Source organism: Oryzias latipes, chromosome 12 (assembly GCF_002234675.1).
Source record: "Oryzias latipes chromosome 12, ASM223467v1".
NCBI lineage: Eukaryota > Metazoa > Chordata > Actinopteri > Beloniformes > Adrianichthyidae > Oryzias > Oryzias latipes.
The window spans coordinates 5,711,282-5,780,229 of record NC_019870.2 but is presented as its reverse complement, the minus strand read 5'-3'; the positions used below and the strand labels follow the sequence as shown (position 1 = coordinate 5,780,229).

Here is a 68,948-nt window from a genome sequence, read left to right as displayed (position 1 = left end):
AGTGCAGATGTCTTCTCTGGATTGATGAATCACACTTTTCTATCTGGAAATCTGTGGGACGAGTCTGGGTTTGGAGATTGCCAGGAGAACGGTACATTTCAGGACCGCATAGTGCAGAGTGTGAAATTTGGTGGAGGAGGAATTATGGTGGGTTTGTTTTTCAGGACTTGGGCTTGGCCCCTTAGTTCCAGTGAATGGTACTTAGAATGCTTTAGGATACCAAAACATTTGGGACAATTCCATGTTCCCCACCATGTGGGAACAGTTTGGAGCGGGCCCCTTCCCCTTCCAACGTACAGTATGTCTAGCATCTACAGAAACATAAAGACATGGATGACAGTCTGGTGTGGATGAACTGGACTAGCCTGCACAGAGTCCTGACCTGTACCCGCTAGAAAACCTTTGGGATGAATTGAACACTGAGAGCCAGGCCTTCTCCACCAACACCAACTGTGTTAGTTCTCTTTTATTGTGTGGTAGTTCATTAGCATGCTGTACATTTAAGATCCACCCCAATGAAAACAATGTTTTTAATATGTTTTTGTGTTATTTTCTGATAATCGAAGACATGTATTAGGAGAACTAAGCTTAAAAGTCAAATCATTGCGAATCAGGAACAAGAGTGCATTTCTTACATGGAAAATACGCTGGGCAGGCCACAAGCTCCCTGCTCTGCTCCATTCTGGTGCATTGACAAATAAATAAATAGATCCAGGTACGTCTTTGTTTTTCCTCATCCAAGCTGACATCTGGCTTGAATCTGGATGGCTCCAATATTGCTTGCCTTTTTGTTGCATCACAAATGTTATGGGGTTGTGAGGAGCTGTAAGCTAGCAGGAGAGGGTGTAAACAGAGAGCTCTTAAAAGGCCTTAATCGTAATTAAAAGACCACTGGGAACGCTTTTAAAATAGATCAAAAGATTATCGGAGTGGGTCTTTTAACCCTTGTGCTATCCTATGACCCCACCCTTGCATTAACGTGTTCTCCCTACCATGACAAAGGTGGATAAAGGTGGAAAGATTTCATGTAATTCATGGACACCAGTGAAGATCACAAATCATTAAAGAAAAAAGGTTCAGAGCACTGTCTAGTGGGTCTAGATGACCCAACTCCCAACTTTTAAGTGCCTAGGATAGCACAAGGGTTAAAGCTTTTGTTGAAACTGTGTGAACATTAATAAAAAAATAAAAACACATGTTTACATCTATAGTCTGTTTAAAAAACTAAATTGTATTGCTGATATAAGGTTGTTTCTGTGCTAAAAGCTGCAGGTTACATAGAATTAACTTAAAAGAGCTGCAAAAAATATGAACCTCTAAGTTTCATTGGTACTTTTATTTTTTAGGAGTGAATGATCACCTCGAGTCAAACATTTCCTGTTAGATGAAGAAGTCCTTTTCTGTGTTCCTCTCCATGTCAGTAGCTGATGGAGAACAGCTGGGGGAGCAGGTGGGTGTAAACCTACCTCTGTTTGTTTGCCCCCCCTCCACCCGCTTCTGCACCACTTCCTCCGTCCATGTTGTTGACGTTTCCTCGCCCCGTCTGTGGCAGGTTGTTCCCAAGCTCCTGTCACTGCAGGGAGTCGCAGATGTCAAAGTCTCACCACGGTTTCAGATTTATTCAACTCATTCGAGTCACAGAGGTTGGGGATTCTGCTGTTTAAAGGCTTTTTGACCCCAGTTCAGGGTCTGTTTATCTAACTTTTACACCAGAAGCACAAGTGAAAAGGCAGGTTCCCCTTGAAGGACGTCTCCGGTGTGTTTATTAGGTCACGTCCTTTCTCCTCCCCTGAAAAAACAGACTTTTTGTTTAAATCTCAGCTGTTGCCTTGAAAAGCCTCCAGTTGTTGTTTGGATCGTATTGTCTTGTCACATGAAATCTTGGCAAACACTTGTTTAGACAAATCAAAATCTGCGTTCATGTGGCCTTAATAGCAGCTATTAATCATCTCCCATGTGCTTCCAATTTCTCTGCTGGTTGGCCGAATGTTTTTCAGGCCAAATCTGTAATTTTGATGTGTCAGAACGTAAATGGCAGTAAATTGATCAAGTCAGACTAATTGAGTTCCCTAAAACCTGGGGGGGAAAAGAATGTCTTCTAACAAAACTCTACTTGAAAACGTTTGTTTTTTTGTTTGACCCAGAAATGACAAAATCTCTGAGTTGGTTTGTTTGTTAGAAGTCCTGCAATAATTCCACTTTTACAGCTTAATGTTAGAGGTTTTCTGTTGGCAGACAGGAAATTTACCTGCGTATTAGCCCCAAAAATGTTATTTGGCTCCACTGAAGCCCATTGTGGTCAAATGCACTGTGGCAGAGCGGCTGTCTCCTCCAGGGGTTATTTTTAGATGAAAACAAAGTGGCTGAACGGTGGCGCAGTGGTTAGCGCTCCAGCCTCACAGCAAGAAGGCTCTAATTTGAATCCCGATTGGGTTCTTTCAGTCCAGAGTCTGTTCTCCCCATACATGTATTGGTTTTCTCGGGGCACCCCGTCTTCCTTCCAAAGTCCAAAAATAAGCCTCATAGTTTAACCAGCTCAGTGGCCTTGTGGCAGAGTGTCCACCCTGTGACTTGAAGGTCGGGTGTTCAAATCCAGGCCATGTCATACCAAGAAATCTAAAAAATGGGACCCAATGCCTCCCTGCTTGACACTCAGGATCAAGGGGTTGGATTGGGGGGGGGTTAATCCACCAAATGGTTGTGGCTGTGTCTGCAGCTCACCACTCCCTCTGGGGGTGGGTCAAATGCAGAGAACAAATTTCACACACCTAGGTGTGTGACAGCTACTTTAACTTTTTAAATTTAATTGATTACACTGAAGTGTCCCTAGTGTGAATGTGTGGCCCTGCAACAGACTGGTGATCTGTCCAGCATGTACCCCGCCTTTGCCCAACAGTAGCCAGGACAGGCTTCAGTGACCCTGAATGGGATACAGCAGATTAAGTAAGTGAATGGATTAATGTACTTTAACAGCGTAGAAAAAATCAAGATGATAGAAAAAGTTCTGCATGCGTTCATCTAATCAATCCTCATGATACCAGCTTACACTCCCACCAATGATTTAAACCAACAAGGAGTTTGAGAAAACCACAAATCTCAACCTTGTAATGTCTCTATGGCCTTACAATGAACCTGTTCAGGTTCTAAAGCTGGAATAACTCATAGCAACACACTTCAGATGAAGAGGGTGGATAGAAAACCTAAAAAGCCTGAATGGGATAGCTTCATCAAGCTTTTGGTCTACCACATCAGTCTGAAAATGTTTGACTCCCTGAGTCCTTCAGACTTTTAGAGTTCTATGACATCACAGATCTGCATCAGACTCCACCTTTTTCTTTATGTTCATCAAGCGGGGGTAAATTATTGACTATATTTGAGACCTAGACTGAGTGAGTGTCACGTCACCCATTGAAAATGATTTACGTCAATCACCATTTTTTTCGCGATATAGGAGGAGATTCTGGATGAACATTTGTGTGGCTGTACATGCTGGGTTTCTGTACAGGAGACTAATGCAGGATGCAGATCACAGTAGTTTTATGCTATTATGATTGAACACGCATATAGAGAAAATTAAGCTTAACACTGCATTTCTGAGAAAGTCTTTGTTTTCCTCGTCTGAGCTGCATCTGTCTCAAAGCCGTACGGCTTAATGGCTCCAATATTGCTTGCCATTTTCTTGCACGTGTAATGTTAGCTTGGGGGTGATAGGGGCTGTAGGCTAGGAGAAAAGAAACTGATAGATGATAGAAAATGGGGGCAGGCTCACTCTGCGCCAGCAGTTCCAGCCATGACTCTGTGATAAATTTCTAACGAAACACAGCCGCTCTGCAGAATTTGTCCTTTTCCTTTGTTTTTATTGCTGAAATTGCTTTAAAAAAACAGTGTAAGTGTAATTCAAAATTTCCTTAAAATTGTCTGTCCTAATCAGACAAATTTGGTTTGTGGATAGAAACATGAAAAGATTTTGTCTGTGACACTTTGACCTGCGTACACCGTAGAAAAATGCACGTTCTCATCCATATTCTCAATTGTTCAGAAGATTTACAAAACTGATCTGGAACAGGCGAAAGCGTTTGTTCTTTGTAACATCCAAAGACGGGACCCAAAGTGGAACCAGCCCTTCCTTTACAACTCTAGATTCCTTGGCCTGGGAGGTCCACTGCCAAAAATGTCGGCCACCTGAGGGAGGAAGTCTGAGGCGGATGTTGGATATGAAATCACTTCCTGTCAGGGTCTGAATTTAGTTGGGACTGGCTGTAGAAGGGATGTTTACATGGTGACTGCGGGCATCAAACAATGGGGACAAGCTTTGAGATTGTTTGGAGGATGCTGATGAGCATTGTACTCAGCCTCCATGCAGAGTTCAGCTTCACCCTTTGTTGCTCTCCGTTCTGCATGCTCAGATCTGTGTTGTTTTCACATATTTGCTGCTGGACGTTTGCTTTTGTGCAGATTGATGTGGGAAAACTCCTGAAGGGTGGGGACGTGCTTTTGTCTAATTAACAAGTGAAACAATAACACAGCCGCTTATCATTTCTCTGCAGACACCTGAAGCGTAACTTTAGCTCCACAGTCTCCAGAGGATAAAAAGCACAACTGGAATGTTGGAATCTACAGGTGTTCCAGGTTATCTGTGACCAACGAATCCCTGAAACTTCCAGGTTTTCTTTCCATCTGCAAATCAATGGACAGAACTTAAACACAGCTGCCATCACCAGATGTTGTAAGTATACATATATAAACTATAACATTTTTTAAACTTGTGTGGCTCCGTTTTCACTCTAACTCGTGGAAATAAAAGGGCATTTATAGAAATGTCTGCCAAAAGAATTGCATTTCCCAGGAAAGTCTCACTTTTCAATGTATTGCTTTAGTTAAAAAAAAATCCTTTAAAGTCCACAACATCAAATAATTGACAGAATATTTCATTTTTTTGGAATTAAGATGTTTTTTAACCCCTTTAATGAAATCTACAAAATAATTTGAAACATCATTTCTTTTATGAAATATAGATAGTATCAAAAATGATACGTTGGGTGATTTGGTAAGTTCACACACACAATCTCCATGGAGCTTGCAATGATCAGTAAAACGCTTACATATTACATGCACATCCATCTTTGCAAAAGTTTTGATAATGTTTGTTTTCATGGCAGACACGCTGTCGAGGCCAGCTCTAGGTTGACGTCACGAAATGGGCGGCACCCACAAGGGGAGAAAGGCGGAGCCTCAGAGATTGAGTCCTCTTACTTCCGGGTAGGAAAAGGAGCTGCAAAAAATAACTTACATTTTGTTAAATAATTGTCCTTCAGTGTGCCAAAGGTCATATCTTATCATATGTATGGCTATAGTTTACTCTGAAAGGCTAAAGAAAAACATGGTATAGACCTTTAAAAAATAAATAGATAAAAAAAACTAATGCCTTTGCCTTTCACCTTCTCCCTTTAGGGGTCACCAAAGTGATTTATTTGCCTCCGTCTAAGCTCACTTACACCAACCCCCCTTACGGCGCACATCTATACATAGACAGATTTGAAAATAAATGTAAATGTTATGTTTGAATTAAAATTGTATCAATAACTAAAATTTTTGTTTTTGTACAGTTTTTTGAGCATTTGATGGTCAATTATATTTATTTATTCACCATAACTCTAACAATTTTCAAACTAATTTTTCTAACAATTAAGCTTTTAAAACTACGACTGAGTTTTAGGGCCACCAAAAAAAAAACTTAAATTACAAGATTTCAAGTCGTAAATTTACTCTATTTTAACTTAACTCTATTTTGTTACTCTATTAGACTCTAAAGATATCTGCATACAGAGGTTTCCAACACTACTTAAAGTAGCTAACTAACCTTGAGATATTTTTTATATCTAGAATTAACCCTCACCCTCCTTGAGAAAAATGGTGGCTTGTTTACAACAAGCAAGGCATGATGGGACAGCAACAGCATTAGCTATGGAAATTCATCTGTGGGAGATCTAGGCTTTTATTAATCTACGCCTGTCAGATGCATTTCTACAGCTGTAAGCGTCAAAATAGCCCTGATTTAGACAACGTGTGTTCGTGGCCAGTGGGTGGATCTGGATGAAAACGAAATGTTTGCATATGGATTTGCGAAAGTGGGAACGAATGGAAGATGAGCTTGTAAAAAGTTAATCAGTGAAGTGCTGTTATCTGTCTGTTTAGATTACATTTCCATTTTCCTTAAGTTCATTTTCAGAGATAATGGTCTTAAAAAGAAGCCAGCCTTGATGGTTAAACCTCTTTAGTGTGAAACTCTCCACTTGATGCTTTCAATAACAAAGCTTCTCAGTTCATTATTTCCCTCGTTGAATTTTCTTTTTAATGTTGAATCAAATTTGAAATTGATTAATTTTCCTCAAAATAGAACATCTTTCCTTATTAGAATATAAATAAATGATCAATTAGTTGTTGTTGTTTTTTTAAACTGTCCGTTTTTGGGATAAAATTTGGCTCCAAGTGTAGAGTACGTAAAGAAAGACACACTTTTTTTCCATAACAAGGAATTACCTTCAAGTGTTTTTACTGGGTTTTTCTTTAAGATCTCCGGTCACCTGATTTCAAATCACTGAAGCTGTGAGTCCAGAAGATGTGGAAATGTTTGAAATAAAAGGTTTGCAGTGGAGAAGAGCTGGATAGAGTTTTTTGCTTTTATAGGTTTTAAAAGCTTCAATCGTGTATCAACACTGACACTTTTGAGAAAAGTGCTTCTGAGTTTGTCTCAGTCGTTACTGCTCTCTCCTTCTGTGCCAGCTGCTCAGATGAAGATGAAGATGAAGATGAAGATGAAGGTAGCTTCAGAAGGAGTGCAGCACCACCAGGAGAACGAAGCTCACACACTCCTGTAGTTGTTTCTCCTCAAATTGGCCATTTTCAAGATTATGAGTTATTTGATCAATAAAACGACCCACTGTGGATCTATCACTTAGATTTCAGTTAAAATAAAAACAAAAAACATTTTTTCTGGTGAGGTTGGAGAAAAATATTGAACTTAGATCACTAAAACAATGTCTTGCATTTAAAATTTTTTTTTTTTATTAAGTCTTCTTTTTAAAACAAAATCAAATTAAGTAAAATAACAAAGATTTTGAGAAGCAATTTGGAATTTTTAAAATATCTTTGACCAATAGAAAATCCCTAAATAAACTTATAGTTAAGTAAAAACAATCTTAATTGATTTTTGAATAATCTTATTTTAATAAAAGTAGTTTGATATGACTGCGACAGACTGGGTGTCCCCTGCCTTCTCCCACAAGTGGCTGGGATAGGCTCCAGCAACCCCGAGACCCAGAAAGGGACAAAACGGAAGAAGATGAATGATGAAGATAAAGATTAATGATGTTTGATAAGAATATGAACTCAAATATTTGCTTCTCTTTGGTGTGACAGCTCTGTGGAGACTTTCAGAGAGAAAAAAATGGAGTCTCAATAGTTTGCGTAGTGATTTAAATCACTCAGATTTCTGCACGGTGACCTCATTCTCTACACTGTTACTTCATTGACATTTTTTGTTGTTACTGTAATTCAAATCCCAAAAATAAATCAGTTCCGGGGCTCTTAAAGCTCTCCCTGCTGGTCATAATAGGTACCACAAATTAATTGTTGCAACAAGATTAATTTTTCAGCACTGATTTGAAATTCGTTCCCAGCCGGTCCTGGGCGCTCCTCTGCTGGGTCACAGGAATGTGCTTTGATTCTTTGAGTGATGATCCAGCCCCCGCTGCAGCGGTGTGGGGGTTCAGGCGAGCACCGGTGACCAGAGGGGGAGTGGGGGTCAGAGTGTGGTGGCAGTGCCCTCTGTTTAGAGAAAGATTAGAGGCTGACCTGCCCCCTCCGTCTACCCTCTCCTGTTCTGCAACCACCAGAGGAATCAGCACTAAAGAGAAGAGGCGACTGAAAGAGGAGAAAGGAACGGAAAGCTCTCAGCCACAGTCATGAAAGTAACAAAAGCCACACAGAGAAGGAGGTCTAATGAAGGCAAATCCTGCTGGATCACCACTCAAATAAATCTTCAAGTATCAATGGAATGTGTTATAATGCTGAGAAGAATCAACTCTAATCAGAATTGGTGTCTTTAGGAAATGAAAATTTAAAGAAACTATCAGGAGGATCATCCTGGAGTTCAGTTTTTTTTTACTTTGCTGAAAGTTTTTCACTTGACTTAGATCTTCAACGTTTTCTTTCCCTGCAGCTTCAAGTCAGCCCTTAACACATCTTTATTTATATTTTTTGTCACAGCCATCCAGGTTTTATCAGAAAACCAGTGACATCCTCTGCAGTAAGAGACTTAACTTCTAGCACCACCTTGAGGATGATTGTCAGAGTGTTTTTTATTTATTTCATTTTTATGGTCAAATATTGTTAAATGATCCTAATGACAGACAGCGCCAAACCTTTTTAAAATGTTATAGAAACCTTTTAGTAAAATGCTTATAGAAATATCTTGTTGTTATAAACAAGAAAAGGAAACATTTTCAACAATTCAATGTTGTCTTGATAAAGGAAAGGTGCTGAAAATTTTCTACTTCATCTAATCAGCTGATGGAAGAATCTGGGTTTGGCGGTTGCCTGGGAAACGGTGATCATCTGATGCTCATCATGTATCGTTGTTTTAGGGGATTGGGATTCCTTAGTTCCAGAGAAATAAATGATGAATGCTTCAGAAAACTAATTTCATCCATCCACTCTTGTTTGTAAGACAGTTTCAAAAATAGTTTAGAAATGGCCCACAGGTGGAGTATGGCTCAGTCTCAGTATGGGTCTCAGTCCAGTCACTGTCTTTAAACTCTAATGTATTTTAAATTTGGCTCAACTTGTTTGCTTGGTGCTGTCTGTGTATTTATATACAAGCAAATGCTCGTGTACTTTCATTTTCAAAGGCCTTGGAGAAACAGAACTTTACATTTTCTGAAGGATTTCATTGGACAGAAAAGTAGGACCACCATAAAAGAAAACAAATATTATAAAGGTTTAAAATTATGATAAAAATCAATTAATGGACCACCAAAAAAAATCTGTTTTAACAAGTTTCAATGTGCAATATTGCAGGTGGAAACTTGTTAAAATAGATTATGGGCATACAGTGGGCGGAGCTCAACGTTTAACCCCGCCCATGTTGAGCTCCGCCTCGTTCTGCGTACTGCAGCTAGGTGTAGTTGGCTGAACCGGCGGACCCATGAGGCATCCGTATGAAGGTATTAATGTTCCAAAATGGACGAGCTTGTATATTTGATTTGAGAACTTGTAATATAGAATGTGAATACTTGTGCATCAAAAATCTGCATCTGTGTGTAAAAATCTTCTGCTGTGAACTGACAAATTTCCAATTGCATGTATTCATTTAGAGTTACAACTTCAAATCTGTGATTCCAACTGCTCAAATGTGCTTCTGCGTGTGCTTGAATCTGCTGCCGCAAATCACAGGTGCGCTACAACTGCGCTCTGAATTCTGACACATTCCTTGCGAGAAACTTGCGTCAAAAGTGATCTGTGTCCGATAATGGGACTAGGGGGGAGGGAGGGTAAGAGGAGGCGGAGTCAACCAATCAGAGTGCTGGATTCGGAGAACTTGGTAAAGTTAGAAAGATCTTCACAGATTCACACTTCCTGCTTCAATAACTCTTCTGATAAACGTTCAAATGTGACAGCAAGTCTCTCAATCATTTTGTATGAACACAGAGAGTGATATAAAAATGCATTTCTACAGAAAAACTTAGTTTTCTCCTGCATTTTAATGAGAAATGATCTCTTCGTGCTTTAAATGCAGACATGCAGCTAGACGGCTGCGAACGGACAGGATCAGGAAGATGATTGTAGCAGGACAACAGGGCCAGGGCTATGAGCAGCTTTATTATAAATCATATGGATAAACATTTGAAAAAAAAATATTTGATTAGATAAACGCGTTCTCCGCGACGTTCCAGGCGACAGCGCGGCGGCGCGCGGCTGTGGCGGACTCAGCCCGCTGAGCGACGGCTGGCCGCTGGCTGAGCGAGGGCGTAGCGTGTCGCTGGTACGCGACACCGCGGCCAGACGCCGAGCTCCGCGGAGGAAAGAAGAAACGAGGATCCCGCTGACCGACGGCGGAGCACGCCTGTGGCTCGCGGGTGCTCCGCGCTCGTCCATCGGGATCCTCGGCCTCTCTTTCGGCCTCTCCTTCCTCCGCAGAGCTCGGCGGCTGGCAGCGGTGTGACACCGCGCTATATGCCCTCGCTCAGCGGCCGAGCTCCGGAGAAAATAAGAAGCAGGGATCCCACTGTCAGACGCATGGGTCTACGCCCTCGCTCAGCGGAGGAAAGAAGAAGCGAGTATCCCGCTGACCGATGGCGGGGCACACCTGTCGCTCGCGCATACCCAGCCGTCGCTCAGCGGGCTGAGTCCGCCACAGCCACGCGCCGCCGCGCCGTCGCCTGGAACGTCGCGGAGAACGCGTTTATCTAATCAAATTTTTTTTTCCAAATGTTTATCCATATGATTTATAATAAAGCTGCTCAATAGCCCTGGCCCTGTTGTCCTGCTACAACAAAGATGATCATTTTCCTGATCCTGTCCGTTCGCAGCCGTCTAGCTGCATGTCTGCATTTAAAGCACGAAGAGATCATTTCTCATTAAAATGCAGGAGAAAACTAAGTTTTTTCTGTAGAAATTCATTTTTAGTTCACTCTCTGTGTTCATACAAAATGATTGAGAGACTTGCTGTCACATTTGAACGTTTATCAGAAGAGTTATTGAAGCAGGAAGTGTGAATCTGTGAAGATCTTTCTAACTTTACCAAGTTCTCCGAATCCAGCACTATGGTTGACTCCGCCTCCTCTTACCCTCCCTCCCCCCTAGTCCCATTATCGGACACAGATCACTTTTGACATAAGTTTCTCGCAAGGAATGTGTCAGAAGTCAGAGCGCAGTTGTAGCGCACCTGTGATTTGCGGCAGCAGATTCAAGCACACGCAGAAGCACATTTGGGCAGTTGTAATCACAGATTTGAAGTTGTAACTCTAAATGAATACATGCAATTGGAAATTTGTCAGTTCACAGCAGAAGATTTTTACACACAGATGCAGATTTTTGATGCACAAGTATTCAGATTCTATATTACAAATTCTCAAATCAAATTCACAAGTGCGTTCTTTTTGACACATTTTTACCTTCATACATCCGCAGCCAATCCCAACAAGGGCCACAAAACCTGTGCTATGCCGCAGCGGGTTCCACACCAGAAAGACGGGCAGCCAGCAAGGCATTACCTCACAACATGCGGGGCGAAGAGGCACGCATCGCACACATACCGGGGAGGGGAGGGGCAGGGAGCGATGCGCTCCGTTCCCATTCAACCTTTTTCCAGCCACAAGCCAACCTGCTGTGTGTGACAAGGAAGTGTGATAACCACTGCGCTAAAAACAAAAGACCACGAATGCAGCAAACACAGACAGTTGGACAATGTCAGCCCGGCCACAACATCTGCACTGCCAGATGCGCAGGAACCCAGAAGAGTCTGAGGCAGAGTCTCAGCCAGGAATGAGGCAGAGCAGCTCAGTCCTGTTTAGAGGATGGGAGTGACTGCACCTGTGTGACGCAATTAGCTCATCCTGCCACACCTGCTTCACTACTCCTCTACGACTCACGTGACACGTTACTATCCAAATTCACAGCCGCTCGGCGTAGGACCCGGTCAACGTCGACCGGGAAGGTCGCGACCACTGAAGGACGCAGCCCTCGAAAGCGTTTGGACACATCTCTACCATGAGGTCGAAGAAGGGACGCGTCCTGCTGCTGTGGGTTCTGGTCTGCCCCGGTGTCACGGGCGCCATAGTAGTACCCTTCAGTATCTCCTCAGCTCTGGGCATCGCTATGGGGTTCATCATCAGTTTTCAACTGACCCAGTGGTGCATTTTCACCAAACTCCACAATGACTTACAACAGGAGTGCGCTAGTTTCAACAGAACTGGTAATACTCGAAACGCAATCTACATCCGCGGACAAAAGGCCTCAAAATATGAGATTTATTTTTATTTTTAGCCAAACCCTGCTAAATTGCGGTGATAAAAAACAGACTGACATTTGTAAACTAATAAAATAACGAGGATAAGAATATTTCCTGGATTTTGCATCACTTTCCACACATTAGCTGTCTTGAACAGAGCTCTTTGCTTGATTTTATAACATTAATTAACAGTTATTACGTTTAAGGACATCTCAATCAGCTGTTTTTATTATTATTATTATTTTATTTCAAATCTACTGAGCCCGTGTCCTGACATTAAGATATAAAAATATATCTTGTTCCCACAGATTAATATCTTGTTCCCACAGGTTATTATGTCGTTCGCACGAAATACTATTCCGTTCCCACAAGATACTATTGCGTTCCCTCAAAATACTATTCCGTTCCCTCGAAATGATTAACTCGTGCGAACGCAATAATTAATCCGTTCGAACGCAGTAATTATTCACGTCATAAGTCATTCACGCGGATATGCTCTCTGTACGCCGGCAAAATTAAGCCACTTTCAGCGGTAACTTCCGTGTCTCTGTGACCCATATTCGTTCAAAAAAGGAACATGTAAAACAAAAATGATCACTTTATTACCGTCTCAATGAATATAAGAAAAATATCAATAGATTTATGATAACTAGGCTGCTTTGTCATACAATAGCTCCTGCTAGGCTACTACTAGCGCCGCCGCAGAGCTCTTTGATGTATGCCGGTGTTACGTCCCTGGGGAGGGCGCAACAGTACAACCATGAAATAAGACAAGTAGTCAAGGATGATGTATATAAATATGGTTTATAATATTCAAAGACTCAGGCTGCTGCAAACAATTACCTGTGGGGGAGGAAGTGACGTTTGGGTTGTGCCAAATAAATAAACTCAATATAACAAAACCAGGCCTAACTCTGCAACTAAACCCATAAATCAAAAGAACAACAAAAGACTACCTAACTAGTCTAAATACAAACATACAAAACATTACAAGAAATGGCACCAACCCCTTACCTGGTGTGTCTAACAAAGTTCAGCCTGCGTGTGAAAATGTATGGGGCCCCAAACTTGCCTGATCACAACCTCCCACCACGTACCTGAGGAAAACAGCTTAGTCAGAAGCATGCAGCCAAAAGAGAGTCAGGATCGCAGTGAGTGTCAGCCAGAGACAGTTCACCAGACTCTGCCAGGCTCAGCTCCCAGGTGTGCTTTAATAGGCTCCGGCTTCCTGGTAGAGGAGCACCACATGACCAGCAGGCGGCCAGTCACAGCTGATGAAGCTGCAGTCCCAGGTGAACATCATCAGGAAATTAACTGAAGTGAAACACAACAGGATGAAAGCAAAGCAGAGGGCTGTGCCTGTAACACCGGCATTTGGGCAACTGGCTGGTCGGTTGTCAGACAGCTGATATTGTAGTTTAGGGTCGAATAGGAATAATAATATTCAGGACTTGTCTTTTATTAACTTTAGCTGTCAGTCGCTTTACATTCGAAGGCTATTAGGCTACATGCTAACTGACTAGCCGATCATTTCCTGTTCTTAATTTACGTCATAGATTTATAGCAGATACCTTCACATTTCTGTCTGTGTGTGTCTCATTACATTGCATTGAAGACACGGAGGATGTTTAGAGAACAGATTTATTTATTTCAAAAAGCACAAAAGCATCCATCGTATTGATTCACGTTCATTCACATGATGATCTGGTACGCCCTCAGTCATCTTGCTGCAAAAGCCGCTTCCTGCCGCTACTTCCGTGTCTCTGTGAGCATTCAATAGGGGTAAAAATAAAAGCAAGAATAGTCGATCTGTTATTTTCTCGATGAAAATCTGAAAAATATCATATTAAGCTGGCTGCTTCGCCTAAAGCACTTACCTTTAGCTTGTAGCATAACAACAATGGCAGTACGTCACGTTTCCCAGAATGCTTTTTTAAATGAAAATGTACCAATGGTACAGTGATTATTATCTGCTGATGTATTTAGTTTTCTAGAAGAGGAAAAGTTAATGTTAGAAGTTTTTAGGAGGGTTTTCAGCTTTATTTGAATAAGAATGGATTGTGAGACTACAATTTTGCTACAGGTTGTGTTTGAAAACTGTTTAATTAATAGATAGCTTGATGATGCAGTTTAAGATGGAATCAAAAGGAGTAACTGAACACTTTTTGAGACCTTTCATAGCTTTTTGTCTTTTCATTTAATCACTTAACCATCACATCTATCAGCTTGTTGATATTTTGGAGCAGATTGTGTAACCATATTCTCATGTGATGCAGGTTACAGTCAGAAACATTTATTGTGTTTGGCTTCAAGTTTTGTTTTCAGGAACTTTCAAATAAAGGTTTTTCTTCCTTTTTATTTTTGTAAAAAACAGTCAAATTATTGACATATTTAGATTTATAGCTAAAATTTGATATAATCTAAACTGTCTAAAAACGGGATATTCTGAAAAACAGTCTTATTTGAGTCAAAAATGTGCAGACATTCTGATTTTTCTCCTGTGAATCTTCCAGGCCTTAAGATGGATCTGGAAAACAAACTGTTTGGACAGCACCTGGCGTCTCGCATCATCCTGAAAGCTGTGAGTGAATTCATGAGCAACGACAACCCCAAAAAGCCGCTGGTGCTGTCACTCCACGGCCCGTCCGGCACCGGGAAGAACTTTGTGAGCCAGCTGATCGCAGAAAACATTTACAAAGAGGGGATGAGCAGCAAGTTTGTTCACGTCTTCACGTCCACGCTTCACTTCCCAAATCCCCGTCTACTTCCCCTCTACAAGGTAAAGAACAGCAGAGGTTTCATGATGACGTCGTGTTCCTCACCAAACCTGAACCCGCTGTGTTCTCAGTATCAGCTGCAGCAGTGGATCAAAGACAGCGTGAGCAACTGTGAGCGCTCCATGTTCATCTTTGATGAGATGGATAAGATGCATCCGGGACTGATCGACAGCATCCAGCCGTACCTGGAGTACTATGACAAGGTGGTCGGAGTTTCCTACAGAAAATCCATCTTCATCTTTCTCAGGTATAAAAACTAAAAGCACAGACTTTGTGTTGTGTGACTTTATGCAAAATCATTTTTTTCAGGTTGTCTGTATGTGTTTGATGATTTGAAATCTCAAGTAAACTGCATTTGTACAGCAACGCTGGAGGGGAGATCATCGTTCAGACAGCTTTAGATTTCTGGAGAGCAAGACGAGATCGAAAGGAGATTGATCTGAAAGACCTAAAAACATCCGTCTCCCTCTCTATCTTCAACAATGACCAAAGTGAGTGGATGTATCTGCAGGGGTTTGATCTGTGGCAGGAGCTCCTCAGTAACCTTTTTTTTTTTTTCCCAGGCGACTCTTTTTGCACAACTTTTATCTACGAGAACCTGGTGGACTTCTTTGTTCCCTTCCTCCCTCTGGATTACTCGCACGTCGTGCAGTGCGCCATGGCTGACATGAAGACCAGAACCAGCGAGGGCGAAGGCCCGCCGGACCTGAATGTGGCAAAACAGGTTGCCCATGATTGGCTCTATTTCCCCAAACAAGAGAGAGTTTTTGCCGTCAAAGGCTGCAAAACGATAGAGAGCAAACTGGACATAAAAAAACAGAGTGTTGCAGGAGAGAAGGTTGACGGCGTACACATGTGCAGAGAGGAGGAGGAGAAGGAGGAGGAGGCAGGTTCCAGTAACAAAGCTGTTTAATAACTAAAACACAAACCATTGCAACTGGCAGGCAAACTCAAAAGACTAGAAAACTCTAAATACTCCAAACAGGAAGAATATACCACGGACCAGCACAGGAGGAAGGGAATGACAAGACTTAAATACATACAGGACTGACCAGACACAGGTGGACACAATCAGGACAGAGGGGGACCAAAGTAAAACTCAAAACTAAAGTACAACACAGGAACCTTTCAAAATAAAACAGGAAGTGAACTGAAAACATGCCAGAACAAAAAGAATCAAAACAAAAAGGCAAAGAAACGGAAAACTTAACACAGAGGTCTGTCTGCTGCAAAAACAAACACAAAAAACAAATACAGTCTATCGGTAATCTAATCTGTGAAAAACTAAAACTAAATTCACTTATAATGAATTTAAAGTTCATTGTGTTTATGACAACTAAATAAATTTCTTTTTGTAATTTAAGTCGATTTGAATTACAAAACAACAGCTTGGTGACCAACCACAAGCAGAAAAAAATCTTTTGTAATTGTAATTTTTTCATCTATTGTGGTTATAAAAAGTCACTGAACATGTAAGGAGTCAAATATTTGTCAAACATCTGTAATGCATCATAAGGCTTTAGTAAAACCAAAAAGTACTATTGTAGTAGGTTCCTCCCAGTCGAGACAAAATCCACTTCCGTGTGATTTTAGTCCAGCTAATCAGATGATTGGGGGAATCTGGGTTTGGTGGTTGCCTGGGTAACGGTGCTCGTCTGATAAAGAGAGCTTTTTAGGGATTAGATTTATTTCTCTTACTTCCAGAGAAATAAATCCTGAATACTTCAGAAAATCAATTCTATTCACCCACTTTAAGAGTAAAATGAGGGTCTACGTCCAGTCACTGTCTGGCTCGTGTGTTTAAACTATTTAAACTTGGATGTATTTTATATTTTAATTGACTTGTTTACAGGAACTCGTTACTTTCTATGTTTGTTTGTCTATTTATATGCAAACATTTGTCCAAAGGTTTAGGTATTTTTATTTTTGTACCATGAGAACCATGAGCTGCTTAGAGAAAATAAATGTCATATGGTTAAGAATATTAAAGCCAGCACAAAAGGAAAAACAAATATCAGCATTAAGTTGTAAAACTGTGAGAAAAAACTCAAAATGTTTTGTGAATAGTTGTATAGGCTAATTATTAGACAAAATGGTACAATTATGAAAAGAAAATCAACAATATACCAGAATAAAGTCGTAAATGTGTGCTTCAAAAATTTATAATTTTATTCTTCGTTCTATATATTCTATATATCCTGTTCTATTCGTTTTCATTTCCATAAAACAACAAACAAAAGAATCATACACAAGATCTTATACTTGGAAACGAAAGTGAACAGAAAGAAGAAGACGGCTTATTTTTCTATTCTTTGTATATTCTTAAATGAAAACAAAAAAAGTGGGGGGGGGGGTAAAACGATGTACTAAAAATATATCTGCGAGATAGTATTTAGGTAGTTTCATCAAAACATTTGTATCTTATGTCTAAATTTGAGTAGCTGGAATAAAGCAACAAGGTTGGTTGTATTTTTGTAGCAATTCTTCAGTCTTACAAGTTTTTTTAAGGTGATTTGGTTTCTTTAATAGATTTTTTTTTGTTCCATGTCTTGATTTCCTGAATTAAAACACATCTTGTTTATGTTCTAAATTTTGGCAATGAAAAATCTCAAATCCTTTTTGAAATGTTACTTTTTCTTCTTTTACATTTTTTTGTATATTGCGTGGAATTACATTTAAATGTTATATTTAGGCTTTTAAATGTTTTACCAAGAACAATAGAAAGTCACTTATTTATGTTTCAGACAATTCAGAGAATACAGATGGACATCACACTGCTTAAGAACCCTTAAAAGTAGTGCACTTGAAGTTTATATCATTAAGTATTCTTTAGTATAAGTATAGCAAGTATACTATAAACTACGGCCCGTCGGCTGGGTCCCATTTGACCCGCCCCCCTGAACAATACCAGAGAGAGGCCCTTTCTTTTTTTCTTTTTTGCATTATTATTTATTTAAGGCTGGCCACGGGATCCAGACTCATATATGGAAAACGGAATCCATGGAATTGTTTCCTCACGTCAATCAAGCTTTCCCATCTAATCTAATGTAATCTTATTTGAATTGAAATGTGAGCCAAGCTAAAAATGTTGCTACTGCAACCTCACTTTGCCTCAGTCATAGAACTTGAACATGACCCCCCCCCCCCCCCCATCAAAATGGAAAAATGACCAAAAGGTTAGATAAGGGAAACATTGATCCAGAATGCAGGTATTTAACCTAGGATGTTGATCAGAGAGAGTAAACAGTGGTGTCTACTAGGCTAACTCCTGAAAGCCTCCAAAACTGGATTAAAAGGAAAGAACACAAGAACCTTAACAGACTGCTGATATGAGTCATTTAAGAGATTCTGCTTTTACAACTGAAGTTGAACATGTACCTAAGATTGTGCATGGACAACAGAAGTTTTATTTCTGTGAACAACCCACAGAGATTTATTTGGTCATTATTGATTTTCTAAAATCTAAAATACTGCTACTATATATTTCCTGACTTTTTATGTAAAGAATCCAGAGAGGGTTATATGTTTTTTACTGATTTCATAAAGAGTCCTATTATATATTTGCTTAAATATTACATTTTTTTTTTTTTTTTTTTGGGGTGAAGAACCCAGAGAGGGTTATTTAATGTCAGATTGGGTTATTAATATTTGGTTATCTGTGGCTTTCAGTTTACATTTAGGCAACCCTGCAATCGCCACACTTTTTCTGTTTCAAACTGACCCCGGCCCCCGATCAGAGAATGGAAACGTCAAGTGGCCCTCGCTGGAAAAAGATTGAGGACCCCTGCTCTAAGTCATCGTATCTATGGCAACTTCTGTCACCATTGCCATAGATACGATGACTTGGAGGGATTCGGACCAATCACTGTCGACTGGTTTCAACATGGTGGTGCCCGTATCAGGAAGCAATGATGAGGGATTTCGCCTCATTTCGTGAGAGCCAAAAGCATTTTCTATGGGTGACGTTACACCTCGATTCATCCATTGTTTTTACAGTTTATGAACTAAGCATACTTGTAGTACACCTAAAGAGACTACTTTTTGTTAGGGAAAATCATTTTTTTTTATCTATTTATATTTTAAAGGGCCTATTTCATGCCTTTCTTAAGCCTTTGCCAATCACCGCAAGCTCCAGAGAAAAAGTGGGGAAGGTGCTGGCAGTGCAGACTCTTCCTGGAAGGGGCTGTTCCTCACTGATCTACGTCACAATTTGGGAATCCACTTGGGAGGGGCTGGTGCACAGACAGCAGGTTTTTAGAGGAATTCTCAGGAATGCATGAAAGAATCTAAATACCGCTTAGGGTTGTTTATAGTGAGGAATAAACAATATAATAATCAGTGATGTGCAGTGAGGTTCACAGCTGGTGAGGCACTGACAGTGTAGCTCGTTTTCACCATTTGTTTGACAATTGTTAAAGTGTGTTGTTTAAATTTACATTTCAACAAATTTTTCTTCCATATACAAACAAAAATTGTTATTATTGACTTACTAAACGGTATACTGATAAATTAAGTTCGGGCAGTGCTCCCTCTGAAGAAATACATGAATAACCTGTTTGTAGAAGTGTTCCTATTCTTTCTTCAGTTTTTAAAGTCTCTCTGTCTGTCTCAATGGAGATCAAAGCAGCAACATGTCACCACAAATTCCTGAGTTTAGATTTGTAATCCCCCATTTAGAAAATGATGCTAAACAATATTAGCAATTAATTGGAGGGCTACACTTGACTTGCTACCACAAATTCCATATGATTCTTTAGCCATGTTGATACAATCTCTTAGGCCACCAGCGCCCTCTGCCTTGAGACAGGTATTTCTAAAGCGCAAAAAAGTTATGTGGATAAAAAAAGACTAAATGAGTCAAAAATTGGCACCGATGTAATCAGAAAAGGTGGCGAGGAATATAGAAATGAAGAAATTAAAGATAAAGTGTATTTTATGATAATCGTTAGACCGAAACAGTAAAGCGCATGCGTCAGTTCCTGTCAGTGTGCGGCGCAGTTTGGGTACAGGTTTGGTATGGGCGGGTGCCTCACCTGCCGATTTCTCGTGTGTTTGAACAGAAAAATATTGAATATTAGATTTTTAGTTTTAATAAAAACGTATATTCATCCTATGTATTTTCCAAGCTATATTTAGCCTGTCTCCCCTGACTGCACGTCATTGATTATAACTTAAACGCTCAAAAGGTTGATTTTTTCATGCTATAGCCCCTTTAAGGAACCAAAGAAGACCGTTGGACTCTGACGTAATGTCCATGACGACCGCAGCTTCCTCCGCGCAGCCGTGAGGTGCACGTTGGTTCCGCATCCAAGGCCAGCTGGGCTTTCTAAAGCGGCACAACAATGAAGCCGAAGAAGGAATGCGTCCTGCTGCTTTGGGTTCTGGTCTGCTTCGGCGTTACGGGCGCCATAGAACCCATTAGTACCACCATAGCGGTGGGCATGGCTGCGGCTCTCACTGGGTTTTTAGCAAGCTACCAGAACATTTTCTACTACTTCCACGAGTGCTGCCGACCAGAGTGGATAGGTTTCAACAAAACTGGTAATATTTGAAACTCAAGCCGCATCCGCAGACAGGCATTATACGTCAAAGCCTAAAAGTGTAAGCAAATGCTAGCTAAACCTTGCTAAATTGAAAAATAAAAAATAAAAAGGCTGATATTATTTTTTATCCAGATCATCATTAAAATAACTATATATCTTTTCAAATCCTAAACAACTTGTTCAACATGGGCTTGTTTATATTTGCTCGATTTTTGCATCACTTTCCACATATTAGTTGTCTTGAACAGCGCTCGTTGGCATTTGCAACATTATCATCTATCGTATTTACTACGGATTGCAAAGACATTAATATTTGCTGCATTGGTCAAAAATATTTCCCAATTATTATTAACACGTCAAAAGCAACAACTGTTTAAAAAATGTTGATTTGTAAAAGGAAAGGTTGTTTAAAAAAGTATATTTGGTGTGCTGAACATAGCTTGTGCTCGTTGGATTCTGTTATTCCACATCTGTGACGTAGCCGGAAGTTCACCGTCGTACAGGAAGAAGATAGCCGTTTTTTTTGGAGCCGTTTTACTTTCTGTCTATATGCAACGGAGTCGTGCTTCATGTAGCTAATATTGAAATTGAATTGCAAGATGAAATTTGTGCACGTTTTGTGGGTGTTGAACGCCCTGCTGATAGCCGGTACGCCTGTGGACGCGTTCGATCCCATCACAACAACGGTGGTTGTTAGCTTCGGAGCGGCTCTCGGACGCACGATTTACAATTATTTACGAGAGACTTGTGACTCCAGATGGTTGACTTACAATTCGACAGGTGGGCGTTTTTGATTTAACGCATTTATTACATCTGTCTCAACAGCAGTTTCCGTTGTTTGGTTCTCGTCTGTTTACAAAATTTCACAAATCCAACAATGAAACAAAAAATGCTCTAATTCAATTGTTTTCCTTCTGTTAACTGCTTTTTTGCTGATGTATTACATGTGCTGCTTAGACTTTTCAAAGTTAAATTCGTGTCACAACGATGAAAGTAACGGCGCGACTAAAATGTCTTTGTTTTGTTTTGTTTTTTGAAACGTTTCAATTCTTGGTCACGTTTGGGGTTTTGCTGTCACGCGTGCAGGTTTCCTTTTAATAACACAAATCACGAGAGGTCAGGTCGGCTCTGTCAGCCATGTTTCTTAATGCAAAGCTCAGAGAAAGCAGAACTTTGCAACTCAGTTGCTTTGGAGCCAGTTTCCTTTGCAGACATTTGTAGGTTTTATTCACCAGCCTGTATTTAGACATCACACCAGGCCAACCTCAGTTATTTAAACATGACGATCCTTTATTTAAGTTAAAAAGTATGTGGAAGTTTAAGACTACATTTACTTAAATTGTGTAATTTTAACTGCCTCCAAGAGTTAAAACAAAAGTTTCAGAGAAACGTATTTGATTTTGAATCAATAAATGAATTTTCCAGAAATTTCTGGATATTTGAACTGTTTGTGCTCAACTTGTTCCAAAGTTTAGAGCCGCAAACTGAAGCACAGAAACTTTTCTTTGTGGTTCTAATCAATGCTGTCTTGAAGTTCACGCATTCCCTCAATTTGTAGCCTACTGCTTTATCTGATTTTGGATGTTGCTTGTGAGTTTTTAGATGTACTGATTTTTCTCCTGTGAATCTTCCAGGCCTTAAGATGGATCTGGAAAACAAACTGTTTGGACAGCACCTGGCGTCTCGCATCATCCTGAAAGCTGTGAGCGGATTCATGAGCAACGACAACCCCAAAAAACCGCTCGTGCTGTCGCTCCACGGTTGGACCGGCACCGGGAAGAACTTTGTGAGCCAGCTGATCGCAGAAAACGTTTACAAAGAGGGGATGCACAGCAAGTTTGTCCACGTCTTCACGTCCACACTTCACTTCCCGCATCCCAGTCTACTTTCCTCCTACAAGGTAAAGAACAGCAGGGGTTTCATGATGACGTCCTGTTCTGTACCAAACCTGAACCCGCTGTGTCTTCTCAGTCTCAGCTGCAGCAGTGGATCAAAGGCAATGTGAGCAACTGTGAGCGCTCCATGTTCATCTTTGATGAGATGGACAAGATGCATCCGGGACTGATCGACAGCATCAAGCCGTATCTGGACTACTATGAAAAACTGGATGGAGTTTCATACAGAAAATCCATCTTCATCTTTCTCAGGTATCCCTTGTGCTATCCTAGGCACTTTAACATTAGGAGTTGGGTCATCTAGACCCACTAGACAGCGCGCTGAAACTTTTTTCTTCAATGATTTATCTTTTTTTGATTTGATTTGAAATGGTTTATTTCAAGCAATCAAATAGGAATAATACACAACAATACAATCATCTGTTATACATTCATACAGTAACTAATCAAACTTAGGAAAGTTAGACATATTAATAAATATTGCTTGAAAGGGAGTGGAAGGAAGCAAACTTATATAATCCCACCCTGTTCTGCCGTAACCATTTTTATTACATGATATATCAATATCCGGTTCCTAGCTTTTATCAGACAGAATTAAAAAAAAATTGAAATATCAATAAAAGCACATGACAAAGATGAATTACTTCAATTATTTTGTAAAAAAAAAAAAACTTATAGAAATCAGCATGGCAATGAAGTATCCAAAATAAATGCAGGTTATGTTACTTATAAAAGTCATTGTTATGATTAAAAAATAATACTATATCAGTAAAATAAACATAACACTGTTTTAGGAATTTTCATAGCAAAATTTGAACAAGTATCAAAAGTTAAAAATATGCGCAAAATTATGTTACATTAGGAAAAATCCTGAATCAATTTATCAATTTTTTTGGAGCAAGTGAAGTAAAATCATTAAAAGTCAATTGATTAACCATTTTTAATAATTGATTAAACATTTGTTTTATTATTTTTTTGTATTTTTATTTTTTATGATAAAGTAATGCTGTGAAGTGTGTGTCCATGGATTACATGAAATCCTCTTCACTTTTATCCACCTTTTGTGATGGTAATGTAAGGGTGGGGTCATTTTGACCCCACAAGATAGCACAATGGGTATAAAAACATTTAGGCCATGATTTTTCATGAGAGACGTCATCTGCTCTAAAATATAAAAATAAACTTTAGTTGTTGATTTAAAAAAAAGTGTGTGTTTAATTATGACTCTTTGAGCCTAAAAAAGGGCATATTTTAAATGTCATATTAAAGGGACTCAATAATTCATTTTTAAGGCTCATCACCACTCACTATAATAATTGTATGGTCTCAAACCTTTTTTTTTTTTTACTTGTTGGGCAATTTTTCCCACAAAGAGTCTAAAGACTAAAAGAAAATGAGTGTAGAATACATAAACTGCTGTGGTAAACGTTTATTTGATGCTGGAGAACATTTTTGGTCTAACATGGATAACTGAGTCTTGAAGGAGTAAAACTGTCAATAGGGATGTCCCGATCTGATCATGTGATCGGAAAGAGGGCCCGATCAGACCGATAGTTTGGAATCAGATGTGAATTTTACTGTCATTATTATGATCACTGCTATGTATTTTAAGCTCAATACTCTACTAGGAGTCTAGTTGTTGCTGAAAAGTGCAGCTGCAGATTATGACAGAATAAAGACATGAATCACTTATGATCAAAAAATGTTCAGAGGCTCTAAAAATACTAAAGCTAACAGTCACCAAACCTTGTGACGTAACTAATTATTCTCACCTATTTTTACTAGTTAACTCAAACTATTTTACACAAGTGTTTCAGTGTTAAATCATAAAAGATCAAGAAAAATCAAATTCAGGGAAAACCATGATCCGTTTATTTGGTATTTGTTTTTTTTTATGTGTTGCAGAAATATCAGAGACTTAGTGTCTGCGAATACTAGAAATCAAATGACTCTGAATCGGATCAGGGCCACAAAAACCCAATCAGGACGTCCTTGTTATGAAGGAATTTCATGTTTGTTACATGAAAAAGGAGAAACCTCCTTTCCTGTTACTTTAGTGTTTAAAAAAAGTTTGACGTCACATTTTTGAGGCTTTTGGTTTCTGTTTTGAAAAAGGTTATAACTCAAATATCTGAGATGGAACCATTGCAGCTGCTTTAGTCGAGTTTAGAGCGTTTTAGCTTGGTGTGGTTGGTGTTCTGAAATCTCATAAATCCACTGTTTCGTACAGCAACGCTGGAGGCGAGAGCATCGTCGAGACAGCTTTAGATTTCTGGAGAGAAGGACGAGCTCGAGAGGAGATTGATCTGAAAGATTTGGAAACATCCGTCTCCCTCTCCGTCTTCAACAACGAAAAAAGTGAGTGGACCGTCTGCCGGTGTTGGATCTGTGGCAGGAGCTCCTCAATGACCCCGTGACCTTTTCTTCTAGGTGGCTTTTTTCACACAAGCTTGATCGACAAGAACCTGGTGGACTTCTTTGTTCCCTTCCTCCCTCTGGAGTACTCGCACGTCGTCCAGTGCGCCATGGCTGAGATGAAGGCCAGAGCCAGCGAGGGCGAAGGCCCGCCGGACCTGGATGTGGCAAACCAGGTCGCCAAAGATTTGATCTATTTCCCCAAACAAGAGCGAGTTTTCTCTGTCAAAGGCTGCAAAACGATAGAGAGCAAACTGGACTACTACACATAGCGTCTGATTTTATGGACGGTGTTGAGTCACTCAAAGCACTTTTAAGAAACTTTGACAGCCAAGAGGCTAAAGGCAGGAAGTGGATCCAGCAGAAGAGGACTCCGGACGTCTCCATCTGACCTTCAGACTAACTCTGGACGGTGTTCCGTCTCGTACGGCGCTGAGAATGAGCTCGGCCTCATAAAAAATAAAAAAGATTGAAATGCAAACCTTTGTAAGCAATTAGGACGCTGCTTGCCTGCTTTTATACTCCTTGGAAGGTTTTTTGTTCACTGACACTGTTGTCTGCCTTAATTCAGTAAAAATACTGTAATCTATGAGAACTGCTTTATAGATTTAGATGATTAAAAAACTGGGTTCTTCAGCTTCACTACAAATGTGGGGCTGATTTGTATTTTTAAAATATAACAAAGTGTGATGGGATTACTGTTGGATTATTTCGAAAAGCTCTGGTATTAGGATAAAAAGGTTATTTAGAATGTAATTTTCTTTTTATAAAATGATGTCATGTAGAGTTTCAGCTGCGTCTCTGTTTTTATAAGGTAAGATTCGGAATCGTTGTTTGCTGAACAGGATGTTCTCTCAAAAGCAGCAGAAAGGTGTTTTTGCCTTAAGTCACCAAAAAAGACAAATAAATACAAAAATGGAAGTTGTATTTGTTTGGATGAGGATTAAACTGCAGAAATTTGTTGTCAACAGCGTGCAGAGTGCAACATCAGATGTGTTGATGAAGCTGCTGGTACCTCATGCAGATTATCATCAGGCTAAATGAAGGCAGCATTTTCTTTAAAACAAATTTTGCAGGAAAGTAGTGAATCCTGTTCAGAATTAGCCATAATTCTGTTTTAGAATATCCATTGCATTATTGCTGTTTTCCATTCTATTGGACATATGACTAGAGGACTTCAACTTCGTCAAGAATATTGAGTCCCACTTTCTGAAAGTTTGACAGCTGGTTAATCATTAACGTGGTTTTATCTGAAATGTCTTATTCTGACTTAAAAAAAGGTCTATTAAGTTGCTGAACTTAGAAAAATCAGAGCCTAAAGATGTTATTTGTCTTTTCTCATGACTGAGCAGCAAACAGAATGAAGTTGGGTAATGTTGGTATAAAGAAGTCGATCCCTTTTCACCAAATGTGTGAATCTTTCCGTCGGTTGGCCGTTTGTCACCAATGTTTACATTTTTAAGGGTGAGTTTAGTGTTGGGTAAACTATAGCAGCACTTTAGTTTGCAATAAAAACACTGATTTTTGAAATGAAATACTTCAAAAGAATAGCAGGGTTCAATAAGATAAAGTTGAACTTGACATTTTTCTGCTCAGTTTATATCAGCAGAAACCAACAAAGACCCACTGATGGAAACTGTTAACGGGATATTTTGCTGATTTTGGAGAATCTATGTAAAGAAATTTTAATCTTAAAATTGCTTTTCAAATGAACTACAACCAATCTGCAGAAACATTGTCCTCAAAAATGACATGTTTTTTAGATTTGACCTAAAAAGAGCATAATCCTAATTAAAAACCCACTGGGAACGTTTCTACAATAGATCAACAGATAACCACAGTGGGTCTTTATGGCATTACCCATCAATAAAAATAAAATAAAAACATGTTTTGTTCTGACAGTATAACTTACATGAAAGGATGAGTTTTTCGACAGGCTAATAAAACAGCGTTTTTTTAAAACGACTTAAGTCATTAAAAAAAAAAAAAGACGTTATCTAGTAAGAAAACACCCTAATCTTGTCCAAATATCACGTAGCTCTCAGGAGCGCCGAATAGTTTGAGACTGAATTGGGTTTTTTCGCCGATAGCAAAAAAAAGTCCTAATTTCTGTTGCGGGTAATTTCGTTGTGCTTTGGGTAATGTGGTTGCATTTTATTCTTTTGTATGTAAAAACCTGTCAAATTATACCATTCTTCCACCTACTAAACAATACTGGTTCAAACAATTCAAGAAAACGTTAAAGTTTTGTTTTATTTATTTGAAATTTAACACCTTTTTCTCTCAGTTTCTCCTTGTTGCAGAAAATGCTCCGAGCAACCTTTCCGATATTCCAAACGGTCCAAGAAACAAAGTCCAAAGCATCTTTGATGTAATCTGTACTCTTAAACATAAATTAAGAGTAGGCAGGCACAGTTAGCGGGCATTCTGAGTCTCAGACGAGCAAAACGGCGTTGATGCAGCCGTCGTTCTCTGGGTTGTTTGTTACCTGGGCGTATTTACCTGGAAAGCAACACAGAGACCGAAAACACCAACTCAAGTTAGATTCAACCACACTTTAAAGCTGAAACTGTCGGTACTGTGCAGCTGGAACCAGAATGGATAACTCACCCCAGATAACCTTTCCTCCTTGTGTAACCAGGCCCAGCTCGCTGACATTGACTTCTATCACTGTTCCCTTCGTGATGACGCCCAGAGACGTGTAGAGGGGGGAGGAGGGGTTCTTCTTCACTCCGAGGATGGGGAGACAGAACGTTGCTTTCAGCTCTGGATGAGTGACGTGAGCCTTTTTAAAGCGCAAACCCTAAAAGAAACACGAAGGAGACGTGCTTAAGGTTTTCAGGGTCTTTGATTTGAAGCAGATCTGACTGTAGAAAATCCTAAACAGAAGCGTCCCGTCTTCTCACCATGGGCCGGATGAAGCGCTCGTACTTTGGAGGTTTACGTGTGAAGCCGTCCCCGACAAAGCACACTTTAGTGACCATCCTCTTCCACGCTTTCTTCTGCCTCTTCCCTGTTTTGATGACTTTCAGTACTTCAGTCTCTCCTTGAGCACGCACCTTTGGCAAAGGCACCTCCCATTTACCCTGCACACGGAAAACAATTCACAAAAAGCACATCAAATTTGGGTTTCTGTGGTTTAAAAATATAAACTCTGCAGGGCTTCTACTTACAGCCTTCTCCTTCCTTTTCTGTTTAATCATGTTGGAGAGCACCTTTGCTCTGGACTGTCCTTCTCTGTCCAGCAGGTAGGCTGGGACTGCTCCCTCTGGCGTCTTGTCGTCATTCTTCTGCTTAGTTTTCCTCTGTTCGTGCATTTTGATGCTATAAACAAAGAGTCGTGTGTTGAACTCTGTGTAACAGCAAAGAAATGATCATACTTTTCCAACGTTACTCACGTCTTCTTCATCTGGATCTTCTCTGCATGTCTCTGTTTGTGGTACAGTTTGGCCTTCAAGCCGATCAGTTTCTTGGCTTTGTGGGAGCGCTCGTGAGCCTCCCTACTCTCCTTCTTCCTTTTCCTCTCGTGATGGTCGAGGCGGTAGCCATGCCGCTTGCGGTGCAGCTCAATGTGTTCGTTCTGAGGCTACATTCACAAAAAAGAAGTGGTTTTGAATCTCAAAATAGAATAATTCTAATTTTACAAAATTATTTACATAGAGTAACGTACAGAGTTTTTAGGTGACACATTCAAAACATTTTAATTGCATCCAATTTAACATAAAGGCATTTCCAGGGGTCACTGGCATCTGTACACAAGTGCACAAGTGATGTGTAATAATGCAACAAACATTGAATTTATTTTCCGTTATGGCTGTAAGATTTAGGTTGAAATTATGACTTAGAATTTGTATTACAAGTAGGAGCATAACATCTATGTACCCACTTAATCACAGTTAACAGATTTCCTTCAAATGAGCAAATTTCTCCAGAAAAAAAACCCACAAGTGTTACGAATCAATAGTTGTGCGTCAAAAATCTCCCGGATAGTACTAGCTCCAGTTTAGTTTATATAAAACTGGGAATTATTAGTTTCCCCTGATGAAAATACAGTACTGAAATCATTTCATTCAGTAGTTTGCGATATATATAATGCCAAAAAAACCCATAAACTTAAAATTTATAGCAACACGTGAAGTCGCCCCACGCAGCTAACACTAGCATAACATGCTAACGCGCTTAGCCGCTTTAATGTGAACAAAAACAAAACTAAAAGTATTACGCTTCTCACCATTTTGCGCTGGAGATGTTAAGTATGATTGTTAATATTTCAAATATCGTTGCAGTTACGAAATACACCGATTATTTTGGGTTTTTCTTTCCAGGCTGGGGGTTATCGGTGTTGTTGTCCCCCGTGCCGATGTGTAGAGGAAATACGTCATCACTTGATCTACAACACATCCGGTACGTTGCAAGAAACCTGCAAAGTTGTACAAAAATATTTATTCTGACCCGCTGTTGTCAATAATATATATTAAGAAAATAACAGTATTTATTAAATATATTTAAAAGACTATTTTAGAACATATTAGACTTGGATAGACAAAGTGAGGTTTTCGATTTATTGACGGAACTAAAAAGAACAGTTGGGTTGTTTCTAGAGGGTATATTTTAGGTTGTGTACAACATGTCTCAAACAAGTTACATGCCTGTTTCGGCTGTCAAGGGTATTTTAACGATTTGTATTATTTTTTATAACATGTGCATAACGAAGAATTTAACTCTAAGTTTCGGTATATTTATGTAGCCGCTAGACGCTTCTCTCAGTCTGCATAAATCTGAACGTATCATTACATGTTTGGAGCATTGAGGATTGGAAAGGAGTTTCTAGCAAAAGGTGAAGCCTGTCAGCTTCACAATTAGCAGAATGCTTTGGGTAAGAAATCATTTAAAAATATTCTTTTTCAAATACTGTAATCATGTCTTATTGTTTATTTAGCTTGTGTGAAAAACCATTATTGCTGTATTGTAGCATAAACATAAGTTCATGTTGGTTGGATGTGTGTTTCCCCAAATCTCAAAGCTGCAACTTAAGTGTAAAAGCACAAACAAAAAGATTTCTTATATTTAATGTACAGGGACGGTGTTTGGTGTCCGCTGGCCGACAGAGCTGCAGATGTAAAGTCAGCTTTATAAAGAGACAGTATGGATTTCTTCCAGGTAGGTTTGGTTTATGATCAGACGCTGTAGCATATTGAATCCACCGATATGTTTCAGGTTGTGAGGATGTAGATCTCTGTCCATTTTCTACAGATATTGAAAATTTGGGGATTTTTTCACCTTTTTAATATTTGTTGCCATGCATCGGTATGCTGGAAATCTGATTTTAAATGATTTATCCTGTTGTGACAGATGATGTTAAGTCGCTGCGGGCTGTGGTCACCCCTGACATATCCAAGTACGTTTTAGCTCTTGAAAGACAGATTGTTTTTTAGAAATGCATCAGCAAATTCTGTTCCGATGCTTGTGCTGAGCTGTGATCTGACCCCGCAGGATTCGAAATATTGGCATCATGGCCCACATTGATGCAGGAAAAACCACCACAACAGAGAGGATGCTGTACTACTCTGGCTATACGAGGGCATTAGGAGGTGCAGACGCGTGCCTCAGTTTTTGTTTCTCAGAGCTCTCACCGCTTTTGCTTAGTTTATTCTTTCTGTCTGCTGGTAGATGTTGACGACGGGGATACAGTCACAGATTTTATGGCTCAGGAGAGGGAGCGCGGCATCACCATACAGTCGGCAGCAGTCACCTTCGACTGGAACAGTCACAGAATAAACCTCATAGACACTCCAGGTAAAATGCTCTGCCTCTCAAAGCGTGGATCACATTCAAATGAGGAGCAGACAGAGATGTTTGTGTGACTGCAGGACACGTTGACTTTACTCTGGAGGTGGAGCGGGCGCTTCGCGTTCTGGATGGAGCCGTCGCCGTGTTTGACGCGTCTGCTGGTGTGGAGGTTAAGAGAAAAAAATTTGTTGGGTTTTTTTTTTTTGTTGTTGTTGAGTATTTCACAGTTTTAACAGCTGCTTCTGTTGGCTGTAACATAAAACCGCATCAGGCTCAAACGATGACTGTATGGAGACAGGCAGAAAAGCACAGCATCCCCTGTGTTTGTTTCCTGAATAAGATGGACAAACCAGCAGCGGAGTGAGTGACTCTTTAAAATGTTTCATCTTTTGAACTCTTCCTTAAAAAAAAAAAAAAAAACGAACCGTCCTTTTATTTGTCTGCAGCTTGAAATTCTCCATGGAGAGCATTAGACAGAAATTGAAGGCCAACCCCATCCTCCTGCAGGTAAGTAAGGAGAAAACAGCAAAGATGTAACTTCGTCAGAAATATTTAAATATACACCTGTTCTTTTTGTTGTTGTTTATCACACATATGTACTGTTACTCTAAGTGTACTTTTCCAATATATCAGAATATTTACTCTCTTGAAAGGGTTTCTAGATACAATTGCACCAACACAAGATTAGCTCACAAAAAAATGTTTTCAGATTTGAGAAGTCTTTATGTATGGTATTCGTATTTGTACACATTTAAGCAAAAAATAAAACCACCAATTTGTTAATTTTTAGTTTGTTTCTTTTTTTCCCTTATTTCTTTCACGTTTTCTTTCGTTCTTTGTTTTTTTTTCTTAACCTTAGTTTAAAAACAGCTTTTTAAATGTCAGGCATTTAGTTTTAATTCTTTGTTTTTATGGAAGTATTTGTTTATGATCAAGTAGTCAGGTTTTGGGTTTAGAGATCACCACACAAGCACTTTTTTTGGAAAATAAAATTTGTTTTTTGTTTGCATTTTGTAATTCTTTTCAAGCCTCTTTGTTTAAAAAGAAATTCTAAAAGAAAATAAGTGCAGAACATTTTGTGAAATGTTTGGTGAATATTGATCAATCCAAAGTAGAAATTGCCTCCTCAGAGTTCTGATTTCTTCTGGTTCTTTCTGGATTTGTTTAAATTAACTAAAGTTCCTCTAGAATACTGCCCCCTGTTGTTAACAGATGTATTACTAAATTTTCTTCACCTTTTATGTTGATTTTGTATTTAAATCCTTCAGTGTGAAAGGAAGTACTTTAAGTTTGCATGATCGAAATAAATAAACCTGAAACGTCTCAAAAGATAAGTTTCTTTTATGGATATTTAAATTAGCATGTTTCAAAAAGCTCTCTTAAATGATGGTGTGTAAGCCAGTATTTTTCTTTTTAAGGTTCCGGTCGGCAGTGGTAGGAACTTCTCAGGTGTGGTCGACCTGTTAACCAATCAGAAGCTGATATGGAGGCCGGGATCTGCCAGGGACGATGGACGAGTGTTTGAAACCCACACTTTGGACCAGTCTGTGGAGCCAGAACTCGTGCAGGAGGTCGGCGAGGCCAGAGCGGCCCTGATCGAACAGGTGCACATCCGAACTCTGACAGCAGCAAAACAGGATGCTTCTTAAACATCCAAATCCAACTCCTGCCTTCTGAATCGGAACCTCAGGTCGCTGATGTGGACGACGAGTTTGCAGAGCTGCTCTTGACCAAATTCAGCGACGACTTTGACGCCGTTCCTCCTGTCGAAGTGAGTCTTTTACTGCGTTTGCAGCATGTGCTGACTGTGAACTCAGCCCTGAAAGCTCTGTGTGTGTCTGCAGCTTCAAGAGGCCGTGAGGCGGGTCACTCTGACCCGCAAAGGTGTTCCAGTTCTCTGCGGGAGCTCTTTGAGAAACAAAGGCGTTCAGCCTCTTCTGGATGCCATCACTGCATACCTGCCTGCTCCTGATGAACGCCACCATGACCTGGTGTGAGTAAACATCCCCAAACAAGTCCAGACTTTCCGATTTTACAAAAGTTTAGACACACGTGTGCTTTTTAATGTGTTTTTCTCTACATTAAAGTACCACTCAGATCATCTTTTGATCCCAGTGGTCTTTTAATTATGTTTTTTTTGTCTTCTCCTGATTCAGTCTGATTTGAATAAAGAAATACACAGAAATGCAATTTTGAACTTAATTTTCTTTCTCCATCATCAGAAAAATGCCACAAGAACATATCAAAAACACCAAAAAAACAGGATTTTGCAATCTAGAACAGAAATATGTACTCAGATGTCTCACGGGCAACTAATAAATATGAAAAAGAAAAAAAATAAAGGTCTGGAATATAATGAACTACATACAATAGTTGGGAAAAACTACACACAATATTTTAAAGAGAGCAATCAAAGGAGCTTAAGTAATTAAATATTCTTAAATATTTTGAAGTTTCTAGATTTTAGGGATTCAAATCAAAGAGGTTGTTTCTCAGCGTTTCAATGAGAAACTTTGTAAATCAGCAGCAGAGGACGAGTGTTTTGGAAATGAAGGCGTTAAAGGTTTTGAATGGAAGTCGGTCCCTAAATGAAATGATGTGTAAATGGGTAGAAAACTGGTCTAATGTTTTCTTCCCTTCAGTTCTAGTTAATTGTGGAGTTTTAAATGAACTTGTATTTCTAGAACACCATTAAAATGTTTCTTACAGTTTGCTGCAGTAAAACTGCAGTGTTTTGGTCTAGTATAACCCACCGAACAATCTAAATTTGATGAGATCTGTGAATTCTGATTTGTTCAGTAGACAATTTCACCAGATGACATTTTTTTGGTATTACTATTTTAGCTTTATTTATCGATAATAAAGCAATAAACATTATAAATATATTTGAAACCTTAAATGAGTTTCTTTAGTGTGGAATCAAACGTTTTAACATGGAATTTGATCAAAGTCTGTCGACAGGGTTTTGTGATTGGCCCTGAAGCCCTGAAGGGCCAATCACATCGACCACAATCACTCGATGCAAAAACAAAAACATGAAAATCACGCAAAACAATCAAATAAAAAAAATATATATATTACATTTCAGAAATTAGAAAGTTACAGAAATAAAATAAAAAACGAAATCAAAATGAAGTGTTAAAAAAAGAAAAGAAAAGATGACGTTTGAGTTTTGAAGAAGAGGGAAATCAGAAGGATATTTTGGCCGAATTAAGCAATCACCAATCTTTTGCAGTGGGCGTGGCCAAAAGCTTAAAGAAATATCTTCTGTTGGAAGATACCAACAGGTGAACAAACGTCATCCTCCAACCAACAATGTCCCATAATACCTACCTTTTCTGGTTTCTGATTTGAATTATTTTAACATTCCCTTTTGATTTCTGGAAATTACTTTTGTTTTGCAAAACGTTTCTTATTATTTTGGGATAACGTTTCGTCTTTGAGTGATTTCTTGATGTATTTTGGACTTCAGGGCCACCGTAGTTTTAAGAAACTGCCACATTTGAAATGTGGCAGTTTCTTGTTGATATATTTCCTAATTTTTACAAAGTTTTCTATTTTGTGCAGCAGCTCTGGACTTTCAGCAAAAATTCACGCCAAAACAAAAGCATGATTGTTGTTTTAAATCTTTTAGGCGGTGGTACAAAGACGACTTGTGTGCTCTGGCCTTCAAGGTTCTCCATGACAAGCAGCGCGGCCCTCTGGTCTTCTTAAGGATCTACTCGGGAACCGTGAAACCACAGACAGCCGTCCACAACCTGAACAGGAACTGCACGTATGTGTTACTGTGACAGCCAAACGGCCTCAGGTCCACTGCTAATTCTTCTGCGTTTGCAGTGAGAGGATGAGCAGGCTGCTGGTGCCGTTTGCTGACCAGCACGTGGAAATCCCCTCCATGTCTGCAGGGAACATCGCGCTCACTGTGGGACTCAAGCAGGTAGAACAGGAGAACGGTTGTTCTCTTTAAGCGCTCCTGTGGCGTTCTGAACAGCTTTGCGCTCTCGCAGACCGTCACTGGAGACACCATCGTCTCCTCCAAAGCGTCTGCAGCAGCTGCAGCTCGACGAGCCCAGAACCACGGCGGGACCGGAAAGGGAGAACATCCCAGCATCATCCTCTCCGGAGTGGAGGTCCCTGAGCCGGTCTTCTTCTGCACTATAGAGCCCCCCTCCACGGCCAAGCAGCCGGGTGGGTGTTCTGATCACGCATGTGACTTTTTACCTCCAGCTATCCTCTTATGGTCTCACCTCTCCCCCGCCAGATCTGGAGAACGCTCTCAGTTGTCTTCAGAGAGAAGACCCGAGCCTTAAAGTCAGGGTGGACCCTGATTCTGGTCAGGTATAACCTGCTTTGGATTCCGGTTTGGCTTCTCTTCTCCTCTTCAGGCAGCTGAAGGTTTTCTGTCCTCAGATCATCCTGTGCGGGATGGGAGAGCTGCACATCGAAATCCTCCACGACCGCATCAGGAGAGAGTACGGCATCGAGACCGACCTGGGCCCTCTGCAGGTGGCCTACAGAGAGACGGTCCTGCACGAGGCCTCAGCCACAAGTACGGCCCTCAGAACCCTGCGAGCGCCGCCCCTCACCCGCTGCCCGTAACGCCGCCGCTCTGTGTGCATGTGTGACGCAGACACGCTGGACCGAACGGTGGGAGAGCGGAGACACGTGGTCACGGTGCAGCTCACGGTCAGACCTGCAGAGGGCGCTGTGTGTGAGGTGACCTTCACCAAGGAACTTGAGGAACAGCTGACAGCAGAAATGAAGGAGGCGGTGAAGAATGGCGTGGACAGCTCATGTCTTCAAGGTAACATCGAGTCACGGCTGCTGTTTCCGGGTCAGTTTTATGTTTTTTTTAAATCAGGATGGAAGAGTTTACCAAAGTCTGACATCTGATATGATCAAAACAGCATCTTTTGAAGAGGCTGCAGCATTTCTTTCAAATTTAAAAAAGCAGGAATAGATCTTCATCTGAATAGAAGCTCCACATCTAGTTTCTTTTTTAATTTAAATTATGGTCTCATTATTTGTGATCATATTTTTGATATTATGTGAAGATTAATTCCTCAAACAAAATTTTTGTGTTTTTCCTATATTAGGTCACTAAATTGATTTTTTTTAAATATATATAATTTTTAAAAAAAGTAAATCTATAGATTTGAAAAAAAAAAAAATCCAGGCTTGTGTTTCACATAATTTTAATATGAAACGGAGAATAGATTTAAAGTGGAATTATATTCAAACAGTAAAATTTGGGCTTACATTCATGTCCAGCATCAAATTCTCTCAACTACAGGACTTTTTCTGGACTCAAAGCCTCAGTGCTGCCTTCAGGTACCAAACTCTGCTGTTGAGTTAGCTTCATGCATCTGTTGTTTACATTTTCTGACCTTTTTGCCTAAAAACGGCATTATTATAGGCAAAAGACCCCTGGGAAGGCTTTTACAACAGTTTAAGAGATGATTGGCGGGGGACTGAAGCCTCTTTACTCCTCAATACAGCAGTATTTTTAAATCTTTAATAATTGATGTTTAACCCTTGTGCTATCTTAGATGACCCCACCCTTCCATTGACGTGTTCTCCCTACCATGACAAAGGTGGAAAGATTTCATGTAATCCATGGATACCAGTGAGGATCACAAATCATTGAAGTAAAAAGGTTCAATGCTCTGTCTAGTGGGTCTAGATGACCCAACTCCCAACGTTAAAGTGCCTAGGATAGCACAAGAGTTACAGAGTCAATATAACAGCATTTTACAGTGAACGAAAGAACAGTTTGTATTTTTGCTTTTTTCAAGTCTTTCCTTTTATTGATCAAACAAAATGTTTTTTACAATTTTAACTATTTAAGTGTTTTCAAGCATTTGATTCTCGGATGTTTTACCTTTTTGGTGCTTATAAGACAAATGTCCATGTGACCTGAGGAGCTGAATTTCGGGTGAGCAAACCTCCTCCTCCTCCTCCTCCATCAGGTCCAGTGTTGGGTTGTCCTGTGCAGGGCATCTCTGCTCTGATCCAGAGCGTTACCACGGCGGCAGGAACGTCCCCCACCATGGTGTCGGCCTGCGTGTCCCGCTGCATGCTGAAGGTGAAGCTGGAACACGTGTGCAGCGTCCGGCTGCGGGAATGCTGAAAAGCTGCAGCTGTGGCTTTGATTGCAGGCGCTGAGGCTGGCAGGAGGGCAGGTTCTGGAGCCCGTCATGTCCCTGGAGGTGACCGTGGGAGAGGAGCACCTCAGCGCCGTGCTGGGAGACGTGGCTCAGCGACGGGGGGTGGTCAGAGACATTCAGAGTCGTCATGACAGCAAGGTGCTGCTGGCGAGTGCCCCGCTGGCAGAGATGATGGTGAGTCCATCAGGATCCCCCTTTGGTTTCAGTGACCCTCACGGCCGGCCTGTTCTCTCATCGCAGGGCTATTCCACCGCTCTGCGAACCCTGACGTCCGGAAACGCCACCTTCTCCCTGGAGCTGGCCGCCTACGAGGCCATGAGCTCTCAGGACCAGAATAATCTGCTCAGACGGGCGGCTGGTCTGCTGTGACCCGGACAGAGGACTCGCAGGAACCATCACACTCGGATCGTCACAGAGGATGAAGATTTATTGTGAAAAACATTCACAGAATTGTAAATAATGTAAAATCAATTTGGATCCAATTATTTAACAGTTGGGGTTCAGTGACGGCAGAAGAGCTCCTGTTTGACCATCAGACATTCAGAGGAGTAAAATAGCGCCGCCACAATCAATAAAATTGTTTCTCAGCACTGCTGGGAAAAGGCAGCATTTGATTTTTTTTAATTAAATTCTTCTTAAAAAAAACACTATTTCCTTAAAAAAAAAAAAAAGCCCAGACTTGCAGTTGATCCATGCAGGTTTGATTCCCTTTTGTTCCCCAGTCAGCCTCAGGCGCTCATATGCCTTTGTACTCGTGCCGACAGAAGCTGGAAAACAGCGGCTCAGCTGGGATCCCTCGCCTTCCAAAGAGAAACATGTTATTGTCGTTTTAGAGATTTAAAACAAAAAGACCAATTAATTTTTTTAGGTTTATTATACAGAGGTCTGGCGCTATAACTACCTTTCGCAGTCTCGCCGATTATTATTATTATTATTTTTTTTTTGTGTGCAATTTTGCATGTTTTTCTTTAAACAGTGCATTATGTTCTGTGTCCTGATTGGCTGTTGACCATGTCAATCAAGCTCCGTGCTGCCTCCTGTACAGAATGCCTTCAGTTTTCCAAATCTACAAGCAGATCTTTGTTTTCATTCTTTGAAATTCTATCAAACTTACTACGGTTTAGATTTTGAGAATTAAAAAGAAAAGAACACACTCTGTACAGGAGATTAGAGGAAATTGAAAAAGATCATCAGCCAAACAGAACACACTGCAGTGTAAAAATAAATAAATAAATAAACCTAAACAAAATCAGTAAAACACATAAACGGTGAACCACAATATAGCTAGGGACCAGCCTTAAAACATCTAGAAGTACTCTAATAAAGTCGACTACTCCACTGATCTCACTGCAATCACATGGCTTTATTTACAATTGGCTCTAAAGAAGCTGCAATTTATGAAATTGTTCATTTATTCCTCATTATGCAGTTTTTTGGTCTGATCGTTCTGCCTGTTAACCCCTTTAACAGCTGAGCTTTAGCTCCAATGTTGATATTCTTTTGTCTAGCGAAACTGAAGCTACACGCGCATCGCCCTTGACGATGCGCGTCCGAGCGCTTCTGTCCAATGAAAAGTCTATGTCCTCTGCGTTCAGAACTCTCGTGTTCACGCATAGCGACGCGAGTTTCTACAACCGTTTTTGGGCTCTGCGTACAAAACCACTGAAGGCGTGTTGAAAGTTAAATTAATTGAACTTTGACCGATAAGGGACTCGGATTTTGTAGTGACGTATTACGGATGGCGTCCCTTATATTCAAAAAGTGCCAACCTTTTGAAACCTGATCATAAAGGAGAAAACAATAACTGTTGTTTGTGTCTGGCCGGAATTTTACGACAGCAAGTCTTTTATATGTCAGAATATTGCTGTGAAAGAAAAAGCCTAAAGAGTTGAGAGTTTATGTAGTCCACATAAATCAGCTGATTCACAGATTTATGGTATGTCAGAGCGTACGCTGTTCAGGTGCTGCTGGTGACACATATGGCGTTAAAGGGTTCATTTGTTTTTTTCATTTCACTGAAACTAAAGTCACTCCATGATACTCACTCCACCATGCGGCAACGGTGCGCCGACAGTCTGTTGTACGCGTCGTTGATGTCCGTGACGTCTTTGGCGCTCCACAGTCGCTCTGCCACAGCGCTGGCTCGAGGCCTTCGCGCGCCGACAAGACGCAGGCAGGTCAGTGGTTGATCATGTGACCGTGACCTCCGTTACGTACATCCATCCAGAAGCCTTACCAGAGTCGGGGCGTCAGGTTGGTCGCGTCCACATACTCCCCCCACAGGCAGGCCTCTCCACCAATCACAAGCTTCTTTTGTTCTTCAGTTCCTTGTGGAAAAAGTCAAACGTTATGAGATATAATGTTATTTAGATCAATTCAAAGATTATGTGATAAAATGGCCGCATTCATTGTTCTTCCTCTTTATTCAACAGGCTTACATAGACTTACACGGGGGGGGGGGCAAATTAAGGATTTAAATGAGAATAATTGGTCAATAATGTGGACCAAGTGCTGATGTAGAAACGGATCCAAATTCTGAAGATTTTTCGTGCAACTGGTAAAAAAAACAAAAACATGCAGGTAGTTCCTAGAAATTCCAGCATTGATTTTTGCGTCAATATTCCAGGAAGACTGCACCATAACCCTTGTGCTATCCTAGGCACTTTAACGTTAGGAGTTGGGTCATCTAGACCCACTAGACAGAGCTCTGAACCGTTTTTTTTCAATGATTTGTGATCTTCACTGGTGTCCATGGATTACATGAAATCTATCCACCTTTATCATGGTAGGAATAACACGTCAAAGTAAGGGTGGGGTCATCTAAGATAGCACAAGGGTTACAGATTACAGATTTTCTTATCTTCTTTGGCCTTTGCCCATAAAGTTTTACTGAAACTGACTCAGCTTTCTGATCTAGGTCAGTCTGCTGCTTTCTAAGACGGAAGAATAAACGACTTCTCATTATTCATTTTGGGATTTTTTTTGTGTGTGATTTTTTTTTCCATATTTTAGAAACAGAACTGACAGCTGGGATGATTTCTCACAGCTGTCCTAAAAAGAAATTTGAGGAATCATGGTTTTGTTTTTTTTCTTTTGCAAGAAATAGTCGAAAAATGAATGATTTGAGTACTTTTTAAAACATTTAACATGAAATCATTGACTTTATATGAAAACTGAACAGAATGACCCCTCCATCGAGTTTCAAACAGGAAGTACCCGCTGGCCCCGTGAAGCCAAAATCCCAGAAACTTTTATACAGAAATAAACAGCCATTATCCGTCATTCTATTTGTCAGAACAACCATTCTTGCACTGCTACTTTTTATTCAAGTTATAAACTGACCAATCAGATGCCTCAATAAAAGCATGTGGTCTCTCGTCAAACAATCAAAACATTTCACTGACAGATTCTCAAATTAAAGGTGAAAGGGATGTGGACGTCCAACAAGCTCCCTCCTGACTGGTGAGAGTAGTTGCCATAGAAACATTGACTGACTCAGGCTAAAAACTGCTTACTGATGACGTCTGGCTCCAACATGGCGGTGACTTCATCGACTTCATTTGGTTGGAGCTGGAAGCTTAGCATTTTCTATGGGTGATGTCAGACTCACTCAGTCCAGTACAGTATGTATACAGTCATTGCATTTAATTCAGTTTGTTTTCGAAGCTTCAAATTTAAAGTAATTTCAAGGCGCTATGCAAAGAAAGTGTGGATTTCTTTCAATTGAACTATTTACAAAAGAAAAATCAGCTACTTAATTTGGTCCTTTGCATTTCTAAACAAAACTGTTGGCCTTTGGATGGATTAAGGGTCGCACCCATTGACTGTATCTCAGAACTGGACTGAGTGAGTGTGACGTCGCTCATAGAAAATGCTCCAACCAAGCCATGTTGGAGCCAGACAACGTCATTAAGCAGCGATTGGTCTGAGGCAGTCTGAGAAATCGTTTCTGTGGAAACCAATCTCACCAATCAGGAGTGAGCTTGTTGGAAGTCCATATCCCTACCACTTTAATTAGCAGGGTTGGGAAAATTTGTAAAACATTTCGAAATAACCTGCAACACTCAACATGAGACCCCTTACTTTTGTTGAGGCCTCTGATTGGTCAGTTTATGACTGGAATAACATGAACTACACAAAATATTTCATGAAAGTTTTTTAGGATCAACAAGAATGGTTATTCTGACAAATGCCTTTTTACTATACATCTCAATAGAAGTCTATAGGAATTTGGTTTCTTGGAACCAGTAGGTACTTCCTGTTTGGAGGGGGTCACTCAGTCCAGATGTCATATACAGTCAATGGTACTGCCCCGCCCATCTTATAATGAATAAAACTGACACAAAAAACATACACAAACCCTTAAAATCCTGTGGGTCGGCCTTGTAAGTGCTCTGCCAGTCCTGGCCGTAGGAGATACGGTTCAGGTACCAGGGAGAGGACAGCAGGGTCTGGTACCCTGCCGAGGTAATTTTTGCCATCTCGTTCTGGTATTGTTCCTGGTTTCCCTTCCAAACGTGGATAAGTGTGTCTGGCTTCAGCTAAACAGCACACATACATGGGAGGAGTCAGATGAAGCTTTCAGACGGAGGAACACGGACAGAAAACCTCCCAACCTTTGTGCTTCCAACTTCTGTTCCTTTTTAGCAGCTGGTGACATTTGAATCCCACAGCTGTGCAGTATCTGTGTAAGCCTGCTGAACAAGAGCCCCATCCACTCAAACAGAACTGACCGTTGAAGTTGAGCGGCTCGACTTTGTAGTACTTCTGCCAGTCCTGAGCGTAGCTAATATAATCTAGGTACCAGGGGGCGGAGAGGATGGTGGTGTATCCTGCTGTCGTCACCTTGTTCATCTCCGCATCGCTCCCGCTGCCCATCCACACATGCACTACTGTGTCTGGCTTCAGCTGCAACGAGCCAATGCTGCTAATAAAGTTGCTCATGGACTGACATTTATTATTACAATACTTAGGAAAGACAAGTTTTAGTGACCGTTTTTTTTATACTTATCTATCGAACCTTAAAAGTCAGACGAGGCTGAAGTTTTTGTTTCAGCTTCCACTTGTACAGTAATGGGTTAAGAGAAAATCTATACCATATTTTAATGTTGTTGTTTTTTTTTTTTATCTGACGCCCACTTCTGCCTCATACAGGCGGGTCCGTGAAAATATTCTGACATTAAACTGGTTTGTTTTATTTTTAGCCTCCAGTTTCCCTTAACTTTTAAAAGTTGATCTTCATCCTCAGTGAAATATCTAGTCAAACATAATCTGTAAACTATGCCATTCATTCTTGTTTACTTGTTTGTTCGGACACATATTTAATTTACACTTGATTATCTTGCGAGAAAACCAAGGAATCTGGAAAACTTCACCTGCTCTGTTCAGAACCAGGTGTTTATCTCTGAGTCACACTGGTTGAGGTTTTGGCTAAAGATGACCTGGATCCATTTTAGGCCAATCAGATTACTCAAAATAAATCAATAGACTAAAAATTGTAACCACAAATTATGTTATCAATTGAATTGTTAAAATATAGAATCCTACCTTAACACCATTGTCAAAGACCTCCTGCCAGATGATGTAACCCTTCTTAGTTGTGGTGACGATATCCAAAAGTCTAGAAAAGCAAAAGAAAAGCTAATTGTTGTAGTTGTTCTAGTGTGGAAAACTATCTGAGCTCAGAAAAAAGCAAGCAGACTTTTGGATGTAGAAGGACTCCAGTTTGCTGTAGTCCTGCCCGAAGCCTTGCCGATCCATGAACTTCTTAATGTCCGGGTTGGACTTCCTGCAGGATGAGAGCAGCAGCTAAGGCCTGCCATGTCTGAAATCAGGAGGTCTGTGCGGCAGTCTCACCAGCACGTGAAGTCCACCTCGTCCCCTCCCAGGTGAACGTAGCCGTCAGGAAACACGTCGCTCACTTCCTTGAAGAAGCGGCTCATGAAGTCGTATGTGGTGTTCAGGATGGGGTTCACCGGTCCGAAAGAGCCGGACGGCGTGGCACCGGAGAAACACGGGGTGAGCAAATCCATCTGGCCTGAGAGGGAAGACATGGAGGCAGACATCAATGAAAACAATCATAATAAGTCAAACGCTGAGGCTAAATGCGGCAGGGGCTCACCTTTCCCCCAGGACTGCGTGTGTCCTGGGGTGTCGAACTCCGGGATGACCCGGATGCCCCTCAGGCGAGCAAACTCGATCACCATTTTCACGTCAGAAGGCGTGTACACGTGGCTGTAGGGGTGGTAAGCTCCCTAAGAACATGGCGAGGCGTTAACGCCGCGTACCCAACAAGATGGCAAAACAGAGCTGCCGCCGACTGACTGACCTGCTGACTCAGCTGTGGGAACGTCCGGCTCAGATACGGGAAGGACTGGTCGTCAACGATGTGCCAGTGGAAAACATTGAACTTGTTCATGGCCATCGTTTCCTGTTTGAACAAACAGCGTAACATAAACGAGGAAATTCCATCAAATGATTCAATTTAATGAATTCAATGACACTGGGAAAAGGTCGTACCAGATTAGCCAAGAGGACTTTAATGGGGAGAAAATGGCGCGAGCTGTCCAGCAAGATGCCTCGGTGAGCAAACCTCGGGAAGTCGCTCACTTTCGTGGAATTGATGGTTTTCTGGAAAGTTCAGAGGTTTTGCACACAAAAGAAAACTTTTTAAACCTTAACTCTAGTTTAACGGCAAGACCTTTGGTGAGAGCAGAGGCAAACAGCAACAGCTCTTCACTTACAGCTCCATAGTCATCCTCATACACCAGCTGGCTGAAGGTTTCCAGTCCTGAAAGGGAAATTTGGGGAAAATTTACATAAATTAATTCTACTCTGATAACTTACAGACATTCGGAACAGGCAGGTATAAAAAAAAAAATTTCCATACATGTTTAACGTTTTTATTTCAATTAAATGTTATCTAAAAGCAAAAAAATTATAGTTAAATGTTATTTATGCTTCCTCATTCTCATTTTCCAACATCCTTAGTTAATATAGACAGGATTTGATCACTAAAACTTAAAAGTTAACTTTACTTACTATTTTTTTGCGAGTAGATTTGAGTTATTAATAATTCACTTCTTGTGTTTAGGTTAAAAAAAAGAAATATATAAAAAGAAATATATAGTCATATATTTATTAAATATTTCTCTTACAAACCCTTTTAAGTGTGGCTGTGGACATTTGACCTCAACGATAAACAAAGAAAAAGCTCTTTTTTTGTTTTTGAACAATTAAAGTCCCACTCTGATCATCTTCTGATCTATTTTATTTCCCGGTGGTCCTTCAAAAAACTTGAAATTCACCTCCATGTTGTGGGCCGGACTGTTGGCACAGAGCAACAGAGCGGGGAGTTTCTGCTTGGAGCTTATTTTCTGCGACACAAATAAGATCTTTTTACGACTGCATTTCTTTTGTCTGCTCCTGATTCACGATTTGACTAAAGAAATACTCAGAAATGCAGTTTTAAGCTTAATTTTCTTAATCTATGTCTTCTAACATCAGAAAATGTCACGAGAACATGTTAAAAAGACCCAAAACGCCATTGTTATTGGAATGCGTCTTTAAGCTTAGAAAAGAGTTCATAACACAACTGTTGCTTTGAAAGGTCCTGGATTTTGTAGATGTCAAAAAAGCTTAGAGAGAAAAGTGGAAGCACCCTAAATGCAAAAGTCCAATAATTTATAAAAACTTTTGGTTCCTTTCAAACTTTTCTGTACATTTTTTGTCATATAAACAAATACTTATATAAATTAAGGTCCCAATCTGCTCCTGGAATTTTAATTTCCCAGGAAAAAAAATCCTCACTTTACTCAAAAAGTGAAGTTTCTGAAGTACAATGTAAAGCATCAAAATATGGCAACTTAAAAAGCAAATTATTCAAAAACAGATTATTTTACATTTGATACGGAGACGAAATGTAAAAACTTTAGAGACCGTAACAGAAAAATAATCCTGAATGACCCTCGGATTTTATAATCTCCATCAGATGAAAAGGAATGCAGTTTATCTGTAAGACTCAATATTGACTTGAGATCTGCAAACTCAATAGACTCAAAGAGCCTGAGTGTTTTCAACATGCCTACGTGTTAAGACATAGAGTGTGTTCAGACCGGACACATGTGGTGTCCGCTTAAATGGGACCAGAGTTCTTCTCCTCCAATAATCCAGAACAAATATTCAGTCTAAATACACCCGAGCGGACCAGAACCCGCTCTCGGACCCAGGTGGTCTCGGTTTGTTTCCAATCAGACTGAGCTCTGGTTCACCCTGAGATACCTCACTCTGAATACAATCCGGTGCTGGAGCGGAACAACGGAACCACAACGGCCACCGTAGCCGTAGGAATGTAGCAACAGATGAGCCGCGGACAACGATTGTCAGGCGTTCAAAATTTGTGAGCGAAATATAAAGTTTGAATGAACTAAAAGCGCAGGACTTCCATAATTACTGACTCTAGTTGCTTTGCCCCACCCTCGTGGTTTCCTGACCAATGAGTGAAGAGAGCTTTAGTCACATGGTAGCTTTAGTCTGGAACAGGACAGTCGAATCGATCCGGACCAAATTAAGCGGACTGAGTTGGAACAAACGGTTTTCCCAGTCTGAATAAACCATTAGTGAATTTACAAAAAATATATAAATATAAATTAACATAAGTGATCATAGGCCTTAAATATCTAAGAAAATATTGACCGTTTAACACATCTGGATGCAAAGATACATTAAAAAACGTATAAAATACCAGAAATTGAAATCATTTTCCATTAAATATGATGATAAAATAACAATTTCAAATAAAGTGTTCAATAGTCGTACCATGCAGAGCTCCCCAGACGGTTGGGGCTTTCAGGACAGCGACCGGCACATCCACAGACAGCTCATCTGCGGACACAGATGGCGGTAAACAGCACGTTCATTTTCTGCTTATCACAGCTCTGTTTGGGTTCAGGTTTTAATGAGGTTTTAAACACTTTGTCAGCGCTAATCCTTCAGTTTAAGGTCCACATAAGCTCCACTTTGTAGTTAGAAAATCCCTGCACTCCAGTAAAAATAGCAGATTTAACATTTCCATTCAAAAACAAAACAATTCATGTATGAAAACGGAAAATATTCAGATCAATGACTATGTTGACTACTGTGCTTTATTCCCAGCAGTAGCTGGTTCCATTGAGGTCAAACCTCAGCAAAGAACAGAACAGGAAAGCTAAATGTTTTAGGTATTCAACGTGTCCAGATTAGCCTAAAACTAATAAAAACAATTTATTTAAGATTTTGTTTTAAAATTTTTTTAGTACAGTTTAGTACAGTCTTCTACAAAAGTATTTACCATTGTTTTGCTTTTAGTTTTAGACAGAATTTAATCAACTAAAGTGACCTTTACTTTATGCTTCCTGTTTTCTGCCAGCCGCAGAAGAAGTTCTGTTCATTTGTTTACTTATTACTTCTTATTCACATATCCTCTGTTTTAACTATTCCATGTAGAAAATGTTTATGCTCATTGGTTGTGGATGCACTTATCTATATGTTCTGTAAATGTGTTTATGTTCAATAAAACTTTTTTTAGTTGTGAACGTGAACAGTACTGGATGTAAACAAACTGGTAAAATAACATGGGCTCCAGGACAGGTACCTGTGGGATTCCCATCTTAATTGAATAAGGTGAAGATTGTACATTTTTATTAACAACAAAATACATTGTAGATGTGACTTAAACCCACTGAATTCCTGGTTTGATGAGATAAAGGGGAAAAACCTAAACATAAAAGTTATGGTTTTCAGAATAAAAGTTCTTTTTTTTCTATTATTATTAATTAAATATTTACCTGACAAGGAACTTAATGTTTGTAATAGTGCAAGAAGAGTGGAAAAGCAAAAAAAAGCTTGTTAGTATGACCTAAATTTGTTTTTATTAAAAAAATATAATCAACATCTGTGTCCATTTACTTAAAATTAAATAGGATCAGTTTAAATCAGAATTCTCTACGTCCTAAAAAAACAAACATTTTTAAAACATAATACCACGAAGTGGGGGACTCACATGACTCGTCTGACGTCACAGAAGGATAACCATCACATTGGGAGTCAGGTGATGTGATCGACACTTGCAGCTCAGTCAGTTCCAAGGGGCCAGCTCGTCTGTTTCTGCTCATCTTCTGTTTTTTAGGGCCCCCAAAAATATAATCATAGTACCTGCAGAGAGAGGGAAACCGGTCCTTGAACGCACCACTGCACCGGCTCCTCTATTGACCAAACCAGGCAAGTTAAAAAGCGAACGAGCCGCAGCAAACGCAGCGTCTCACCTCCTGTAGGCGCTCTGCAGCAGGCTGCAGCTCGGACCGGCGGTCGACCCCTTAGCATCGGTGAATTCGAAAGTGGCTCCGCTCAGCTTCAGCGGAACCTCCGAGATCTGCACTTTCTGCGGCAGAGGCCACAGAGAGCCGTATTTGGAAGCCTGGACGACGGGCTCGATGACATCCTCGTCCAGGAGGTTGTCCTGCGTCCCCCGGCAGGAGTTGAGAGCCAGGAGCAGCAGAGCGGACACAGACAGCGCGCGCATGCTGGCAGGAGAGTCACGAGACCCAACTGCCGATCGCTGATTTACAGTACTTCGAGGGGGCGGGGCTTTACATCCGGAAATTAATCTGTCCAAAAATTTAAAGGAGACATTTTATTTTCAGAACAACCGGAAGTAGTGAAGTTCGAGTTTTTTTTAATACATTACATGTTCATTAAGGTAAAATGTCTCACCTGAAAACAAACAAGCTTAACTAAAAACAGTTTTTATAGTACGTGATAAAACAGGAAATTCTTCCTTTAACAGAGGCTGACACTGCAGTTATCTACTTTGATCAGATGGGGGCGACAAAAAGCTAAAAAACCAAAACAGTAAGATGACCAAAACTTGGTAGTTTTGCCCAGTTACATGCATATACTCTACTACTGCTCCTACCCCTGGCTGAGGATCCTGTCTCCGGCTCGTCTCGCACCCCCAGCCGTCCCCCAACTTCAACTGGATGAAGATCATTTGCTGGACTTTAAACATGTAGTTCTAGAGTTGGTTAAGCCAGTTCTTCTCTATGAGTTCTTGTACATCGTCCTGGGGGAGGATCCCTCTTTCATCTGGACACCCCTGAGGTTTCTTCGTTTTTTTGCAGATTTCGTTTTTTTTTTTTTTTTAGGAGTTTTTTCTTAACGCAAAGTAGGGTTTAAGGGCAGGGATGCCAGTATAGTTTATTCTGTTTAGTTAAAGTTATCCTATTGAATTGTATGCATTTATGATCCTTTTTGTTTGTATGTTTACATTAAAAGACTTACAAAGCCCACTGAGATGACTATTGTTTTGAATTTGGGCTATATAAATGAAATTGAATTGAAGTGAAATATAAACTAAATAGCAAAAATAATTTATAATAAATCTTGCAAAAATTGGAAAACTTAATACCAAAATTCAAAAATATTTTTTAACAGTTTTTTTCTTCGATGTTTCATCTTTTTTTTCCTCACTGTCTTATAGGTAATTCTGCTGTGAAAAAAATAAAATAAAATAAAAAACTTTATATGAACACCCAACCAAGTTATTATGACTTTACTAATAGAAAGCGACATGCTAACGGATCGAACAGAATGAAGTGAATTCAGTCCCTATATTGGAACCAGAAATCATCAGTAAATAGTGATTAGTCTGAGACAGTATTTCTATGGCAACCACTCTCACCAATCAGGAGTGAGCTAATTGAAAGTCCTCCCCCCTAACACTTGAAAGCGGGCTTGGGTTTTATCCAGAGGCAGAGCCAAAAGCTGTGACCCCCAAATTTTGCAACAATATTTGTATCATCATTGACAAATGACCTCAAACACACATATACAATGTTTTAGCTCCACCACCAGGAGAACCTGTCAAACGTTTTGAACGTGAGACAACATGTTTTTATTTAGTCATCTGATTCGTTCGTTTTTAACGCCAGTTCTCATATACAGTCAAAGGTTTGAACCATCTATTGTCATTGGAAAAACCCCTACAATACTTTTTAAAACAGGAAATAACTCAAAATGACAATAATAATATATTCAATGTATAACCACCCATTTCAGTCTAATGACAGAAAAGGTGTAGCAGTTTTTAAAAGAAACATCTAGAATCTACTTCTGGGTGACATTTCTTTTCATGCTGCTGTAGAATAACAGAAGAAAAGCAGCTGTTGTGTAAATAGGTGAGACAGATGAGGAAACACACGGCGGATTTTAAAAATGTTGTATTTTACCCCCTTAAGACATCACTATGTGACAATGGCTTGGAGGGTATAGGGAAAAAAGAGGTGGGCAGAAATGTTGCTCTGCTCTGTGACAGTGAAATTCCTGCAGTAAAATGAAATGCGCTCAATGGAATAACAGGGACACAAAAATATTCTTCACGATGAGCTGCATTTGTGTAGCTTCATTCAGTCAAAGGAAAGTTTGAAACCACAGTCTGGGATCTTGTGATCAGATCAGGCCAGCCTTTCAAACAGAGGCTCCTTTTATCTCTGTGCTGCTGAGGAACCATCGTCTTCATGCAACTGACCTTTGTAAAGTCTGACAGCTTAAACGCTAACAGCTGTAGGCAGCATCATGGCAACATGTGCAAACATTTGACCTGGGTGCTGCTCTCCTGAGAGAACAGGCTCCCAAAAAAATGATATTTTTGCAACCTCAAATCCAAGAACTGTCACGCTGCTCCTGGGAAAATAAGTCAACTCGTTTGACGGGTTTTTACTTTGTTTAGTGAGTGACTGAGCAGACGCTGCAGGGGACAGAAAACTAGTTCTCTTTCCCGTTTAGCTTGTGGAACTTGAACTTGTGTTTACTTTATTAAAGGTTTTGCTTTTGTATGGAGCTCAGCTTAGTAGCAGATCATTTCTCCATAATGACAGATAGTTCTTGTGGCATTTTTCTGATGATGGAAGACATAAATAAAGAAAATTAAGCTTAAAATGACATTTCTGAGTATTTCTTTGTTCAAATCGTTGTGAATCAGGAGCAAACGAAAAAGTGATCATTTGCTACAAGCTCCCTGCTCCGCTCCATTCTGATGGATCCACTTGCAGACAAATAGATCCTTAACGTTTTAGTTTTCCTGGTCCGAGGTGGCATCTGGCTCTAAACATACGGCTGGATGGCTCCAATATTGCTAGTTATTTTTGTTGCAACGGTAATGTTAGGTTGGGGCTGTAAACAGTGTAAACAGAGATCTCTCAGTAATGCAAAGGGAAGGTGGAGGCGGGGTTACTCTGCGCCAACGATCCCGAGGTACAGTTCGACTAAACTCCTATAGAAACTATGTCCTAGAAAACGACACAGGTCTTTAGATGTCTGCTAAAAGCTGCATCATCTTTAAAAGACCACTGCACTGGGCACGCTTGAAAAAAAAGATGGTCAGAGTGGGACTTAAAACAGTGAAGCTGCATGAATGTGCAGTTACTATGCGCAACTGCTACATGAATGTTGTTATTCTAACATACCTTTTGCTTCTGCATCTAATGCACCAGGTTAAATTTCATTGTTGCATGCCAGTTTTCCATTCATTTCTTGATAAATTAGGACTTTTTGTGCGACTATTGTCTACTAGTCATTATTCTTTGTACGTGGGAGCCATGGGTCATATGTTTTAACGGAGGGGAGTGGGAAGGGTGAAGGGTGGGTACGGTTTTTAATGTAATATTGTGTGTTTTCTGCTTTTAATGTTAAACTGCTTCGTGCTGCACAAAATCCATGAGAAGGGCTATTTTATAAATAAAGTTTGATTTGATTTGATTACTCTTTGAGATCAATTTGCAAACATTTTTACTGAACTTTTGTCTCCTTCAGTCATTTTGGCATCACTTAGTAGCCACTCCTCGATCTCACATCACCTCATTCTACCTCCTTTTTTTTTTTAATTTCCGACATTCCACATCACCTCATCTGTGTCTTTTGTTGATTTTGTGTCCTTCTGTGTGTGTTTGGTTTTTTAATAAGATCAGGGGCCCTGTGGGCTCCCCAAGCCCTGCGTCTGTGCTCAGTAGACCTTTTGAGGAATCCGCCCTTGACTGTATAACTCAACACCCGTCCAATTATCTCAAAGTTATCTTCCCCAGCAGATGTCTCTCGTGCCACATGCACTTATCATGATGGTTTCCTGTAATAAACATTTCACTTCTTGTATTCCAGACCAGATTATCAGTCACTGATTACCTGTGTGTGCAGTTGACTACATAAATTGTCTTTAGTGGTTCGGCTTTCAGCACAAAGTTATAACAGAAACAAATCTTCAGGAGTCTTTTTTTCTTCCAGAAAAGATAATACTTCAAGATTATAAAACCAGTATTTTTAAAATAGGTTTATAGCAACTACTAATATTGATGAAACAACTTTTGATTTATGTTTTATGATTAAATTACATCTTTACAGAGAAGAAATGTGTTTTCAAATACAGCTGGTCGAGGATTTTTTTGTCCACTAGGGGTCGCTCCTGTCACATTTATTCTGCTTTATGCCACTTTTGGATCTCCTGTCCATGTCAAAGTGTCCAGCCTGATAGTGTGCTTCTAATCTTTAATATGAAGGTAGGGAAAGATGAGCCTTTTTATGAATAAAAGAAAGCAGATCTCTGTTCCCACTCAGAAATCACATGACAGGCTGAGAGGAAAACAAATAAAACAACATCAGAGGAGCCCCGGGGGCCGATAAAGAGGTCGGTCACAGCCACCGCCACAGACATGACTAACACATGACGTTCAGGGGTAAAACAGACCGTTTTTTACCACAAGAGCCACACTAATGTCTTTATAATCTCAGAGGGCCAAGGGTTGGGCCCCTGTGACTCAAACAACAGGGATCTTCCTGTCATGTTGTTTACTGTGGATTCCTGGAATAAAATAATAACAAATATTTTATTTGTGATTACTTTGAGTTAAAAAAGATATGAGATATTTTAAAAGAAATGCTTCTTTGATGATTTCTACATTTAAAAGCAGCATTTATATGTGAACAAGGTGAAATTCTGGTCATAAAGGTCATAAAACTGGGCTTTTATATAAAAATAAATGCAAAAATATAAAGAAGTTGTCTTATTATTGTTATTCATTTTTGCAGGAGGGGGGGGGGGGGTCCTCCCCTCCCTCCCTCCCTCCAGATCCATGCATGACCCTCTTTGTCTCCGGCTCCGTTTCCTGATCCTCCCCCCTGCTCCGTGTAAACACACCCATTGATTTGAGTGGGAGCGCAGGCGGAGGAGCGCCACAGCAGCAGCGGAGCGACGCCTCCAAACATCCTCCCGCACCGCAGCTCCTCTCTCCGTTTCCTGCTTTGGAACCGAGCTCGCTCCCGGCGGAAAACGGCCTCCCCGCGACCGAGTCTGTGCGCTCCTGTCGGGCGCAAAACAAGGAGTTGGCTCCGCGGGCGCAAAGGCTTGCACCGTGGCTCTCTCAGAAGTGGCATGTCCGAGGGAAACCGCGGGCGCAGATGAACTCCTGCTTTCCCCCAGAGAGGTAAGGAACTCCCCCTCTTTGCTCTGCGCTGCGCCCTCCGCCTCTGCGTGGAGGAAAGAAAGTCCAAAAAGCGCCGCGGTCGTGGAGCTGAAAACGCGCACACTCCCCGCACGTCAGCGCAGCATTGTCGTGCGCTCCCAGATCTTTGTGTTCCCTCCGGGCTGCAGACGGCTGAGGGCGGCATCAGGTGTTGCGCCTGCGTCTGCTCTGCAGCCCTCGGTCCCGGCTGGGCAGATGCGCAGAACCGAGTCCTCCTCAGAGCCGCCGATGACTTTGGAGGCTCCTCTTCCTGCGTCCGCGCGGCTCCGAACACCTGGCAATGATTTGAAACAGACTGCAGGCGGGCTGGGATCGAGTCCAGAAGCTGCATGTGTGCTTCCTCTCAGGGAATGAGGGCATCTCTTCCAGCCTCATTTCCAGAAGATCCACTGAGGACAGACAGGGCTGGCAAAAGACTGATTTCCAGTTTCCATCCTCCTGTAAGTCAGCCTAAAAAATAAAATTAAAAAATAAAGAAGAGGAAGGAATTGTGGGTGAGTGATCAGTCTTGTTATGTCTGGATAACAGTAAAAAAAAAAAAGACTGAGATCAAGCAAAAAGTTAGTGAGAGGAGAACTTTCTCAGCAGTTTTGTTACGTTTGAGCTGTCAGTTCAATCAGTTTGACTTTAGGATATTTAAGATTAAGCAGAATATTGATATTTATGTGCATTTTAGGATTTTAAAAACGTTGAATGTATATAATACATTACATTTCAAGTATTTGTTTGATTTGATATTTTTGTTTATGCAAATTTGATAAAATGCTCCGATGATCACGTCTGAGAAGGAAGCATTTACTGGCCGACAAGCAGGAATGTTGGCATATGTGAAGCCAAGGATGTTTCATGTCTTCTTGCTATCATGAAGAGATAGTGTTGAGGCATGTTAAGGTCATTTCATGGAGGCGTATATTTCCCAGGATAAGTACTGATGCCGACATTTAGGCTGAATCTGTTTGGAGCCTTTAGCAATATGAGCTGTTTATCTAAAATAAATTTAAATTAAAGTAGTTTTTTTTTTTTTTTAAATAAAATAAGTTGCAGCAAAATACTGTAAAATAATGTCATTATCTAGACTCAGAACACCAATAGGCCAAAACCAGAATCAATCTATAACCTTACATAGGCCTGCACAATAAATCCTAAATTTATTAAGCGGTGCAATATGCATATCGCAATAGTCTGTGAAAATTGCAATAAAGCTTAGATATGCTAAACAATTCTATGGCAGCCTGAATTATTTAACAGATCAAATAAATCCTTTTATGCATTTGATCAATCGGATGGACTCCTTTTATGTTAGATGCCCGCCTCTTATTAAGTTTTGTTGACACTTAAATTGAACTGTTGCAGTGAAATGGAAATGATGTATTGAGTTGTTTTGCTATTTGTTCATGTATCGGAAGTTATATCGTCATTGCAATATTGATCACTAATATCGCGTGTTTTCCTTATATGGTGCAGCCCTAACCTTACAAAACAGGGAGGACTGCAGGCACTTAAAAATCTTTGATTACCAATTTGGTGCAAAACAACCAAACCTCAGAGACAGTAAGTGGGCAGCAAACAACCATAAAAAAAAGGGGGGGGGGGGGCTTAGAAGCTCATGAGTTCATCCAGGCCATACCTTAATCACGGCTATTGATTCTGCTGTACAAAGTTGAAACAAGTTCGCTCTGAACTTGTTTTCCTACTAATCAAGCGCTTTGCCTCTGGGCCTGAATCACTGAGGGTCAATTTTATTAACATGCCAATTATTAGCGTATGTAAAATCTCTTTAATTAGGTTGCAATATTAGAATCACTTACCCAAATCAAGCTTCTTACAACTCCCAATTAGAAAAGCGGAGCTGGCGTTTGCGCACTCGTGACCGTGAGGCGAGGAGACTCGGCAGAGATGTGCTCATTACATTACCAGGTTTGGCGCTGCTGGAATGCGACAAGTCCTGCCAGACCAAGGTCGTACTCCGTTTTGTGTTTCCTTAAGTTATGACCGATCAGATTGTGATGACACACAGACATTTTCGGTGAGTAGTTCAAAAGCCTCCTCACTGTTGAGGTTCGGCTCTTTGTGTCACATTTAGGAGTTAGTAAGAGTGCATATTTCTTCGGTAAGTCAGAGAATGATGCAAGAGTTTGCTGCCTTGTTCGCGTAAAGACGAGCTACAAGTTGACTTCTGACACACGAAAACTCTGCTCAAAGTGTCAATCTGACACACAAAGAGGAATTTCAGCAGGAAAGAAAATCACAAAATGACAGAGGGGGAAGTCTCAGGTTGAAAGTCCTTTGTGCATCATAAAGATCAAACATCAGGTTCATAGTGCATTAATTCGTTATTCACAGAGACTCCATGCTTCAGGTGTCAGTGACACTCCTCATCAAAAACGCCTGCTAAATGTTGCATGTGTCGCTGCAGGTCTGGAGTTTGATTTCATATTCAAAAGGCTGGACTTCTGAAGATTTCTTCTTTTAATTTTCTGAGCAGATGATGCAATTTATGGAAAATGGAGGCACCTTTTCTTCTCAGCAGTTCAGTTGCAGATGAAACCTTGAGGCTCCTTCAGACTACTTCATGCATGGGAAAGCTGAAATCCATTAAAGATAAAAATGCTGTTTTTTAACATGTTCTTGTGGCCATTTTCTGATGATGGAGGACATATATTAAGAAAAATAAGCTTAAAATTGATTTATGAGTATTTCTTTATTCAAATTGTTGTGAACCAGGAGCAGATGAAAAAATGCCATTTATCTGTGATGCAGAAAAGTCACTGGGCAGGCCACAAGCTCTCTGCTCCGCTCCATCCTGATGCATCCATGTGCAAACAAATAGATCCATGAACGTCTTTGTTTTCCTCGGCTGAGCTGGAATCTGGATCCAAACTGTACGGCTGGATAACTCCAAAATTCCTCGCCACTTCTGTTGCAGCAGTAATGTCAGGTTAGGGTTGTGAGGGTCTGTAAGCTAGTCGAATACCACATGAACAAAGAGCTCTCAGCAATGGGAAGGGGTGGTGGGGTTCTCCGCATGAAATTCAGGCGAATTTCTAATGAACTCCTGCCGTTCTGCAGAAATGATGTCCTAGAAAACAACTGTTTTTTTTAGTTTTTTTTTTTTAAATTTTGGCTAAAAACAGCATAATTATAATTAAAAGACCATTTCATCTATTTGAAAATAAATTAAAAGATGATTTGGACTTTAACTACATTAGTGGGTGGTAGAAGAGTTGCTATTATCCAAAACAAATTTACAAAAAACAACATTCATGCTATACAATTTTCCGTTCTGCAAATACAAAAATAAGGCCTTGCTAAAAATGCAAAAATTCAAAACATTTCAGGCATATTTTCCTCCAGCATCTTTGTAAAAGCTTTTGCCTTTCCAAGCGTGGAATCTCTGGAATTCATAGTTACTTACAGGTTTCAAGGTGACCACGCGCTTCAGCTGTTTGTCTCCAGTAAGGAAGCAAACACGCTGGCCACTGCCAGCAGAATTTGATTTTCAATATCTTCTATCCAATTATGTCACCCAGTTAGAAAACCACCCCCCTCCCAGAGTTCTGAGCTAGCGGGAAACATTGAAGTCTGTGCACCCATGGAAGGCGCCAGGCGTTTGGCAAGGGTAGGAAACTGGGTGGAATGAAAGTTAGCTCTGTGTGAGGACAGGCCGAGGACAGTGAAGAGCGAGCTGTCTTTTTTTTCCCCTGAAGGGAGGATTGAAGTAAATTGTGCGCATTTTTGAGAGGCTTAACAGTCCTGCCATTTCTTCCTTATTTTCCCTTTCCTCTTGACTTATGGGTTCCCTACAAAGGGACACTTTATTTGTAGATGAGGGGTATCAAAGATGAGGATTATCACTTCTTAAAGCTGGAGGTGGAAGAGTACTTTTAAGGAGACAGTTGACCTACATAACCCTGAGATGTGTGCCGTTTAGTCATTTTTCTTCAGTGGATCACTTATTTCTCTTGAGGGGGTTTTTCTAGTCTTTTAAGTCGTGCAGCTCATCTTTTTATGGACAGAGTGATTCAGTATTTTAGCATTCACTCCACACTGCTTGGATGTGCACCAGTCACAATTTGTTAGGCAAATTAGACCTACTTTACAAGCGGATAAACCTTCTTTTGTTATTTAAAAACATGCAAACATCACAGTCTTTTGCTTTAAAACAAGCCATAACTTGTGTATACATTTAAAAGGTTTTGAAATGCTCTGGTTTGTTCCTCATATTTGTGGATTTCAAATATGAAATGCATTAAAGAGATCTTTTCTCTCTTCCTCTTTCCTCTCTGTTTCAGGATTCAATGAAAATGTCCGTGTGCGTCCACGAGAACCGAAAATCCAGAGCCAGCACCGGCTCCATGAATATCTACCTTTTTCACAAGTCCTCCTACGCGGACAGTGTCCTCATGCACCTCAACTCTCTGCGGCAGCAAAGGCTCTTCACAGATGTCCTGCTTCACGCAGGCAGCCGCACCTTCCCCTGCCATCGCGCCGTGCTGGCTGCCTGCAGTCGATACTTTGAGGCCATGTTCAGTGGGGGGCTCAGAGAAAGCCAGGCCAGTGAGGTGGACTTCCGGGACTCCATCCATCCAGAGGTTTTAGAACTCCTGCTGGATTATGCGTACTCGTCGCGCGTGGTCATCAATGAAGAGAACGCTGAGTCACTACTGGAGGCTGGAGACATGCTGGAGTTTCAAGACATCCGCGACGCCTGCGCCGAATTCCTTGAGAGAAACCTTCACCCATCCAACTGCCTTGGCATGCTGCTGCTGTCTGACGCCCACCAGTGCACCAAGCTGTCAGAGCTCTCCTGGGGCATGTGTCTTAGCAACTTCCCTGCTATTTGCAAGACAGAGGATTTCCTCCAACTGCCCAAAGACATGGTGGTGCAGCTGTTGTCCCATGAGGAACTAGAGACAGAAGATGAGAGGCTGGTTTATGAAGCTGCCCTCAACTGGATCAACTACGATCTGGAGAGGAGGCACTGCCATCTTCCAGAACTCCTCAGAACAGTCCGCCTTGCTCTGCTTCCTGCCATATTTTTAATGGAGAATGTGTCAACAGAGGAGCTGATCAACGCTCAGGCAAAGAGTAAGGAACTGGTAGATGAGGCTATACGCTGTAAGCTTAAGATCCTGCAGAATGACGGCGTTGTCAACAGCCCATGTGCTCGACCAAGAAAAACCAGCCATGCCCTCTTCCTTCTGGGTGGGCAGACCTTCATGTGTGACAAGTTGTACCTGGTTGATCAGAAAGCCAAAGAGATCATTCCCAAAGCTGACATTCCCAGTCCTAGGAAAGAATTCAGTGCATGTGCCATTGGTTGTAAAGTCTACATTACAGGTGGAAGGGGATCAGAGAACGGAGTGTCCAAAGATGTCTGGGTCTATGATACTGTCCATGAGGAATGGTCAAAGGCTGCCCCCATGCTAATCGCCCGGTTTGGACATGGCTCTACTGAGCTGAAACACTGTCTCTATGTCGTTGGTGGACACACTGCAGCTACTGGTTGCTTGCCGGCTTCTCCATCTGTGTCCCTCAAGCAAGTGGAGCAGTTTGACCCCGTGGCAAACAAGTGGACCATGGTGGCTCCTTTAAGAGAAGGAGTGAGTAATGCAGCAGTCGTCAGTGTAAAGCTCAAGCTGTTTGCCTTTGGGGGAACCAGTGTCACTCACGACAAACTGCCCAAAGTCCAGTGTTATGATCCGCAGGAGAACCGATGGACTGTTCCGGCCTCCTGTCCACAGCCGTGGCGTTACACGGCTGCCGCAGTGTTGGGAAACCAGATCTTCGTTATGGGTGGTGATACAGAATTTTCAGCATGCTCAGCCTACAAGTTCAGCAGTGAGAACTATCAGTGGACAAAAGTGGGTGATGTGACCGCCAAACGAATGAGTTGCCAGGCGGTGGCATCGGGAAACAAACTGTACGTAGTGGGCGGATACTTTGGCACACAGCGATGTAAAACTCTTGACTGCTATGACCCCACCCTCGATGCATGGAACAGCATCACTACTGTGCCATACTCGCTCATTCCTACGGCTTTCGTCAGCACCTGGAAGCACCTCCCAGCTTGAATCCAAAAATTCTTGCACCTTTTCCATCAGGTAAGATAAACCTATTCTAGTCATCTTTTCTGATGGTTTGGGTCTTTTAAATCACGTTTTTGAAGTGTCGGTGAAGGTTCTCATTCATCCAAGGAACATCATGACGTTGAGTTCCTCTTCCTTGAAAGGTTCCGCCACTCAGTAAAGTGATGAAGCCACTTGGATAAGTGATGAAACGTTTAAAGGAAGAAGATTTCAACTTCAAAAAATGTCAATTAAGTGTTCAAAGAGATGGTAGGCAACATATCAGGCTGTTGTCCCCAATCAATCTTCGGTGAGTGGTTAAATGGTTGAGTGTACAATTTAGTTGGAACTCAATTGATGCTTTTGTAAGCCTACAATTCTTTGGGGATGTTAGGTTCTATCGTTTTTATATTTCTTATGTAGTTATTGTAATTAGACTGCTTAACCCTTGGAGGCTAGTGGAAACGTTAGCATTGTTATACCATTCCAGGCTATGGCTTCAACCTCTTAAGCTTCAGATGTTCTGATTATAAAGGATTACTTCATCTTCTCGGTTTAAAAAGAATGGAACATTCAGATGATGAAGGGCACACTTACAGGGAGGAACTGATCGGGCTTGTGTGAGTTAGTTAAGTGAGTTATGTGGCTGTGGGGATGGGCCGAAGGACAGAAAGGGTAATTGAAAGAGAATAGGATTCTTTTATGGCCCCTGTGGGGGAAATCTCCCTGAAAAGCAAAAAAAAGGGGGTCTTCCAATTAGACAAGTCTCACACCAAAAGGCTGTGACACCCCAGTGAGGCTAATCCACTCTCAGTTGCCTTGCTTTGATAAGGTTATGCACTTTTTTTCCTGGGGTGGCGGGGATGGATCCTGGCCCTTGCGATGTGTTAGACACCATTAATCATCAATTACAAGAAGTAACGGAGAAGTAATGAGGGAGAGCTGGACGACTCGAGTCTTACCCTCCTCAGACCACTCGCTCACGGATCATCCTTCAGAGTAGTCATCCGGTCTTGGGGATTTATCGTTTTGGACTTGACAGTCTCTTCTGCTTCAATTTATACTCTTCTAGTCTTACTCCAACCCTGCCCCCTCCCTGCTATGATGATAAACAGCCCAGACGTATGTGGAGCATGGGTAGTCAGCTGGTAAACCTGGTCTTTCAGCTCACTTCAGGGTTAAAATCACATCACATCACACAAATCCTTTACCAACCAACCCCCCCCCCCCTTTTTTTATTTTTTAAATTATTAAATGCCCGCCAGCCTAGGCCTCCTGAAAATGAAAAAGAGCAAAGATGAGTGACTTCTCAGCTGACCAGCTCTGCATGTCTCCTTTTTGATAATGCGAGGAGACGGCTTAGAGCAGCTTTCTCTCCTGTGAGTCTATGCTGCCTCTTCTCCTTACGGAATGACATCTTTTTTCAAAGACTTATTATACCTTTTCTGTTTCATCCCTGAAAGACTAGAGTGAAGGTTTTAACCATCTCTGAGCCACAGAAACACAGTGCTCAGCGAAGTGAAGAATCCTGCCACAAATTTAATAAAAAACATTTTGTTGTTGGTACGGCTGCCTGTCATGGTAACTGACAGTCCGCTCACAGAATGTGGTGAAAAGGTAAAATGTAGAGGAATGGGAGGGAAAAAAACGACTGTTTGGGAATGAAAAGGAAAAGGAAGTTGTTAGACCTCACACAAAGAGCTGGTTGCTGTGAAATAGTTGGAAAAAGCCCACTTCTTCCCTGGGGAATAATTCCAACATGGGAGATTTTCTCCTCTAACAGTTTTCTGCTGAAACGCTTTTTATTGGCCCAAACGACAAATATCAAATAACACAATGATATTAATCAACAGTCCTCGCATTAAGGATACATATATATATATATATATTTATATATTGCTTTCAACCAAATTTTTGAGGATATGAAGGAGACAAATAAAAACTAGAAGTATGATTAAAAATATGTAAGAAAAAAAAAATAAAAAAACAGATTGACAGACCAAAATAAAAATTTTATGTTGAAATACTAAAGGCAGACACCAAACCAATTACCGTATTTTCCGGACTATAAGTTGCACCGGAGTATAAGTCGCACCAGCCCAAAAATGCATTATAAAGTAGAAAAAAACACAGATAAGTCGCACTGGACTATAAGTCGCATTTTAACTTTCACAACCTTATATGACACAATCATAGCAGACTGTTTATCTAATAATTTCACAGTAATTTTTTCTCAAACTTATTTATTTATTCCTTTCATGAAGCATCATTGGCCAACTAATACTCTGTTTTCATCCTGTATTTGTAGAAACAGTTGTCATTTTTATTGCATTTCTGAATCTATGAAATCATTGGAAAATAGAATATTATGTTTTTCGCCTTCAAGATCTTACTGTAAAAAAATGTTTGCTGATTCTCTGAGTCACTTAACATACTCTTAACACTTAACATACCTCATACATCAAATTGACCCAGGAACATCATCTCTGTTCCTCACAAATGAACATAACAGGAGGGTTAACAATGTATTTATTTCAATTTATTTTCTAATATAAGTCGCTGCGGAGTATAAGTCGCACCCCTTGCCAAACTATGAAAAAAGGGCGACTTATAGTCCGGAAAATACGGTATCTTAATTTACAGTTTCTGAGAAAATGACAACAAAGTTATTTTTGAAAATGAAAAGTATTTTTTGTATTGTATGAGGCAATGTGAATAAAAGTCTATAAAGATGCTTAGATATTACTTAATCCCTCCCACCTGGCATTCCAAACAGGATGTGGTACCAAGAAGCCAAAATCCCATAGAATTCTATAGAGAAATGAACAGCTGTTGTTCAGTTATTATATTTGTCAGAATAACCATTTTTGCTCTGCTACCTTTTTTTTAAACATGTTTTTGATATTTGTCATTTTTTTCATTATATTTTTTCTGTAGTTCAAGTTATTCAAGTTATAGACAGACCAATCAGATGCCTCGATAAAAGCATGTGGTCTTGCATCCAACGTTCAAAACGCTTGACAGATTCTTAGACCCCATTTTCAAGTGGTAGGGGTGTGAACTTCCAACAAGCTCGCTCCTGATTGGCGATTGCCATAGAAACGTTGACTCAGACCGACTTGGACCAATCATTGCTTATCAACAATGCCTGCCATCAAAATGATGGCGTTCGTATCGCAGAGACTTTTTTTATGGATGCCGTCCAGTTCACACATACAGTCAATGGGTTTATCTCATTCTATTTCCTGTGGGAACACGAATCACTTGGAGCGCCACAATTCCCGGCTTAAAACCAAACACACCATTGAACCGAATCTTGCGAAAAGTGGATCATTGCTTTCCTACTGAACCGAAACAAAACAATGACCCAGATTTACACGTTTGAACAAAATCACTCAATGCTGGCCAAGTAGTCTGACATTCTAAATAATAATAATAATAATAAATTTTATTTGTATAGCGCTTTAAATGGCACACAAAGACGCTTAAGAGTCTGAAGAGTTTAGAGTTCAACTTAGCCAAACTCAAACTCAAGCTTAAGAAATGTTCAAGGCTTGAAAGGCTAAAGAAACAAGTAATGGCTGGACATTATGACAATAAAAAAATCAAATTTCACGACATCTGAGTTTTAGCTTTCCATTTAAAAGGTTAAAAAATAAACGCTCCGTAAACATGAACCCGATTTAATGGAAAGTTACTCAGAGAAGATCCCTGTAACCTCTGACCGGATCCAGCTTTCAGGCTCTCTGGGGTGCATTCACACACTCCCTTTGACTTTGTGTGTCCAACAGCATGAAAAGGTTCCGGTTAGAGATACTTAATGACATTACATTCACATTAGACGGGCCACCAAGCCTGCAGCCATCTGTGCAGTAAAGATAGACGAGTAATAAGCAAACGCTTTAAAAATGGAAAAGGTCAGAATGAAGCTGTGAGCGTAAAATGCACTCAGATGTGAAACTTGTGTTGGGCTGAGGGGGAGATAAGAAGCTGGATGGAGGCCAGGGGGTACGAGGAATTGGAGCTGCTGGATTTACTAAATCTATTAGTCAGGCGGGGGACGCAGAGTGGACAGTGTTTCACACAGGCTCTGTAAAACTTCCTCTGAGATGTTATTGTTAGAAACTGCTTTTAAAATCATCTCTTTCTAAGGTAATTATTAATACTGGACCTGAGCTGATATACATCACATAAACACTGTTCGGTGTGACTTTCTTTACCTTGATGTATGTCATCTCCTGCTTTTACCTTCCTCCTGCTCTTCTCCGCTTGAATAATTAATAAGTCACCTTTTAACTTGTCTGACTTAGCTCGCTTTCAGGCACATCCTGAAAGCTCATTAGTCAGTTTAACAAGTCATTCTTCTCTCCTCAGATTTCCCTTTTTTGCATCATCTACCGGTCTCCCTACTGTGAAGAAGCACACATTCTCCATCTCTGGATCAGAAAGGGATGTACAGACGCCTGTATTCTTTTTTTCTATTTCTTTTCATTCCGTCAGGACGCCGAGGCACGGACGGCTGTTTCTGAGGAGGAGGCCGGGACATTCAACTGAACCGCTGCTTGCTCGATGAGGCACAAACTCTGTGTCCACCTTGTGCTTTCGTGATGCAAACATATCACAAACCCCGATTCTTTTCCTGTTTAGTCTGTCTTTGTGTCTGTTGGTGACACACAGAAAAAAAGCATGATGGATTTTTTGTGCAGACTGAGGTGTGGGGGGAGACTGAATAAATGTGCTTTCTTTAAAGGCATAATGAAGGAGCAATGCTCCCCCTCCTCTTTTAGCCTTTTAAGACATGGCTCTGACGCAGACACAAACCTTGAAGAGTTCCTCTTTAGCTGTCGCCGGCAGTCACGAGGCGTTGATGAGCAACAGCAGCTGATGTTGAGGAGGATCGAGGGGATCTGTGCAAGGCCAGGAGAGGAGGGGGGGGTTGAGGTACCCCCAGGTCACGACCTTACATATCTGGATCTTTGTGTTGATGCCTGCCAGGACTGTTTCCAGTGTCTGGATTGAAGGCTTCAGAAGGAGCGATGTCACTTTGAACTGTACTCTTAATGCTGTATTAGACCGGCTGTGCTTCTGTTCTTCTGATCAAAGCTTGCTGAGTCACAATGAACGACCTTCTCTTTTTTTGAGCATGTCCACTCATAGTGATTCAGTCAAACTGGCATGGTCTCTGCAGAAATCACCTTAACACAAACTGAGAATATACCAGTTTTTTCATAAACTTACTGCAATGTAGTCTTAATTTATATAAAAACTATAACTCTTTTGTTAAAATATGCTTTCATTTCCTTCTCTGCCTGCATCCATATGTGAATGTACGTTTGGGTTGTGTCATGCATGGCCAGGTGTTGTGTTTTGTTTTTTTCTTTGGTCTCAGCGGGGCTGCGTTTTGCACAGTTCAATCCTTCCCAGGAGGAATTTGCTCTTTAACAGGCTTGGAGGTGCACCTCCTCTGTTTTTTTTAGCAGTTTCAGGGTGGATAGAAAAGGAATGACATGAGCGCAGAGATCTCATGGTTCTTGCAACACACAAAAAAAATTTTTTTTAAACCTGGACTCAAACATGGCTGAAGTGAGATAAAATTAAAAAATTTCAATAAATGACTGCCGGAATGGCAACACGTGTGAACCATGGCCTACTAAAGGTACGGAAGGACAACCCTGGCACGGTTAGGAGTTTTGCAGCTGCACCAAGGACAGCTGGAGGACTGTCCATTTGGTTGAGAAAGTCTTCTACCCAGAAAGCTGTGCATTGCTAAGGGCAGACACCGCAGTGCTTTTCACCATAGTGTCATTAATGCACGTTAAAAAGACAAAGAAAAAAAAGAAAAGCTGCAAGTTCCTGCAGACCAAAAAGCAGTGAAATGTCTTAAAACACTCTGTGAATATCTGTGTATTTGTCTTGTCCAGTCGACCTGAACATTGACTTGTTACAACAGCCTTTTTGGTTGTAGAAGGTAATGTCGTGGTGAAATGTGTATATTTTCTTTCTTGCCTGTGGACTCGAGGAGCCGTGCGAGTTCCCGTTGAGCCCCTTTAAGCCGCCCTAAAACACCTTTTATTGTGAATTTCGAGACTTGCACGGAGACCATTGCAGCTCCATTGTGTTGACCTCATCAAACCGCCGAACTCAAGAGACTCAACCAATCAGATGAAAGCATTTTTTTCCCGCAGAACACGGGTTTCCCCGGCAACGGCAAGTAATGAATGCCCCTTCAATTTGCACCTAATTGTCGGGTGGTATTTCCCCCATTTCGACTGGGTTTTATCTAGGATTCCAGAAAATACTGTCAAGTGAGCATCAATCTTTTGGTTTTTCTTTTTGTCATGTAAAGTTTAATTTCTATTTTTATGGTGTTATTTTGTACATGTGATTTTTTTCACAATGTGAAATTCATGGCTAATAAACATAAGAGTTTTTTCCTCTTAACTGAAGGCTTTTGTTCCTTTTTTTTACTCGTTTCGCCAGTGCTCATTTGGAAAAAGGAAAAAAAAGATGACAGCGCAAAATGTCTTGAGGTATTTAAGGCAGCATATCATGCGTGTGCGGTTTTGTTCTGTGGAGGATTGAATATGTCTTATCTATGCCTCTGGCTTCTAAGCTCCCTGCACAAGAACAGGCAAAGCAGCCAGATACTTTCCCTTTCTCTGTCAAGTCACCTTGGCAACAGCAACCTTTTTCTGCAAAGTGTGGGGGCTGGAGGACAACATGAAATCTTAAAAAGCACCTCTCTGTGTTCTCCCCTCCCTACCACCCGGCTTCTTTCCTGGCCTGCCCCCCCTTCTCCCTTCCTTTACCCCCCTCTGAACACTGATCATCAGTGAAATGGACTGCAAAGCAGTGACGAAGTCTTGCTGGGTCTGACGTTCCCTGGTTTGTAACAAGTCTTACATCCCATTAAAAACTGCAGAGCAAAAGAAAACAGCGCCACATTCTGCCAGCTCTGGGAGTCTGGCTCCCTCGCTGTTTACATTCCTCAACCTGACACGACTCCTGACCAGCGCGAGGTGTTTGAGAAACACCAGTTTAACTGGATCCTGACCCTCATCTGACAAAATACGCCCAGATTCAAGGAGGAGGGAGAACCGGAGAAGTAAACAGGATATTCTGGCATTTACAAAATCTGCTGCAACGTTGAAGAAAACAAGTCTTATCTGCTGCCTTTTACCCGGGGGGGGGGAAGGAGAGTCTCAAACACCGTGAGAGCGAGGAGAGGAAGAGGAGGTTGACACATAAGGTGAAATGTGGGGGCTCTGTGTGTGGGAGGCCCCTCTGTGTGATCCCTAAGCTCCCCTCCATTAATCAAGACAGGAAGTTGGACTTCCTGTCGGCCAGGAAGCGAGCCTTACCCCCCCACCCCCCGGATGGGGCAGCCCTTCGAGCCCCTTTGAATTCTCTGGGTACTGGTGCTTGGTTTAAACGAGGCCTGGCTGGACCGCTTCACATCCAGGGTTTTGTGTGGGCAGTTCGGATGTGTGGCCCAGCGTGAATCAAAACAATGCACCTCAATGTCACCGTTGCCCGGCAACGGCAGGCTGTGGCCACAACCGACACAAGCTGGCCCACACACCGGAAAAAAAACACCCCAACACATTTTCAATTTCCACACTTTTTCAGTAAAATTCCAACTGCTAATTAACATCTGACCTCCTCTGTACATATGGACTGTCTGAGAGAAAGAAATAACAGAAAATAATGAGAACACAAACCTCTTACATTTTTTTTCTTCTTCGAAAACATCATTCTGAAACTGTTACACAATTAACACTTGTGCTATCCTAGGCACTTTAACATTGGGAGTTGGGTCATCTAGACCCACTAGACAGTGCACTGAACCTTTTTTCTTCAATGATTTGTGATCTTCACTGGTGTCCATGGATTACATGAAATCTTTCCACCTTTATCCACCTTTGTTATGGTAAGGAGAACACGTCAATGTAAGGGTGGGGTCATCTAAGATAGCACAAGGGTTGAACCAAAATCTCGTGCATCTATAAATGTGTAAATTACCCCCGACATGTGCACTAATGAAGCCCATTGCCTTTGAAGCCCATTGCCTTTGACCTCTGCACTGGTAGCAAGCCGGATGCATTTTTGAGAAGAAAGAAAGCTTTCAAACATTGGAGTGAAGGAAAGTTTTCTGCTTTAAAAGTTCTTTACAAGTATATTTATTTAAATATCTGCATTATAAAACTTGACTTGAGTTTTTGGGATTCCTACAACTGCATCGTCAGTTTATAGAGTTATGAAAACTTTTATCTTCAGTAGATACCATAAATATATAGATAATGCTGCTGAAAGTTTGACTTTGTGTTGTTAGCAAAAAAAAAATGCTAATAAAGATATCAGTTATCAGTAACATTCCTGAACAATAAACAAAAATATCGGTTGAGTGTGCTAAAACAACCGTTTAGACCCAATTACCCCCGACCCATGAACCACCAGTTCATGGGACAGTTGGTACACAGAAAAAAGAGATGATCTACATTTTATTTATGATCGGATTCTGAAGGAAGTTTTGTTTTGAAAAACTACTGGATTCTCCCCACCACATCCCACTCATTCTCAAGTCGCTCAGTCACATGTCAAAAAATACATCAGCCAATTAAAAGTGGCTGCATTGACCACTAAGTTGAAACCGCCAAGCAAGCAAAATTAACTAAAACAAATGTATTTAAAAGGCTACTTTCCACAGAAAAGAGCCAGTGAGGAAAGAGAAAATGGTGTTCCCACTGGACGAGCTGGGAGGAGCTTCTTCTTTTTCTACTGTTTACTGGCACATGCCCGCCACCTAGAGTTGGAAGAGGCTTGGTGCGAAATGTCAAAGCCGTGCAAATTTATCGAATTTAGCACAAAACAGAATTTGTAAAACAAACACAGACGTCGTCAGGCTGGGTGCCATGTCTGGGCTCACCAGATAAAACCACCGAGTCCCTGATTGGTCAAAGTTCGATCTGGCTTGACTGGCAAAATGCGTTCAATGGCCATGTGTTTTGTACGTATACCCCCATTAAACATTTGTAAAAACTTGCGTAGCTACACCTGAACATGGACATTTTAACCATGAAAGCCTAAAATGCGCATTTACGCACATTTACATCGACATTTTCATTGGAAGTGGCCGCTTGAACAGGTGTTGGCAATGGTGATGTGTACATAGCTTTGCAACGATGCTGCTAATGAAGTTGTTCAAACATTGAATTTATGTTTATGATTATGTTTTAAAAAATACCAGTTTTAGTGACCTTTTCTTTTGTATTTATCCGTCACACCTTAAAAGTCAGAGGCCTGAAGTTGGCGTCTAATTCTACAGTTTCCGCTCTGACAGCAAGGGCTAAATCAATTTCACATTTAAATGATTCCTCCACAAAATCTAGAGTACAAATACAAGTTAAAGCAGCTGCAGATATGTTACAGAGGATGAAGAGAAACTCTAACATCAAAAGTTAGGGGAAACTGGAAGCTAAAAAAAGAAAAACGGAAACTCACTTCAGCCTCACACAGGCCGGTCCGTGAATATATTGTCTGACAATAAATTTGTGGCCTGAAAAAAGTTGGGAACCACTTGTTTAGGGAATGAATTGAAGTAGAGAAACCTGCTACTGATGGAAAAGCCAACAACCCTATTGGACTCTTCCAGAGCTAATGAAAACACAGAACAGCTACAGGAAGCAGCACACATCCACAACACACACACACACACACACACACACTAGTTTTTCAATCAGCCTGTCCAGCATTCGAATGCAGATTCCAAAGCTGTAAACCAACTGTGTTCCAAAACGTTACAGAGGATTTCATCAGCCGAATAAAGTTTCAGGTAGGTGAACAAAAAGCCCTCCAGTCCTTTTGCCCACCCACTAGAAACATTTCTGCCACCCATGGAGAACCTGATTTAGCTTCTCCATGGGAAGCTTTTTTATTTTGCCACACCTCTGAAGTAGTTGGCACATAAATAACCTGAACTCCCAGTCAGCAGTTGGAAGTGGAGAAACTACTCAGATGTGCATCGAAACATCTCCTGGACTAACTTTGAAAGTCCAGCTGCCCTGAAGAACACACAGAGGGTGATTTAAACCCCAAATGCATCAGATACGCTTTCAAAAGAAGAGTTCCTTTCACCAAGACCTGTTCACGCTGACCTCTGAGTTTAATTTGCAGCAGGAAATCCGTTATTGTGAGATGAGTGGACTTGATTTTTTTTTGTCACATGGAAGCTAAAACTCTGTGTTTTACTGCAAAAAATCTAAAATGTAGTCCTCTGTTTTCAAAATTGTCTGTAAATAAAAACTGGCCTCAGTGAGTGTGACGTATAGAAATTGACCAAAGTCAATTCAGTCTCTTTTTTTTCCCGATATGACCGTCACCATCTTGGAGCCAGATGTTGCAAGTAAGCAGTGACTGGTCGGAGTTGGTCTCAGTCAACGTTTCTATGGCAACCACTCTCGCAAATCAGAAGTGAGCTTGTTGGAAGTCCACACCCGTACCATTTGAAAGCTGGCTCAGGAGAATCTTGCAAACGCTTTGAACGTTGGATGTGGGGGCTAGCAGGCACCACGTACTTTTACTGAGGCCTCTGATTGGTCACTTTATTACTTGAATAACTTTTACGACAGAAATACATTTCATGAAAAAAAGGAGGATTAACAAGAACATGTTTTAAAAATAGGTATCAGAGTAAGAACAGTTCCTCAGACAAATAGAATGACTGTTTATTTCTCTATAG

General features: G+C 40.8%; 6 protein-coding genes across 11 annotated transcripts; 4 read left to right on the top strand and 2 right to left on the bottom strand.

Moving 5' to 3' along the window:
- The first annotated feature begins 5,205 nt into the window (after positions 1-5,205).
- On the top strand, positions 5,206-15,858 carry LOC101155286 (torsin-1A-like). 2 transcript variants are annotated; one of them, XM_011481500.2, is made up of 5 exons: positions 5,206-5,259; positions 14,524-14,789; positions 14,859-15,034; positions 15,151-15,278; positions 15,351-15,858. In XM_011481500.2, the coding sequence occupies exons 2-5, from the start codon at positions 14,532-14,534 to the stop codon at positions 15,698-15,700; spliced, it is 912 nt and encodes a 303-aa protein (XP_011479802.1). In that variant the 5' UTR covers positions 5,206-5,259; positions 14,524-14,531; the 3' UTR covers positions 15,701-15,858. The 2 variants fall into 2 exon arrangements, with proteins under 2 accessions (XP_011479802.1, XP_004074720.1); XM_004074672.4 differs by lacking the exon at positions 5,206-5,259 and adding an exon at positions 11,333-11,974.
- Positions 15,859-20,031: 4,173 nt separating this feature from the next.
- On the top strand, positions 20,032-26,044 carry LOC101159117 (torsin-1A). 2 transcript variants are annotated; one of them, XM_004074524.4, is made up of 5 exons: positions 20,032-20,328; positions 21,965-22,230; positions 22,302-22,477; positions 24,456-24,583; positions 24,656-26,044. In XM_004074524.4, the coding sequence occupies exons 1-5, from the start codon at positions 20,130-20,132 to the stop codon at positions 24,910-24,912; spliced, it is 1,026 nt and encodes a 341-aa protein (XP_004074572.1). In that variant the 5' UTR covers positions 20,032-20,129; the 3' UTR covers positions 24,913-26,044. The 2 variants fall into 2 exon arrangements, with proteins under 2 accessions (XP_004074572.1, XP_004074571.1); XM_004074523.4 differs by lacking the exon at positions 20,032-20,328 and adding an exon at positions 20,797-21,110.
- An 830-nt stretch (positions 26,045-26,874) lies between these two features.
- nsa2 (NSA2, ribosome biogenesis homolog) lies at positions 26,875-29,027 on the bottom strand. Its single transcript, XM_020707529.2, has 6 exons — positions 28,872-29,027; positions 28,039-28,226; positions 27,814-27,964; positions 27,547-27,726; positions 27,251-27,443; positions 26,875-27,142 (listed from the first exon to the last, which is right to left on the bottom strand). Exons 1-6 carry the CDS (start codon positions 28,872-28,874, stop codon positions 27,075-27,077), a joined length of 783 nt encoding a protein of 260 aa, XP_020563188.2. The 5' UTR covers positions 28,875-29,027; the 3' UTR covers positions 26,875-27,074.
- A 224-nt stretch (positions 29,028-29,251) lies between these two features.
- On the top strand, positions 29,252-37,268 carry gfm2 (G elongation factor mitochondrial 2). Of its 2 annotated transcripts, XM_023960528.1 has the most exons (20): positions 29,252-29,516; positions 29,719-29,800; positions 29,993-30,038; positions 30,134-30,231; positions 30,311-30,436; positions 30,511-30,599; positions 30,702-30,790; positions 30,877-30,937; positions 31,849-32,034; positions 32,121-32,201; positions 32,275-32,423; positions 34,065-34,205; positions 34,268-34,367; positions 34,438-34,618; positions 34,692-34,768; positions 34,841-34,979; positions 35,061-35,234; positions 36,400-36,515; positions 36,589-36,771; positions 36,838-37,268. In XM_023960528.1, the coding sequence occupies exons 1-20, from the start codon at positions 29,508-29,510 to the stop codon at positions 36,964-36,966; spliced, it is 2,256 nt and encodes a 751-aa protein (XP_023816296.1). In that variant the 5' UTR covers positions 29,252-29,507; the 3' UTR covers positions 36,967-37,268. The 2 variants fall into 2 exon arrangements, with proteins under 2 accessions (XP_023816296.1, XP_023816295.1); XM_023960527.1 differs by having other exon boundaries at positions 29,254-29,516; positions 36,589-37,268.
- Positions 36,232-47,194, bottom strand: hexb (hexosaminidase subunit beta). Of its 2 annotated transcripts, none has more exons than XM_011481498.3 (14): positions 46,899-47,194; positions 46,637-46,788; positions 45,415-45,480; positions 43,341-43,387; positions 43,117-43,227; positions 42,926-43,027; positions 42,719-42,851; positions 42,454-42,634; positions 42,299-42,385; positions 42,145-42,217; positions 40,958-41,138; positions 38,834-38,924; positions 38,643-38,747; positions 36,232-37,397 (listed from the first exon to the last, which is right to left on the bottom strand). In XM_011481498.3, the coding sequence occupies exons 1-14, from the start codon at positions 47,153-47,155 to the stop codon at positions 37,334-37,336; spliced, it is 1,650 nt and encodes a 549-aa protein (XP_011479800.1). In that variant the 5' UTR covers positions 47,156-47,194; the 3' UTR covers positions 36,232-37,333. The 2 variants fall into 2 exon arrangements, with proteins under 2 accessions (XP_011479800.1, XP_004074569.1); XM_004074521.4 differs by lacking the exon at positions 40,958-41,138 and adding an exon at positions 41,331-41,505 and having other exon boundaries at positions 46,899-47,193.
- A 4,571-nt stretch (positions 47,195-51,765) lies between these two features.
- On the top strand, positions 51,766-64,653 carry enc1 (ectodermal-neural cortex 1). 2 transcript variants are annotated; one of them, XM_004074520.4, is made up of 3 exons: positions 51,766-52,103; positions 56,435-58,246; positions 62,585-64,653. In XM_004074520.4, exon 2 carries the CDS (start codon positions 56,441-56,443, stop codon positions 58,214-58,216), a length of 1,776 nt encoding a protein of 591 aa, XP_004074568.1. In that variant the 5' UTR covers positions 51,766-52,103; positions 56,435-56,440; the 3' UTR covers positions 58,217-58,246; positions 62,585-64,653. The 2 variants fall into 2 exon arrangements, with proteins under 2 accessions (XP_004074568.1, XP_020563186.1); XM_020707527.2 differs by lacking the exon at positions 51,766-52,103 and adding an exon at positions 52,118-52,582.
- The last annotated feature ends 4,295 nt before the right edge of the window (positions 64,654-68,948 follow it).

What these genes read in the sequence shown, in the direction of transcription:
- LOC101155286 (XM_004074672.4), top strand. Translation starts at nt 11,770, where the DNA reads ATGAGGTCGAAGAAGGGACGCGTCCTGCTGCTGTGGGTTCTGGTCTGC. An exon ending in CGCTAGTTTCAACAGAACTG is followed by an intron (nt 11,975 to 14,523) that starts GTAATACTCGAA and finishes TGAATCTTCCAG; the next exon opens with GCCTTAAGATGGATCTGGAA. An exon ending in GTCTACTTCCCCTCTACAAG is followed by an intron (nt 14,790 to 14,858) that starts GTAAAGAACAGC and finishes CTGTGTTCTCAG; the next exon opens with TATCAGCTGCAGCAGTGGAT.
- LOC101159117 (XM_004074524.4), top strand. Translation starts at nt 20,130, where the DNA reads ATGAAGCCGAAGAAGGAATGCGTCCTGCTGCTTTGGGTTCTGGTCTGC. An exon ending in GATAGGTTTCAACAAAACTG is followed by an intron (nt 20,329 to 21,964) that starts GTAATATTTGAA and finishes TGAATCTTCCAG; the next exon opens with GCCTTAAGATGGATCTGGAA. An exon ending in GTCTACTTTCCTCCTACAAG is followed by an intron (nt 22,231 to 22,301) that starts GTAAAGAACAGC and finishes GTGTCTTCTCAG; the next exon opens with TCTCAGCTGCAGCAGTGGAT.
- nsa2 (XM_020707529.2), bottom strand. An exon ending in AAGATCCAGATGAAGAAGAC is followed by an intron (nt 27,965 to 28,038) that starts GTGAGTAACGTT and finishes CTTTGTTTATAG; the next exon opens with CATCAAAATGCACGAACAGA. An exon ending in AGGAGGAAAGGTTATCTGGG is followed by an intron (nt 27,143 to 27,250) that starts GTGAGTTATCCA and finishes GTTGCTTTCCAG; the next exon opens with GTAAATACGCCCAGGTAACA.
- gfm2 (XM_023960527.1), top strand. An exon ending in GAGCGGCCCTGATCGAACAG is followed by an intron (nt 32,035 to 32,120) that starts GTGCACATCCGA and finishes TCGGAACCTCAG; the next exon opens with GTCGCTGATGTGGACGACGA. An exon ending in ACGCCGTTCCTCCTGTCGAA is followed by an intron (nt 32,202 to 32,274) that starts GTGAGTCTTTTA and finishes GTGTGTCTGCAG; the next exon opens with CTTCAAGAGGCCGTGAGGCG.
- hexb (XM_011481498.3), bottom strand. Translation starts at nt 47,155, where the DNA reads ATGCGCGCGCTGTCTGTGTCCGCTCTGCTGCTCCTGGCTCTCAACTCC. An exon ending in AACCTGACGCCCCGACTCTG is followed by an intron (nt 38,748 to 38,833) that starts GTAAGGCTTCTG and finishes CGGCGCGCGAAG; the next exon opens with GCCTCGAGCCAGCGCTGTGG. An exon ending in CACCGTTGCCGCATGGTGGA is followed by an intron (nt 37,398 to 38,642) that starts GTGAGTATCATG and finishes TCTCTTTGGAAG; the next exon opens with GCGAGGGATCCCAGCTGAGC.
- enc1 (XM_020707527.2), top strand. Translation starts at nt 52,472, where the DNA reads ATGTGTGCTTCCTCTCAGGGAATGAGGGCATCTCTTCCAGCCTCATTT. An exon ending in TTTCCAGTTTCCATCCTCCT is followed by an intron (nt 52,583 to 56,434) that starts GTAAGTCAGCCT and finishes TCTCTGTTTCAG; the next exon opens with GATTCAATGAAAATGTCCGT.